The sequence below is a fragment of the Gossypium hirsutum genome, chromosome A11 (genome assembly GCF_007990345.1).
Source record: "Gossypium hirsutum isolate 1008001.06 chromosome A11, Gossypium_hirsutum_v2.1, whole genome shotgun sequence".
Taxonomy (NCBI): domain Eukaryota; kingdom Viridiplantae; phylum Streptophyta; class Magnoliopsida; order Malvales; family Malvaceae; genus Gossypium; species Gossypium hirsutum.
In genome coordinates, this window is record NC_053434.1 from 61564637 (window position 1) to 61636725 (window position 72089).

At 33.1% G+C, this 72089-nt stretch overlaps 3 protein-coding genes and 1 non-coding gene across 4 annotated transcripts; all 4 read left to right on the forward strand.

The window, feature by feature from the left end:
- The first annotated feature begins 4575 nt into the window (after positions 1-4575).
- LOC107905121 (uncharacterized) lies at positions 4576-5620 on the forward strand. Its single transcript, XM_041081828.1, has one exon. It carries the CDS (start codon positions 4965-4967, stop codon positions 5415-5417), a length of 453 nt encoding a protein of 150 aa, XP_040937762.1. The 5' UTR covers positions 4576-4964; the 3' UTR covers positions 5418-5620.
- Positions 5621-47987: 42367 nt separating this feature from the next.
- Positions 47988-49494, forward strand: LOC107957876 (uncharacterized). Its single transcript, XM_016893490.2, has 4 exons — positions 47988-48339; positions 48406-48669; positions 48752-48847; positions 49129-49494. Exons 1-4 carry the CDS (start codon positions 48201-48203, stop codon positions 49194-49196), a joined length of 567 nt encoding a protein of 188 aa, XP_016748979.2. The 5' UTR covers positions 47988-48200; the 3' UTR covers positions 49197-49494.
- On the forward strand, positions 49460-51935 carry LOC107893145 (ruvB-like 2). The gene is made up of 2 exons (XM_041081829.1): positions 49460-50283; positions 51076-51935. Exons 1-2 carry the CDS (start codon positions 49535-49537, stop codon positions 51722-51724), a joined length of 1398 nt encoding a protein of 465 aa, XP_040937763.1. The 5' UTR covers positions 49460-49534; the 3' UTR covers positions 51725-51935.
- Positions 51936-59594: 7659 nt separating this feature from the next.
- On the forward strand, positions 59595-59699 carry LOC121210223 (small nucleolar RNA R71). The gene has a single exon (XR_005905346.1). It is a non-coding gene; the product is annotated as a small nucleolar RNA R71 (small nucleolar RNA).
- Positions 59700-72089: the final 12390 nt, after the last annotated feature.

The window sequence follows — 72089 nt, forward strand, 5'->3', positions numbered from 1 at the left end:
ACTAGATGATATAGAGAATATAAGGAAACGAGCATGCTAGTATGAATGATAAATTGTTGAATTTGTGGTTGTTTGGTTGATTAGAGTTGTAAATATTAAGATACCTAAGGATGACCTAAGGCATTATTTGGAATACACCCAAAGCCAAAAAGCTAACCTGTTATCTATCTTTAGTACCTATTTCTGAGCCAAAAAACACTTCTTGAAAAAACTTTATACAAAATCTTAGCCAAAATATAAATTTGTACTTATCCTTTTTCCGTTTGTCTTAAACTGCACAACTATAAACATTTGGCCATACGAATTAAGGGTTAAGTAGATACATTATGGAGGATTTTGTAAAAATAGAGTGAAACAGGAGGGATCAGTGTGATATTGTAATTATAAGTTAGCCAATATATACAATAAAATAAAATTTCAAGAAGAGAATCAAAACGAGTAGAAAAGGTACTTGAAAAGTAAGAGCATTTGTAAGTAAGATGTATTGAAAAAGAAAAAAAATGGGACAAATTCACAAAAGTAGAAAAGCTCATTCATTAGTGCACAAAAACTTGTAAGCTAACCATGATTGTTATATTATGTTGTGACTTCCTATAAGGAAAAATAAGGAAGGAGAGAGAAGTAGACATAAGGTGGTAAGCAGGAAAGGGTTACTAAGGGGGAGAATAGGGGACAATATGATGTGCCAAACTATTTTTGTGCTTGAAACTATTTGATGCTTACTATTATTAAAATCCATACATGTTCTAAGCCTCAGAATGTTACAAGCCGAAAATTCCTATGATCTAGGTAGATTTATTCACAATTCAAAATTATACTGAATAATTGCATTTATGATTGTTTGCATTCAACTAAGGTAATCAAATTACTTGTATATTTTATTGATAGATTCCTACATTTAAGACCCTTAATACTTTTATGTTTTGTAATATACCGAACTTAGGAGTCTAATATCAAAAGTGGTAAGTCAGTTATATCTCATGCCAAGATTATATGTGAATATGAATTGCCTAGTCATGTGCTCCAAAGCTAACATTTGTATCATAATTGCTCAAGGGTCATCTTTTCATTTGTTTTTTTTTTTGTTTGTATTGCTCAAGGACAAGCAATAACTTAAGTGTGAAGGAGTTTGATCTGTCGTAATTAGGTGTAGTAGATTAAACTAGTTTTCACACTTTAGAAGCTTGAACATGAGCATTTTAGTTAAGTTTTAATTACATTTCTGCAAGTATTAGTTAATTCAATAAATTGTGTTATTCAAGTCTTTTATTGGCCTTAGGGGCCAAATGAGGCCTAAGGGTGTGCTAATATATTTTGTAAGTGTGTAGGAGACCATTAAAAAGTGTATTAACTCAAAATTGGTTGCTAAGTTGCAACACGGAGCATTAGATGTCACAATATAAGGAGAAGAACTGAAAAAGCCCAAGACTACCTTCAATGTTGCCATACAGCCTGAGGATGTCGCGACATACCCCTAAAGACACATTGAAGCTGAACATACTACCCTTGATGTCGCAACATAGGACCTAGTGTGTTGCGACATCGTCTCTGTAAAGGAAACTAATACGAGCCAGGGGCGTTTTGGTCTGCACAATCAACTTTAAGCTTAGGAATATTAGTTGACCTAAGGTTAAGGACAACAACCACTCTAAATTTATAAATAGGCCTAGTTAACACATGTTATGGACATCTCTTTCTATTGCATAATTTTTTTCTCTTTAGTTTTAATTTTTTCCTTTCTATTAAGTTTTAGACTTTATTTCCATTTTTTTATTTACTTTCAGGAAGAAACCAGATTTTGAAATTGTTTTCAAACTCTGTGAGGATTCTGTGTTTAAAATCAATACAATCAGGCTTCTTCTAAACTCTATTCTTGAAATTGTTTTTTATGTTTATTCTTTTTTTTCAAGTTTACACGGTTTACTAGATCCATGAGGAATGGGGGATTAGTTAGTGGAGGTATGAACAATTAACTATTTTTTAGGGATTTCTTAACGAATCAATTGTTTAGAATAGGAAGTTTAGAATAGGAAGAATCTAAACCCTAGGCCTGACAACCTTAAGAAGTCATCAAGCTGAGAATTAACCCAAAATTGGTATGGCCTATCTGTGAACACCTCAACCTTGAATCGATCTAAACTATGAGATCAGAAGATAAGTAGTCCTTGTCGACTCAGTATTTCAGTGGGCGTATCAGAAGATCCTACTGGGATATTAACTAGTTGATTGAACAAGAAAGCTCGAGACAATAGTTAATTAGAATTACCAAAGCGAACAAATCACCTATGTACGGATTTGATACATATTTCTCTATTTGATTTTTGCTTTTCATTTATTTAATTTTCTTGTTCTTTATTATTATTAGTATAGTTTATCAAAAACTTTTGTTTTGATTCTTCGTACTATAAACTGATTAAAGTATTGATTAGTTCTATTTATGTTCGAGTTAGAATTAATTTAGTGCTCGCCTCCCTTGGGTACGATCCTTGGTGTGCTCACCTACTCCATTGTAACTATATTACAACTTGACCCGTATACTTGTGGATACCATTTTTCCATATCTTTTGTGCAAGATTTTCTACTCTGGACGTTGGTATGTCTAGACACAGTCAAAAAACTACACAAGTCATTAATTCTTCCAAACTGCAGTGGATAAAGTCTTAAGCCTATTATGAAGCCATTACCAAGTTGGTCACTAAAAGAAAAAAAATAATTTAAAAATAGAAGCCATATACATTTGAAGGTGCAGTAAGCATAACAAAATAAATAAGATAGCAGAATTGACACCCTAATTATTAGAGTGGTTCTTTTGTTGGTGTACTTGGATCACGTGGATATTTTCTTGGTGTGGGGTGATTCGTTAAGAAAATGATAGCAGTTTTTCGTCAATGTCGGCTGTGTGATTCCACTACATGAAATTGGCAAAAAAAAAACATAGAAAATGTTAATATCACTTCATAAAGAAATGTTATAAATGCAAGGTTTGTTTTGAAAGTTGAAGTAAATAATTAAATGAATGAAAAGAGCAAATGATTATAAAGTTAAAATAGATATTGTTATCTAAACAAAAATTAAAGATCTTATTAAAAGGACATCCAAAATGAGAAATGTCATTTTGGCAACCAGACATTTCTTACAAAGTCAAAATCCCTTCACTCTTCCATCACATTAATATTATCATTTTCATTTTAACATAAATAACCATCGTTGTAGGTCCCTCAGATCCAACCTATGACAAACTGAATGAGAAAATTTTGTTTTTCTAATGCATGAATCTCTTCTGCCATTTTTTGTCTTTCTTTATATCTAAAAAGGACTTTACCCTCTTTTATCTTCCTCTTTAAAAAAAAACTGAAATAATATTATGCTAAATAATATAAAATTAGCTTAAAATTTAGGTTTCATTGAAATCAAGAAACCAATCAAAACTATAAACCACCGTCAAGAAGGAAAATTTGGATAGCCTTAATCTATTCTCCATCAAAATAGAAAAAGATAATTAACCACTTGAAATGAAACCTAACAAATCATCCCCACACTTGAAGAACCAAAAAAAAAAGGAAAAAAAACCAAAAAATAGTAAAAGAAAATTAAATTTTCAATTGAGAAAGACAATTTAGAAATTCATATCAAACCCAAGAATCAAATACTGATATTTTTCAATTTTCAAGTTCTTGAACAGTTTAAGAAAAAAACGAATCAAAAACTCAAATTAAACTCAAAGTATCAAATACCCATATTGTTCAATTTTCAAGAAGCTTGAATCTTACCCATGAAAATTGATGCTTACCTGGAGACAAATTCTACGTTCTGAGCTTTCCTTTCCCTCAATTTGATAGAAAGATGAAAAGTGAAAGTTTGGAAAAAAATGGTGAAAGAGTAACGTCCCAGGTTTTTACCAAATATAAGCTTGTAAAATTGTGATTTTTTGACGGGTACATTGGGAAGGAAAATTTTTTTTGAGTTATTCCTTGTATTTGCTGAATAACCATTACATGGGCTAAGTGTTGAATAACCATTCAACGTTTTTAACAAATGAAGCGGGAATGAAGATTACGTAATTTGTAGGATGATTTGAACCAAACAATTGAATGGTGGTCACCTCAGAATTTGAACGTAATTGCATAGTAATTCTATTGAAGCAAACATGATTTAAGATCAGAGATAATTAACTGAAAAGTTATATAGAGGATTGACTACAGTATTAAAAAAAATTAAAATTTAAGAGTGAATTCGAGATATTCCATTATTTAGCTTATAGAAAATTTATTTATTGTTACATATTTAATAAAAATGAAATTAATTAAAAATTAATATAAACCTAAATACCAATTAGAAATGTTTATGCATCAAATTATTAAATCAAAGTTTCTAGTAATATTTAAAGTTTATCCAGCTAAGATAGTTAAATTAATGCTTGCTTGACAACTAATTAAGCAGCCTGCGTAGTACCAAAGATTTAATTTTATATTAATACTATTACTTTATTTCTCACATGTTAGCCTGTGTTAGTATTCAATATCATCTGAAAACTCACTAGATCTAATTTATAATGGACAAAATTTGAGTATGAGGAGAGATAAATGGTTCAACATTGCAATGAAATTGTTGACTTGAATCCTTGAAGCTTTTGAGACATAGAGTTCCAGGTTGGAGTTTCTCTTTTGTCTTGTTATACCTTGATTGGATTCTGAAAACAGACCTTCCGCTTTACCTTGACAAATTCCATGAACTCCTTATAATATTTCATATTCGTTGGAAACTGCAAAATAGATTTCATGCAATTTCAAAGATTGGCCCCTGCCCTGTAATTATAGTGCTCCATCTTTTCCTTTATAATCCTTCTACACCAACCCTCTTTTCTCTTCATATGTAATGTATAGCTTTCAATAGATCTGACAGTTTAAATCCATTGTTTGTTAGTCTTTTTCTCTCTTTTTGTTCTTTTTTTTTTTAACAGCAAAATGAGCAAGAAGGGAAGCAAAGAAAGCAAACTAAGCAGGTATCTAAAGGCACCCATTAGGTTTCTGATCAAGGCCGGGGAATTCTATGTAAAAAGCTTGACGCAATACTCGGAACGGGTAGGCTATGGAACCGTCATGGGGTGCTCGACTGGCCAGCTTAATACTTTTCCAAGGAGCTACAGTGTCAGTTCAACGAGATCGGGCAATGGCAATGATGACTTGAGGGAACTTATCAGGGCCGCTTCCACGAGGAGTTTAGACAATAACAACAGGGTTCAGTTGGACCTTGTTCGACGACAAAAGGCCAGGCAGTCTCTGAAGATGCCTAGAAGTCATAGTGTTGGCATTGGGAGGATTGATGAAGACAGGCCTTGTGACTTTGATGAAGATATCAAGGTCAACATCGATTACGTGCCGAGGAAGAGCCATGCTGTGGTAGTTTTTTCTAAGTGAAATGGGGGGTGATTTATTTAATTTTGTCAATCTTTAATAGTACCATCTGGTTTCGGCTTGTTGAATGAGGTTTGCAGTGAAAAATATCGCAGTGCCCAGGGGAGAAATCCAATGTGTCTCTTAACATAATTTTAATGAATTGTATATGTTTCAAACCTTGTTATGTTCTCTTTTAAGGTAAATCAGAAGATTGAAATTCTAAATTGTACTTTTGTAAAATGGAATTAAAGCTTCTGCCTGCAATTAATTTGGAGTCTTGGAGAAGGTGTTAAACACAAGCCTATAAACTGTATAAATTACACAAATGTTCGTAGTTTGACTTTATTGTAGACCGTAGAAGAGAGAGGATGGTATTTTCAAGGAAGGATTCTGAATATGATAGGACAGAATCAACCTATTAGTGTCAGAATCCTAACCTTTGGGGGTTTTATTTAGATAAATAACCCAAAAAAAATTTAAAAAAATTATGAAAATAATCTCATTATTAAATTATTTAGAAAAATGATTTAGTTTCTATAGTAATAATAGGTGCCTTCACCTCCCACGGCCCCTTCATTCCAAAATATAGTTGAATCATTATTTCATTATTACAAAAATATAGGATGAAAAAAATATATATCTTTTTGGTGCCGTCATTTTTTAAAGCTGCACTCATATAAATTTTTATATTTTTACGTGTATTTTCATATTTAAACAAAAAAATAAAATATATTTTTTATATTTTTGGTGCCGTCTTTTTTAATGGAAGTATTAATATCAGTAAAAAAAATTATCCCTAATAAATACATGAGATGTGGTGGCATTAGTATTATTTTTAGAATTTTTTTGTGCCGCCACTTCACATGTTTCCAAAATAGCTTAAAAAAATTTTCCTCTGATTCTTACCATAAATATAGCAGCACCACCAACTATATATACCCCTAGCACACAAATAAAGGTCTTAATAAATTTTTTATGTTGAAAGAAAAAAAAAATGTTATGTTAAAGGAAGGAGAGAAATTATTATTATGGTGTTCTTTAACAAAAAAAATTGTTTCCTCGTGACCATTATATATAAATGACACATAAAATATGTCATTTTTAGGGTAGTAGTTACGCGGTTAAAAGTTTTTGTTGGTAGTGGTTACGTGGTTAATAGTCCATCCCCTATCGAAATACCCCATTTAACACAAAGGGAGATGAGCTTTTAGTTGGTAGTGGTTACGCGATCAAGAGTTCATGTTAGCAGTGGTTACGCGGTCATGACCGCAAATTGATTATGCTGTCAAGGTAGAAGCGTCTATGTGAGAAGTGCTCTCAGTTGGGAGAAATGCCGGCAGAATGTTGTACCCTAAGAGCAACCAAAGACGAATATCGTAAGGTTCCTGATTGACCTGATTCAAGTAGAAGTTGATGGAATCGGGCAAAATATTGATTTTACTAGATTATCAACTCTATAATTTACTAGATTATTAACTCTATAATGTGATGATTTCAATTGAAATTTTATTATTATTGTAATATTTGAAATGTTATTGTGTTAAACAATATTTAATCCGTTAATTATGTATATAAAATACGATTAGTGGAAGGAAAATTTGTTTAGATGATGAGAAAAATAAATTTATTATTCCATATAATCTGATACATAAATAAAAATATGTTTGCTTTTACAATTATTTTTTTGCTTTAAAAATTTTAAGATTTCATTTAATTCAATGAAAAATAGTAAATAAAAGGAAAAAAAAGTATACAAAATATATTATTGGGGTTTAATAAAATAAATCCGAATTAAATAAAGAAATTTGAAAACAATAAAAAAAATGAGGAAAAGAATAATATTTGAAAATAGAAAAAAATGAAAATTTAATTGAAAATTTTGATGTATTAATAAAAGATGAATTAATAAGAAAATGTTAGTGATTATATAATGAAAAATGAAGAATAAATAAATAAATAAAGATTGATGGGCTTATGACGGACGGACGGGTCACATCAGTGCAGCTTGTTAGCTGACAACTCTATTTAAATGGAAATCTTTCCCCAATATAGCTGTTAATTGAAAAAAGAAAGAAATTGTCCCCATAACTCCACATCCTTACTCATCTAATAAAAAATTTAATATTTACAAAAATGATTTTGATTCAAAAACATTCATTCAAATTATTTGAAATGAACAGTAGAATTAGATTATAGAAAATTGATGGCTGGCAGCACTTTTTTTTTCAATTAAAAGAATAATTTTTGGGGTTGTGGACACTAAATGGCCAATATCTCTATATTTTTTAAAAAAAAATTAGGGGTGCTAGCACACTGATGGCTGACACCGCTTTATCTGATTAAAAAAATCATTGTTAAAGGGGTGTGGTGCCGGCCAACAAATGGCCACAATCACCCAACAAAAAAATTTGGGAATATTGTAACATAACCCCTCCTTGTTTTTTTTCCATCTTTTTTATTTCCCAAGTTTAATTACATATTTTATATTTTAAAACAATATTGAACTACTTGTTTTAAAACAATAATAATTAAAAAATATTTTATAAAATATATAGTTTAATATATCTTAAAATTAATTTTCAAATTTAATAATAATGTGAGTGATGAAATAATAATTAAAAAACATGATAAGTAGTTCAAATAAGGAGGGGTTATGTTGCAATATTCTCAATCTTTTTTGTTGGGTGATTTTGGCCATTTGTTGGCTAGCACTACATATAACACCCCAAACCCGGCCTAGATATTATGACCGAATCTGGTGATGTCATAAGAAATGGGTTTTGGAAACCGTGTTGACTTGGTAAAATATCAATCTTTGAAATACACTAAAAATTACAAATTAGCCAGTTTCTTTACCAAAACTTATTACAGCGAAAGCTTTAATCATTATAGTTTGAAAACGCAGTCGTGTTTTTAGAAAAATCGTTGTTTGCATAAAAACCATCGTTTTAATAAAACAATTATACCAAAGCAATCAAATTGACAAATAATCCAAAAAAACAGTTAAAAACCAAACAGTTCAGAGAGTCCACAAAAAAATTACAACTCTCAAATAACTCCAAAATTTAAAATAAATGAAAAGAACTAAGTTTAACTGTTTTATGTTATAGTGGTCACCGCTGTGTCTCCGCCGCACTGATCCGCGTAAGTCTGTGGATTACCAAACGGAACAGACAAACAATGTGAGTTTACGTAAACTCAGTGTGTAACCCAGCAGAATTAAACAAGCAAACATACAGAAACATTTCAGACAATCAAATATAGAATCGAGCTTATGCCCATCCCAGATACAGTTACAAAAACAGATGTACAGATCATATAGTAGATTCAGATATGCAAAGTCCTACCTTCATCCTCTACACACCAACTTCGACTATCCCATCATACCATGTGGAGTTAAAAACACCTACCCATCCCTACACACCACATTGTGTTGTTAAAACACGTATTAGATATATTGCAACCAAGCTGTCAGAATATACACGATGATCGCCATACAGAACACTTCCTCTACATATATATAAAACCCACCCCAAAATAGATGCAGATATCATATACAAATTTATCAGACTAAACATGCTCAACATGTTTTATACAAATAATAGATACACATATATCAGTATAATCAAGCATACATTAGTATCTTAATCAGATCAGTCTAACAAAATTTCATAGCATACAGATAGAGGTTTAATTAGCCCTTATTGACCCTACAATAAGTCCACAGTCGAACGCACGACCCTGGGGAATATTTCAGAATTATAGGCCCACATACCCATGTGGCTTGCCCGTGTAGGCCCACACGCCCAGATTGGTCTTGCCCATGTGGCCCATACGACTTGACCCAAGAATCCACACGCTTGTGTTTCATGCCTGTGTAGGCCCACACGCCCGTATGGCCTACACACCTAACTCGGCCTTGCCCGAGTGGCCCATATGACCACACTCGAGCCACCATACGACTGTGTCTTATGAACGGCCACTCCAACGTCAATGTAGCATCGGCAGTATGGTTTTTTAGCTTTTATCGACATTCATTTTTTTACGTTTCGGGTACACACCTATTACGATTTCATTGCGAAAACACTCTCGAGCCATCCAGCACCTAAAAATTGACCAAAAAAACCACCGAATTAGTCGTTTAAATCAAAACTAAAACTAAAAACAAGTCTCCCCTCAATCCAATAAACAACCGAATTCCTTACTATAAAACAAATACGGTGATTTCGCTAACTACAGTACCGATGAGAAGCCCCTAGCCCTTTGATCTACTTCTAAGCAATAAGATACACATCATTAACATAACTGAAACATCCAATAATTGCACAAAGCTTCCGAAGCACTTACCAAACACCACGCGAGCGAAAGACACATGACCCAATGCAGAGAACGACATTAGTTTGAACAGAAAAGAAAGGTAGCAATAAGAGAAAGTACAATTGCCGACAAAATTTCTTTGAGAGGGAGAATAAACCAAAAATTCCAAAAAAAAAATAATATCTGATAACAACAATATATCAATCCCACAGTAACATCTCAAACTCAACTTCCTCAGAATTCAGATTCCACTGAAACTCTTTCAGATAACCAAGCAAAAAGAAAATAACTCTTACCCTTGTGCGAGGATTCAAACACAAGATCTCCAACACACCAAATCCCTTACCACTTGAACCAGTAGTCTCATTCTGATATAAATTTACAGAAAATTAAAAAAAACCACTGAACAGGGATAAGACTTGGATTTAAAAAAAAATCAAAATTTGCCAAAGGCAAAGCTTAAACTTGGAACCTCACACACACACCTAGAACACTTAACCACTGAAGCAGATACTCATTTGTGTCAAAACAATACAAAATTAGACATAAAAAGATTAGGGCATTACAACTCTACCCCCTAAAAGAAATTTCGACCTCGAAATTTACCTGATCAGAACAGGTGAGGATACTGCTGATGTATCGAATCCTCAGGTTCCCACGTGGCCTCCTCAGTACCATGATTCCACCACAAAACCTTCACTAACGGAATGGGCTTCCTCCTCAGAATCTTAACATTGCGATCCAGAATTTGAACCGACTCGTCCTTGAAAGTCAAGTCTGGTCTAACATCGATCTCCTCAATAGAGACTACGTGAGATGGATCTGACCGGTATCACCTCAATATCGAGACGTAAAACACATTTTGGATACAATCTAACTCTGGAGGTAGCTCCAACTGATAAGCAACTGATCCTACACACTTTAGAATCCAATACGACCCAATGAACCTAAGGCTCAACTTGCACTTACGGCCAAATCTCAGAACTTTCTTCCACGGTGAAACCTTAAGAAAGAAAAAGTCTCCCACAGAGTACTCAATATCACGCCTCTTCAGATCCACATAAGACTTCTGCCTATCAGAAACAGTTTTCAGTCGATCCTGAATTAGCCTAACCTTGTCTTCGGTCTCAAAAACCAATTCAGGACCCAAAGTTCACCCAACTCAGTGTAATACAGCGAAGTACGACATTTACAACCATATAATGCCTCGTAAGATGCCATCTAAATATTAGACTGGAAGTTGTTATTGTAGGCAAACTCTGCTAACTGCAGATAATCCTTCTAACTACCTCGAAAATCAATCACGCAACTCCGAAGCATGTCTTTCAGTATCTGAATCACCCTTTCCGATTGACCATCTGTCTGAGGGTGGAACATAGTAATGAAGTCCAACCTTGAACCCAAAGCCTCATGCAACTTTTTCCAAAATCGATATGTGAAGCGAGGATCTCTATCAGAAATGATCGAAACAGGTACCCCATACAGTTTCATAATCTCTGAAATGTAGAGCTTCGCTAGCTTTTGTAGAGAATAGTCCGTCTGAACCGGAATGAAGTGAGCAGACTTGGTCAATCAATCCACGATGACCCAAACAGAGTCCTTCTTAGTGGGTGTCAAAGGTAACTTATTAATGAAGCCTATCGTCACACGTTCATATTTCCATAAGGGAATCTTAACTGGCTGCAACAAACCCGAAGGCAACTGATGCTTAGTCTTAACTTGCTGACACGTCAGACATTGAGCAACAAAATCAGTACCACCGGGATGCATAACATAAGGGCTACTATGCACCTCCCTCAGAATCGACTGTCTCAAATCAGAATCATTTGGCACATAGATCCGTCCTCGAAAACATAGCACACCATTATTATTTAACCCAAAATCAAAAGTAGTACCACTCTCACCCTGATGGAATCGCACACTCAAAGTCTCATCCACTAAATGTTTATCTCGAATCTGATCAATCTAAGTTGGCTTAACCTGCAACTCAGCCAACAAACTCCCATTGTTAAACAAACTAAGACGAGCAAAAATCGCCCTCAAATCAGACATCGCTCTACAACTTAGAGCATCGACCACCACATTGGCCTTACCAAGATGATACTTTATCCTGCAGTCATTATCTTTAAGTAGTTCAATCTATCGCCGTTGCCTGAGGTTCATCTCCTTCTGAGTAAGGAGATACTTGAGGCTCTTGTGATTGGTATAGGTAATACACCCCTTACTATACAGGTAATGCCTCCAGATTTTCAATGCAAAAACTACCGAAACCAACTCTAAATCATGCCTCGAATAATTTCCCTCATGTGTCTTAAGCTATCAAGACCCATAAGCCATCACCTTACCTTCTTGCATCAGCACACATCTTAAACCAACGTGCGATGTATCACTGTAGACTACAAACTCTTTACCTGATTCAGACTGTATCAGAATAGGAGCCTGAGTCAAAATAGACTTGAGCTTCTCAAAGCTCAATTGTTGCGTATCAATCCCGACAAATGGAACACCCTTATGCAGAAGCTTAGTCAATGGAGCTACAATCAAATAGAACCCCTCAACAAACCACCGGTAATATCCCGCTAAATCGAGAAAGCTATAGATTTCAGATACATTTTTAGGCTATTTTTAACCAAGCACAGCCTCAATCTTTCGAGGGTCAACTTGAATCCCCTTAGCAGAAAACCACGTACCCCAGAAAAGTTACCTTTCACAACCAAAATTCGCATTTACTCAACTTGGCATAGAGTTGTTTCTTACGGAGGATTTGAAACACTACTCTAAGATACTTATCATGCTCATCCTCAATCTTAGAGTAAACCAGAATGTCGTTGATGAAGACTACGATAAACTGATCCAAACAAGGTTGAATAACTAGGTTCATTAGATCCATAAATGCGGCCGAACCTTTTATCAGACCAAAAGGTATAACTAGGAACTCATAATATCCATAACAAGTCCTAAATGCAGTCTTATGAATATCAGCACCCTTAACCCTCAACTGATGATACCCTAATCGAAGATCAATCTTAAAAAAAAACTGAAGCCCCTCGAAACTGATCAAACAGGTCGTCGATCCTCAGAAGCGGATACTTATTCTTCATGGTCAACTTATTTAGTTGCCGATAATCGATGCACATCTTCATGGTCCCATATTTCTTTTTAACAAATAGAACTGGTGCTCCCCACGGAGACACACTAAGACGGATGAAATCATGGTCCAAAAGCTCTTGTAGTTAAGCCTTAATATCAATAAGCTCTTTCGGTACCATATGATAGGGAACGATGGACACCGGAGCTATACCCAGAAAAAGCTCAATCCCAAACTCAACCACTCGATTCAGAGGTAAACCAAGTAACGCCTCAAGAAGAACATTTGGAAAATCCCTTACAGTTCTGATTTCCCAATAGAAGAGTCCCCAGAACCAAAAACACTGGCGTAAGCCAAGTATGCCTCACACCCTTTCCGAACCAGTTTCTCAGCCACAAGAGCGAAGATCATATTGGATAGATAGTCTCAATGCTCGCTAATTACAACCACTTCCCTATCATCCTCAGTCCTCAGAACGACCCTTTTAATCATAAAGTCTAAACTAACTCAGTGTTTAACCAACCAATCCATTCCCAAAATTAAGTCGAACTCCCCAAACGGAAGCTCCATCAGATTCGCCAGAAAACTAATACCTTGTACCTCTAACAGAAACTCCGTATAGAGTTTACTAACCTGAATAGACTGCCCCAATGGACTCAATACATTAACCTTACTAGATGTGCTCTCCGTAGAAACCACTAAGTTTTCAGTTACAGTGCTAGCTACGTAGGAGTGTGTGAATCCTATGTCTACTAGAGTAGTATAAGGTACATCAAAAATTAAGAACGTACTAGTGATAACGTCCGGACCATCCCTGTCCTCTCGACTTGAGCAGCATAAGTGCAAGCTGCCTCACCTCTGTCTAGTTAGCACCTCTGCCCGGTATTCTCTGTCCACGGCTCGAACCATTACCACCCCTAACTACTCTGCGGCCTCTAGGTGGCTGCTGAACTGCCCTCTGAGGCTGCACAGAACCCGGAGCATGCATCTGATCTACCCGCTATGGACAGTCTCTAATAATATGCTCTAAAGATCTACACCTCAAATAGGCTTCAATCCTTCTCCAACACTCGCTCGGATGGAGCCTACCACAATCACCATATGGCTACAACCCAGTTGGAGCAACAGGAGCCCCCAATCTATCTAACCATCAGATCTGGCATTTTTCTTATGCTTTGGAACAGAACTAGAGGGCTCTAAATCCCTCTTGTTCTTACCCCTCTCTCGATCCTTGTTCTAGCGCTCTACGCGCTTAACATCCTCGAAACAGAACCGTAAACTCTTTTTCCCTCTGTGGAGCTATCAGTACCCTCAAATTATCCCTTAAGCCATCCTCAAAATAGACGCACCTTTCATACTCAGTCGCTACTATGCCTCGAGCATAGTGGCTCAGCCTCAAAAACTCGGCCTTATACTCGGCCACAGATCTATCGCCTTACGTCAAGTTCATGAACTCATGCCTCTGACCATTTACATAACTAGCTCCCACATACTTGCTGTAGAAGGTAGTCTTAAAGAAATCCCAACTCAGACGATCAGGCTAGGTACCCTCCTCAACTATCAACCACCACTGATATGCCTTATCGTGAAGCAAAGAGACTATACCTTTCAGTTTCTGCTGAGGAATGCAGTCCAGATCATTCATGATCCTCTTGGTGGCCTTCAACCAATACTCAGCCACATTAGAGGCGACTCCAGTGACGCCCCTAAACAACTCAGCACCGTTAGACCAGGGTTGTTCAGTTACCAACCCCCAGCTCCAGAATGAGGTCCAGCGACCCTCTCCAAGATCTTCAGTATGGTTTGGGACAATGTGTCATCCTCAGCCGAGCGGTTCTGAGACCCAGTCTCAATAGCAGGCGAAATTCGTGTCTCACTCGTATCTAGATTTGGGATACTGCCTAGAGAGGAAGATTCAGCTTGAGCCCTCTGCGGCCTCTTCCATGTCCACAAGTACCACGTCCGTGAGTTCTACGAGCGCTTATTATGTAATTTGAGTTTTATCTACATTAAAAGTTTTATGCATCAGTTTCATGCATTAGTTTCATATTTATTAACAGGTATTTCATGCACAATTTATCAAAAGTTCAAAAGTGTATTCAGAGGTTTTAGTCTCTAACTATTTCAGTACAGTATCAGAAAGTACTAACTACAGTGTTTCAGAACTGTTCTAACTAAGTTTCAGAAGTACTTACAGGATTGGTGCTGGAGACTTGATGTACCACATACTTTCTCAATTATTCAAATCATTTTAAATCCCATACTTTTTAAAAAAATTGGAACCTAAAATTCATAGCCAAGTTTTATAACTTGGCTCTGATACCACTAAATGTAACACTCCAAACTCGGCCTAGACATTATGGCCGAATTCGGTGATGTCATAAGAAATGGGTTTTGTAAATCGTCTTGACTTGGTAAAACATCAATATTTGAAATACACTAAAAACCAAAAATTAACCAATTTCTTTACCAAAACTTATTACAGAGGAAGCCTTAATCGTTATAGTTTGAAAATGCAGTCGTGTTTTTAGAAAAATCGTTGTTTGCATAAAAATCGTCATTTTAATAAAACACTTTTACCAAAGCAATCAAATTGACAAACAATCCAAACATAAACACTTAAAAACCAAACAGTCCAGAGAGTCTACAAAAAAATTACAACTCTTAAATAAGTCCAAATTTTAAAATAAACCAAAAGAACTAAGTTTAACTGTTTTACGATATAGTGGTCAGTGCTGTGTCTCCGCCGCACTAATCCGCCTAAGTCTGTAGATTACCTGACAGAACAGAAAAACAGATTTAAGTTTACGTAAACTCAGTGTGTAACCCAACAGAATTATACAAGCAAACATACAGAAATATTTTAGACAATCAGATACAGAATCAGGCTTATGCCCATCCCAGATACAGTTACAGAAACAGATGTACAGATAATATAGTAGATTCAGATATGCAAAGTCCTACCCCCATCCTCTACACACCAACTCCGACCATCCCATCACACCATGTAGGGTTAAAAACACCCACCCATCCCTACACACCATATTGTGTCATTACGACACATATCAGATATAGTGCAGCCAAGCTGCTAGAATATAGACGATGATCGTCATACAAAACACTTTCTCCACATATATATATAAATCCCACCCCAAAATAGATGCAGATATCAGATATAAATTTATCAGACTGAACATGCTCAACATGCTTTATACAAATAACAGATACACATATATCAGTATAATCAGACATACATTAGTATCCTAATCAGATCAATTTAACAGAATTTCATAGCATACAGATAGGGGTTTAATTAGCCCTTACCGACCCTACGGTAGGTCCACAGTTGAACGGAATGACCTACATAACCCAGGGAATATTTTAGAATCATAGACCCACATGCCCGTGTGGCTTGTCCGTGTGGGCTCGCACGCCCGTGTAACCCACACGCCCAGATTGGCCTTGCTCGTGTGGCCCACACAGCCTGGCCCAAGAATCCACATACCCTTGTGTCATGCCCGTGTGGGCCCATATACCCGTATGACCCACACGCCCAACTCAGCCTAGCCTGTGTGGCTTACACGGCCATACTCAAGCTACCATTCGGCTGTGTCTTGCACACAGCCACGCTTACATTGATCACATGGCCATGTTCTCACGCATGGCCTACTACACGGGTGACCACATGCCCATGTGGAGTCGACATTATGGTTTTTTGGCTTTTGCTAACGTTCGTTTTTTTGCGTTTTAGGTACACACCTATTATGATTTTGGTGCAAAAACACTCCCGAGCCGCCCAGCGCCTAATATTGACCAAAAAACCACCAGATTAGTCGCTTAAATCCAAACTAAAACCAAAACCAAGCCTCCCCTTAATCTAATAAACAACCGAATCCCTTACCTTAAAATGAACATGGTGATTTTGCGTAACTACAGTATCGATGAGAAGTCCACAGCCCTTTGATCTACTCCTAAGCAACAAGATACACATCATTAACATAACCAAAAAATCCAACAATTGCACAATGCTTCCGAAGCACTTACCAAACGCCACGCGAGCGAAAGACACATGACTCAATGCGGAGAATGACAATAGTTTGAACGGAAAAGAAAGGTAACAAGAAGAGAAAAAACAATTTCCGACAGAATTTCTTTGAGAATGAGAGAAAACTGAAAATTCTAAAAAAACAAAAATAATAACTGATAACAACAATATCTCAACCCCCCACTAACATCTCAAACTCAACTTCCTCAGAATTCAGATTCCATTGAAACTCTTCCAGATAACCAAGCAAAAAGAAAATAACTCCTATGCTTGTGCGGGGATTCCAACATAAGATCCCCAACACACGAAATCCTTTACCACTCAAACTAGTAGGTTCATTCTGATACAAATTTACAAGAAATTTAAAAAAAAAACCACTGAACAGGAATAATGCTTGGATTTAAAAACAATCAAAATTTGCCAAAGGTAGGGCTTGAACTTAAAACCTCTCACAGACACTTAGAACACTTAACCACTGAAGCAAATACTCATTTGTGTCAAAATTATACAAAACCAGACACAAGAAAATTAGGGCGTTACACCACACCCCCAAAAAAATTATTTTTTAATCAAATAAAGGGGTGTCGGCCATACTGTGCCAGCACTCCCCCAATTTTTTTTTTGAAAAAGAATACATGGGTGCCGGCCATCTAGTGTCCAAAATCCTAAAATTTATTTTTTAATACAAAAAAATAGTGGTGACAGCCATCTATTTACTATAACCTAATTTTACTATTTATTTCAGGTCATTTGGGTGAATATTTTTGAACTAGGGTCATTTTTTAAAATATTATTTTTTTAGGTCAAATGGGTAAAATAGCCACAACTACCACATATATTTGGGAGTTAAAAAAAATTTGAAAGGTAATTTTTTTATGTATTTTATTAAGTGTAAATTTATGTTAAAAGTATGATTTGTGTGTTTATTATTGTTTGTATGATATTTTATAATAGTTTTTTATATTTAAAAAAATGATTTTTTATATATTTTATTAGATTTAAATTTTAATTAAATTAGTTTGTTTTATTAATGTTATATCAATTTTTTTCGTATTTAAGGGGAAGGATATTTTTTTGTTGTGTTTTTTTAGTTTTAGGTTTGTATTGAAAGTATAATTAATTTGTTTTATTAATGTTTTTGTGGTATCTTATATTAGTTTTTCGTATTTACTTGAAATGTTATTTTTTATTGTTGTGTTTTATTAGCTTTAAGTTAGTATTTAGGTTTAATTAATTTTTTTATTAATGTTTTTGAAGAATGTTATATTCCACAATATTTTTTGTATTTAAGGTATGAACATATTTTTTTATAATTGGTTATTTGAGTTTATTTAATATTTGGGAAACTTTGTTTATTAATATAATTGATATGTTCTATTAATTTATTTATTATTTCGTATTCAAGTTATATTGATTTTTCTTATTTAAGATATGAGCGTATTTTTTATAATTGGTTATTTGAGTTTATTTAATGTTTGAGGAATTGTATTTATTAATATAATTGATATGTTATACTAATTTATTTATTATTTCGTATTTAAGTTATATCGATTTTTTGTATTTAAGGTATGAACATATATTTTATAATTGGTTATTTGAGTTTTTTTAATGTTTAGGGAATTGTGTTTATTAATATAATTGATATGTTATATTAATTTATTAATTTATTATTTCGTATTTAAGTTATATTAGTTTTTTTGTATTTAAGGTATGAGTACACTTATCAGATCAAACGATCACACATGAAAGATCAATGAGAAGGTAAAAAAATTTAATTTTGTCCTACCGAAAAGTTGAAATCCTAAATTTGCGGAATTATTTTTTAGTTGATTAATTTTTTTTTAAATTGACAGCATGAGTATCGCATTTTGAGGGCCCGTAACCATGGCCGGGCTATCATCCAAACGATTGTATAATGCCATACTCAGAAATGGCTGGATTTAGATCAGCTGGTTTAGTCGAGATTTTGAGTTGCGGCTAGACTTAATATCTGCATTGGCTGAGAGGTGGCGACCAAAGACCCACACATTCCATTTACCGTGTGAGGAGTGCACCATCATGCTCGAGGATGTCGCACTACAACTTGAGTTACCAGTGGATGGTTATGTGGTCACCGGTTTCAGTAAGATGGTCGAAATTACGGTTTTGTGTGACCGTTTGTTTGGTTGTTGGTTAGGTTGTGGGGAGAATAAATTTACCAGTTTGAAATTTTGCTCGTTAAAACAGAATTTCAAAAATGTATCAAGTATTGCCCTAGAGTTAGAGCTTATATGTGCTGCTCGAGCATTTATTATGCAGCTAATAGGGGGCATTGATGCCAAACGCGAACAATAGTAGAGTCCACATTATGTACTTGCCCCTATTTTCAGATTTACGAACTGTCGAAGAGTATAACTGAGGGTTAATAGTATTGGAAACATTGCATCGTGAGCTATGCCAGGCTATAAAGCACGATACGCAAGAAATAAGTGATTGTCTAATACTGTTGCAATCATGGGCGTTGTATAGGATGCGTTTTTGGCATTAGTGAGCCATCAACCACCAGTGTGGCTGATTGTAAATAGGTAAGTAAATATCAAGAGTAACCCAATCAAAAGTTCAATTTTTTTCATTAATTTATTTGTTAACAATTTTCATTTGTTGGCAGATGGTCTATGTGCCTCGCTATAGGGAGGTCTACACAGCTTGAGGTATATTGTCAAATGATCGAGGCTTATTTTGAGAAGGAGGTGAATTTTTTTATAAAAAAATGTCAATAAAAACTGCATCATGATTTTTAGTTGATTACATCATTTCTTTAAGTTTTTATAACTATGTTAAATATTTACAGTTTGTGTGGATGTCGTATTTCGCACCAGACGTTGTCGTTGTTATTCTGCAGTAGGCTCATGCACGCTCAACCGTGTGGTGTATCAACACTCTGGTGTTGAATTTCTCGACCATTGAGTGATATAAAGATGATAGAGTTCTTTGGCAATTCAAATGCAAGCAACATGTTGAACAACCCCGTCATCTTCGACATTGTCCATGGTATCAATAAAAGGGGGAAGGAGTCAAAGAATTGGACAGTTGAGCATCAACAATTTATCGTATTGTGGAATGCCCAGTTGCAGCATAGGCCTCAATTGGAAACGTGTTTGTTTGACTTCAGCCTCTTTATTTAGTACCAGCAATGGTACTTAGAAAACAGGGTGCCATATCTACTTGGAGAATGTGTTTGTTTTTTTTATCATGCATATCAGCCTCAAGCCTCGCCATCATTTCCTTAAAATGGTGTCGTTCTAGCTCGTACCCTGCATATGTATTAAGATATAACATGTTACGTTTTCATTATATAGCTCAAACGTATTCAAGATATTTAAATAATATTGTGATTCAAAAATTTACCTATTTTCACCAATCTTTCCGTCAACCCGCATTTTTGAACTTTTAGTGGAAATTAACCACGATGTGGCGGATGCAGCAAACGAATCTCCACAGAACCTCAGATCTTTAAATTACAGCAATCAACCCATTCGATCTGTCAGAAATAATACAAATGTTGTCTTCTCTAACAAAATGACTCCGCAAGTTTATTAAGAAAAATTCCCATGATTCCATGTCCTTATTTTCCACGACTGCAAACGTAATTGGTAAGACGTTCTGATTCCCGTATTGTACAACCGTAATAAAGAGTATCTAGGTATATTTCCTATATAACCAGGTACCGTCATCTTGCACAAGTAGCTTGTAGTGTGTGAAGGCCCGAACGCATGGATCGAATGTCCAAAACATTCAGGGGAAAACTCTTCTCCCAGGTTGATGTTGGTTGTCAAGGTTATAATACCTAGTGCGTACTGCTGTATCGTGACTATCCATCCTTGAAGTTCGTTTTCCGACGCATCTCAATCATCGCACGACTGCTCCATTACAATTTATTTTGTCCACCATGCTTTGTTGTACAACATCTAGTACTGGAACCGGGCTTGCATTTCAGCAATGATGATCGATACTTGTATAGTGGGCATGCCTTTCACCATCGGCATTGTAACACCCCCTACCCGTATTCCGAGCCTAGAATAGGGTACGAGGCATTACTAAACTTAATATGATCAATCATGTAAAAAAATCAGCCATAAAATTTTTTTCTAAATTAAAAACTTTCATACATATGTTTAACATCCCTTATATGGGCCTATGGGGCCCAAAACATACATTCAGTGTGGTTCGGGACCAAACCGTAAACATATGAAACTTTTGCAACACTTAGAAAATTTTCACACTTTGGAGAGTCACACGCTCGTGTTTTCAACTCGTGTAACTCTCTGTTTATAACTTCATCACCCTTGTCAGTCGTACACTTTATATAAATAACAAGAAACGTGTATGGGCTTAATTCTCATTCAATTTCTCATATATATACACAATTTCACGTTATGTAATCATACAACATATATCAGCCATATCTCTGTAATCTAAATATATTTTCATAACAACTTATCTTGATTTTAGACTATTTCATATTTAAGCTTAAATAACCAAAGTATTTGAAATATCATCTTTATGCAAATAGTACACATGAGGTATATAATTCTATAATTATGAATAAACACATTTATCAAACATTTTCCATATTCATATATCAATGTCTCATGTCTCCATATATCAATAACCGTCATTTTCATGAATTCCGAGTTCAATTTCATAATTATTTGTCTCGTGTTCAATTTATTCCGTATCGGAATTTTATTCATTAAAACATTTGAATTATCAATACATATGGATAGTACATTCAAGATGAACAATTATATAATCACAAATGAATTCATTTATCAACCAAGTTCTATACTCGTATCTTATCAACTCGTACTTCCTTGTATCACATAATTCCATGTAACACTTACCAAATTTTGTCAAATTAGTGAATGTCTTGCAGAATTGAGTACTTCGTTTTCTCGATGCCATAGTTCAACTATGGTCTTACATATCTTCACATAATGATGCCATAGCCCAGCTATGGTCATACACATATTCATATATCGATACCATAGCCTAGCTATGGTCTTACACGAATCACATATCTCACGATGCCATATCCCAGATATGGTCTTATATAGTAGCATATATCACACCGATGCCATATCCCAGATATGGTCTTATACGGAAATCACTTGTCATCACTTGTAGCCGAAGCTACCACTATTCACTGATCAGGTAGCCGGAGCTACCATTTTTCACTGATCAGGTAGCCGGAGCTACCACTTTTCACTGATCAGGTAGTCGGAACTACCACTTTTCACTGATCAGGTAGCAGAAGCTACCACTTTTCACTGATCAGGTAGCTAAAGCTACCACTTTTCACTTGTCATTTGTCATTGATCAGATAAGTGTAGCCGAAGCTACCACTTTTCACTTGTCATTTGTCATTGATCAGATAAGTGTAGCCGAAGCTATCACTTATCACTTTCACTTTTCCTTGATCAGATAAGTGTAGCCGAAGCTATCACTTATCACTTTCACTTTTCCTTGATCAGATAAGTGTAGCCGAAGCTATCACTTATCACTTGTTACCATGGTCCAACCATGGTCTTTTCCTTCAACTCATCTTTTCACTGAACTGAAATGCTCAATTTGATCATTTATTCAATTTTCATGCTTTTACATTATTCACGATTTTATCATCAATACATATGAAATAACACATCATGAAATTCATAAAATTAATAAATAATCACTAAAATTTAGCCATATAAACTCACAAGTTCAATTTTTGTATTATAACGATAATTATAATTTCATAATAAATATACCAAATAAAACATTATATCATTTCTAATCCAACACTTATCAATTATAATCGGGCATGTGATCAATTTATACACGAGTCATTCATATATTTTTATATATTTTCCTCCTCCTCCTCTCCATCCACATCCTTAGTATAAACAACACACTTGTAGGTAACATTATCCATAATTTTCACTATCTACTTATGTGAATATTCAAGCTGTCCATCTTTGTTATAGTCACTAAATTATTTTTATCTTAAGCTATAGAACTCAAAATTAAGATCCATAAAATTTCCCAGAAGCTAGACTCATATGTCTTCTTACCATAAAAATTTCATAAATTTTGGTTGGGCCAATTAATACAGTTTATTCATTGAATTCTCCCCTGTTCATCTTCTAGTACAAGATTCGAATGATGTCCTCATTTGTTTCTCTTGAAAATAGACTCGTTCAGGATTCTAAACATATAAATTTAAGCCTCTAATTATTTTTATCCAAGTTTTGATGATTTTCCAAATTCAGAACAGGGGAACCCGAAATCATTCTGACATTGTCTCACAAAAGTTATTGTATCTCATGATTTAGAATTTCATTGCTTACATAATTTATTTTATAAGAAACTAGACTCAATCAGCTATAATTTCATATTTATTCATCCTCTAATTCGATTTCTAATTTTTTTGGTGATTTTTCAAAGTTAAACTACTGCTGCTGCCCAAAACAGTTTTAGTGCAAAATGTTGATTTCCATTTTACCCCAAATTTCACAATTCATACAATTCAGTCCTTGCTCAATTAACCCCTAAATTAAGATAATTTTCTCAATTAATAATTTTTCTAGACATTATAAGTTATTTCATAACTATTGAAATTCAAAATTTCCACATAAAACTCTAACTTCAAACTCTTTTATAATTAGGTCCCAAACATTCACTTTCTATTCAATTCTTTCAAAAAAATCAGAATATAAACAATTTAAAGCTCTAATTCCATGAAAAATCATCATATACTTCCAGAAACCATCCATAACAACTTCACAAATTAGACATGGAATAAAAAACTAATGAAATAGTAAGTTGGACCCAATTGTAAAAGTCCAAAAACATAAAAATTTCAAGGAAAAAGCAAGAATTAAACTTACATGAAGCTAGAGTATGAAAACCAGCTTGAACCCTCCTCTATGGCTATTTTTCAGCTGATGAATATGAAGAGAAATGAAGAGAATTCTAGATATTCCAATTTAGTCCCATTTTTATTTAGCCAATTTTGTCAATTTCCAATTTTGCTCTTATTTCACCCATTTCCTGATTTTTCTCAGCTATTACTGCCCAAAATATCTCCTTTGAGCTTATTTTCACTTTATGTCCTTCCTAATTTGACAATTGATCTATTTAATCCTTTTAGCAACTTTTACACCCTTTTCAATTTAGTCCTTTTTATTTAATTAACCACCCAAACGTCAAAATTTTCTGACTAAATTTTATTACTACCTCGCCAAAACTCCATAAATATTTCTAAAAATATTTATGGCTCGATTTATGAAGTCGAGGTCTCGATAGCTCATTCTTGACCCAATTTACCTAATTAATTCTTTTAAATCACCAAATTCACTAATTCAAAAATGCTTTTATATTCACATTTGACTCATAGGTATTAATTTATTAAATTTTCAACTCACCCGTTGAATTTAGTGATCCCAAATCTCTATTCCCGATACCACTGAAAATTAGGCTGTTACAGGCATAATGCAGTTGCAGATTATTTTCGCATCTAGTTTGTAATGGTCTTCGTCATATGTGTGAATGTGCATGTATGAAGCTCTTCAAGTTTTTGAATGCACCATTATTGAGTCCTTTACCCCAGTGCAGCTCGAATCCACCATTGGCAACCTTCCTCAAACTTCCAACATTGTCCAACTATAATGTCCGTGTAAACTTGATGACTTTGTAATCTATTGACACCTTCATGTTGCACCTCTTGATGCATGTAAGCAATCTTGCTTATTTGGGAATTGCTGCCCTATAAACAAATCTTTTGTTGCTGAAGATGCCATCAACCGGTGAATAGGTAGTATATCTTCATACTCAGGGAACTCAAGTCTATGATATGATTTCATGATTGTGTGAAAAATTCATGAAGAAATTCTATGCATAAAGTGCTTAATTTGAAATTAGGGACTAAATTGAATAAATTGCAAAACTTGTGTTATAGAAGCATTTTGCATAAAATTGAATTAGATTATTAATTAGAGGTCCTTAAACAGTAATTTGACCAATTTCTAAAAAAAATTTGGACAAAAATGGGCTTGGAAGGGTAAAAATTTAAAGAATAGTAAAAAGGGCATTTTGGTCATTTAGGGGTAAAATGAATTAAAAGACAAATTTTAAAACCCAAATGTGTCCATCTTCAACCCCATGGCCGAATATAGCAAGGAGAAACCATGGATAGGGTTTTTCAAGCTTCCAAGCTCGATTGTAAGTCCGTTCTAGCCTCGTTTTTAATATTTTTTTACGTTTTTTGAGTCCTGATAACTTGATTTAGCTTATGCTACCAATAATTTAACCTAGGGTTTATATTTGGAAAAATACCCATAGGTGAAATTTGTGTATTTTGGTGTTTTATGATAGAATATGAGGTTTTAAATTATGTTAGACAACTTGTGCTACTCGGTTTTAAGTGAAAACGAGCAAAAGGGCTTAATCGGTAAAAATACCTAATAGTCATAAGTACATGTTAGAGTGAGAATTTGATGTTGCCATAGAAGGGAAAAATGATCAGCATGTCATGAAACATAATAAAATAGGCTGAAGTTTAATTTATGAGCTTTGGGGCAAAAGTGTAAATATGCAAAAGTTTAGGGGCAAAACTGTAATTTTTCCAAAATATGATTTTGGGTCAATTTGAATAATGTGAGTCCTAATTAGACTATATTTTAAATAATAGAGCAAGGAAAACTGAAATTTGGGCTAAAATGGGAAAAATACCAAGTTGTGGACGAAATGGTAAAAGTAGCCATTTTCGCATACTAGGTAAGTTCATATGTAAATGTTGGTAACATAGTTATTATTTTAAATTTTTTAATGTTATTTAAATGATATGATAATTATTATGAAATATTATACTTGTGATAATTGTTTGATAATATGTCAAATTATGTGATATACTTGGAAAATGTGAAATACTACCGAGTATCGGTATCGATATTCCGTAGAAGATGGTTGAGACACATGATTGGGAAAAAGGTCCCGTTGAACCTTAGGAATGGATTAGGAAACAAGTGACATGTCACTAGGATATTTGGGCATCCGAACTCATTGAGTTGAGTCCGAGTTCGAGAGATGTAACTAGGCATCCGAGCTCGTTGAGTTGAGTCCGAGTTCACTTATGGATGCGAACGCCCGAGCTCGTTGAGTTGAGTCCGAGTTCACTTATGGGCGGGTTACATGGTAGCTTGGCTACATATATGGCACTTATGTGCAAACTTTCCATGTACCCAAATTATATTCCGATGTGTTCAACGGGTAAAATTCTACTCAAATGGAGGAATACTCAAGATGAAAGGGACGTATTGGTAAGTGTTCTGAAATGGATACTTTGAACAGGTATGTACTTAACCCTCGGGTTGAAAACTCGATATAACAACAATATGGTAAGATGATAAATGAAAATGTGATATGAATATCTCGGTGATGATTATGCAAACGATGTTTTATGTTTGCTTACATAGTTATGTTACTTGCTATATGCATGTGAACTTACTAAGCATTTATGCTTACTCCCTCCTTTTCATTCCTTGTAGTTTTGACAAGACAGTTCGAAAATCGAAAACGCTCGGAGGCTCGCTCACACTATCCGTGTATCATCTTGGCATAATGGCTTGTATATTTTGAGCATGGCATGTATAGCATTATAATCATTTTGTGTATATGGTCTTATGATATGGTTATTGAGTGGTATGGAAATGCTTGGTAATGATTAGCCATTGGAATGGCTAATCATGATCATATTTGGTGTTATGTATGCTAAATTGCTAGCTAATCCATGGAAACCATGAAATAGGTAAAATTTACCATAAAATAGATTCAGACAGCAGCAGTGATGTGAGTTTGAAAAATCATTAAAAATAGTAGAGATATAATTAGATGATGAATAAAATATGGAATTTAAGAATTATGAGTCTATTTTCATATGGATGGAACAAAATAGGCATATGGGTTATATTTTATGAGATGTTTAAATTTTTGTGAAACAGGGCCAGAGCAATTTCTGGATCCCCTGTTCTGACTTTAAAAATTCATTATAAATTTTAAAAAAATAATTAGAAGTCATGATTTATATGTAAAGATTTATTATTGAGTCTACTTTTATTAGAAACAAACATTATAGTTATTAAAACTCTGTGCAGGGAGATATCTGATTCGTAATACACAGAGGTCAGAGCAGTCAAACCCTGAAATAGGGGAGACTTTAACTAATAAAATGTACTAATTGGCTTGACCAAAAATTCTAGAAAAAAATTATCATATAGATATATGAGTCTAGTTTCAGAAAAATTTACAGAATTGGATTTCGAGTTTCGAAACTCGAGATATGAATTTTTAAGTGACTGTGACACAGATTGCTAGCTTGACTGGAAATTTTAAAAATAAATTGTTTGAGCTGTTTAAGTAATGAATTAAGTCTGTTAACACCTCGTTTTCGACTCCAGCGACGGTCTTGGGTACGGGGCATTACATATGTGCCGCATCGAAGTCAACACTCGACATGTCTGCCCCAAGGTGATTTCCTAAAATAATCCTACAAATCAAGTGCCCCACCGAAAGGGGTTGTAGATTTTCATCGTCCTCTACGCCTTCATCGTTGATATTATTCGAGACTTCTTCTCGATCGGAGTCACTATATTCTTCACTATCATGGTGAGAATGAACATTATTATTGGATCCTTCTTTACTGTTTGCATGGTGCCCCTCACCTCTGGATGTACCTTTAAACGACCGGTCGAAATTGAGTTATTATATGTTGTCAACCCATACTGTGTATTTTCAACTCCTGTTGTTGGCCCTCTATAACACGTTTGCTTTGTCCATCTAACATTGAGATCAAAGTCAAACCCGTGTTGTTGACTTAATGCAATGACATTTTCAATGGGCTCGAGGTCGACTAACTCGACAAAAAATGGAATTGGTTCAGTGTTATTGTCCCCATTTTAGCAATAAATTCCCACCATTGTACCCAAGTCTTCTTCATCTACAATTTCCATTTGTTGAAATTTCAACGGATTGAAGGAAATTGGAAATCTATAGAATAGTCTGGACATTTTCCTCCCATAATGTCGAGCTATTGTGGTATTAATCCTTTATTTCATTTCTTGTACCCTTACATTTTTATCGAACCTCATTCCAACCTACTAACAAGATTTAAATACACAACCAACCACTCTTTCTAAAATGACTCTATCAAAATGAACATAAAAGATAATCTGGTTATTCATTTTTCATACAATTTTTATGCTACACACTCCAACTAAAAAAAATACTGCCTTTTTTTTCTTCTCTCTTTAACAATTAGCAATAAACACATATAATGAACGGTGCCCAGAATGAGTGCTTATAAAACATACTGATTTTGGTGCTGCCACATTTACAAGCGGCACTTAAACATTAAAAAAATTTACCTGGTGCAGCCACATCTGGTGTAGGGACCAGGAAAATAATTTTTTTATTCGTTTTGGTGACTTTATATAATAAAGTGGTAGGAAAAAAATAAAAAAAATATTGGTGCCGCCACATCTTTAGTAGGGACTAGGAGAAAATTTTTTTTATTATTATTTTTGGTGACACTACATGAAGTGGCTGGACCAAAAAAATTCAAATTTTGGACACATCATGTGAAGTGGCAACACCAAAAAATTCCAAAAATAATACTAATGCCGCCACATCTCATGTAGTCATCAGGGAGAAATTTTTTTTTCAGATATTCGTCACTTTATGGAAGAAGGCGACACTAGAAAATAATTTTTTAATCCAATTTGGTGCCTCCATTAAAGGAGGCAGCACCAAAAATAATAATTTTTTTTCATTTAATTGTGGAAATACGCGTGAAAATATAAAAATTTATATGAGTGCAGTCTTGGGAAGTGGCGACACCAAAAAAAATAAAATTTTTTCATCCTATCATTTTTGTAATCAAGAAACAATGATTGAGCTTCTTTTTGGGGTGGTGCTGCCGTGGGAAGTGGAGGCACCCATTATTACTGTAGAAACTAGATCATTTTTCTAAATAATCTAGTACTAGGGTCATTTTTATAATTTTTCTAAATTTTTTTAGATTATTTATCTAAAAAACCCTTTTTGTATGCAAACATCTAGATTAAAGTGTGAAAATGTTGGATTCTAGAAAAGGAAAAAGAAAAGTATGTTGTCTGATATGCACAAATACTTTTTCTTACAAGTTTATATATAAGGAAAATGAAAAGTATGTTGTCTGATATGCACAAATACTTTTTCTTACAAGTCTATATATAATTATATCTATAAATCTATAAAAATATGTGCTTTTTATTAATTGTTTAGGATTTAGGGTTTTTGAAAACGTAAAAAGTGGAGTGAAAATGTTTTTAGAAATTTTAATTTAAGATTTTAGTTTTAGTATTATTGTAAAAACATGTTTTTAAAGCAATAAAATATACATTTTATATATTATATTATAAAGTAAATAATATGTATTTAAATGATATTAGAATTTGTCAATATTATGACATGAAATATATCAATTTAAATTATAATAAAATATAAATATAATTTATTATAACTCATTATTAATATTTTTATATATAAAATACAAAGTTGAAATATTTTTAAATAATAGTATGAATTGTTTGTAAAATATAATTTGAATATATAAACCATATTAACTATTAAAATCACACACAAAAACATTACAATTTCAAGTATCCTATATATTTGAATTAAATTTCAGAAGGGGATGTAACACCCCTAACCCATATCCGTCGCCGGATTAGGATCACGAAGCATTATCGAACAAAAACACATTTTCGAACAACCACACATTTATACAAGTCATATTCATATATATATATATAAAGCATAAGTTCAATTAAAATAATAAGCATGATTTTATTAATTATAATGTACAAATTATATTAAAAACATTTCAATAATATCTGAATACCTAGTAGAAATCAAACAATTTATATCTTATTTTCTTATAAGCACATTTTAAAACAATTTAAACAATTCGCAAGGTACTTTATCTGTTAGCATATAATATACATATAATATTATCAACTTTACCGAATGGTCATATATATATATGTCATATATTAAAATATAAGTCAATAATAAACCTCAACCAAAACACATCGAACAACCATGTTTATTCACTTAAACCAAATTCATATATTCAACATCATATTTATATACTTACATATATCAAACCAATACATCATATACTTAGATACATCAGTGCAAAAGCCAAATCATCAATCAACATTTTCATTACCTAAATTCACATGTCACCGAATATACTTGTCAACCAAATTAAACTATTACTATTTTTACAAGTCATAACCGAATCATTTTAACCAAGGGTAACATAACAAACTTAATTTATACCTATATGTATACCATGGCCGAATCACTCAAATCACATCCAAATCACCAATCAACTTCAATGCACAAAACTCATATCACATATACTATTCATCCATAGCACATAATATTATAATAAAAAATGAAGTTAAACCATAACCCAAAAAAAAAACTAAACTCAACATAGAAAATTTAGCCATTTTCGCATGGCTTAAATTATACATAAACCAAAATGCAACATTCCAAAGGTATAATCCAGCCTATACATGCCATAGATTCAAAAATTCACTTATAAAGATACCGAAGACAGTTGATAGTGTGATAGACTTTGTTGACAATCCTCGAGCTCGTAACTTGACTCCAAAATCTATAAAACAGAGGCAAACACAAACACATACAATAAGCTAACATAGCTTAGTAAGTCATAAGCAAATAAACAACCCAATGGTATAATCAACTCAATTAAACTAAACCAAATTATATTATCATTAGCACAATTAGTCTCAAACTTACAAATTTCATAAATAATACTTTTTCATACACAAATGCTACCTTGGCCGAATTCTCATATAATTAAAATAACAAATTATCATTCAACTTTCAAAACCAAAATGTCATTATATAACCAAATATACATACACCCATATGCACAAGCTCAATAATCATAATATAACATCATATACATATACTACTTATGTGGTGGCCGAATATACATGGTCATATATACACATATTCAAGAATCAATTCCATAATTTTCATATCATTTATTCGTAAAGCCGAATGCACTTACCATGTTCACATACATTCTTCCTTTACTTCATACAAGACTTACAACAAATATCAAGTAACTTATTTACCTTATTTCAAGTAGGAAATAAACTAATTCATACCTGATCATTTTAGCTCAATTTACACATTCGATCACACTGATTGTTGCTCGATGAGCCATTCGGAATTGGATAGGGCACTCGGATAAGCACACATATCATACAATGCCAACGTCCCAGACATGGTTTTACATGTAATCACAAATCGATGCCACTGTCCCAAACAGGGTCTTACTCGCACACATATATCGAAATCACATATCGATGCCAATGTATTAAACGTGGTCTTACTCGCACACATATATCGATGCCATGGTCTTACTCGCACATCAAATATCGAAATCCTATGTCATGACATATGTATCCTAGCTATTCCTAAGGCTCATACGGGGCTTTCGGACGTCGTAACTCAGTCGAAACGAATTCATAAACATAACTGCCAAGCTTGTACACATTCGGCTAATACATATGTTTATTCACATATTCATTTTAGCATATATAGTTCACATTTAATTAAAATTAACAACGTCTATTTGCTTATAAACTTACCTCAGACGATGAAAAACCGAAACGGGACGACTAGCTGACAACTTTAGTTTTTCCCCGATCCAAATCCAGTTTTCTCTTTTCTTGATTTAAATTAATATAAATTAAACTTATTTAATCAAATAATCAATCAAATTCATCCAAAAACACATATATAGGGAAATTACCATTTTAGCCCTTATATTTTACACTTTTTACAAATTAGTCCAAATTGCACAAAACACAAAATATTCAAAGTTTGAATATACTAATGCTAGGCCAAATTATACCCATATTCATACAAGTCCATATATTTCATTTATTTCACATTTTAGTCCCTCAAATTATTATTTTTGCAATTTAGTTCTAATTACTCAAAATCATCAAAAATTCCAATACAAAACATGTTAACCCAAAACATATCTTTCATATTTCATCATCAAACAAAAAAATCAGAAGCTTTCAACAATGGCATAACTCAAAATATTCACCAAAATCAAAAATTCAATCATGGGTCTTGTAGATAACTTAGCAACGATCTCAAAAACATAAAAATTATCAAAAACCGAGCTAGAACTCACCTTGAATCAAGCCTCAATAAGGCTGAACCCTAGATTTCTTTTTTCTTTTTTTTTATTATTTATGTTTTGGCAAGAACAAGCATTATGAAAGCTTGTTTTAATTTTTTTTATGTTTTATCATTTCAAAAATATAACACATTTTATAATTATAACCTTAATAAAATTATTCATATTTCACTAACTAATGGCCGAATGTGTCCATACAATATTTCAAGGGTATAATTACATTATAAATACCCCACATTAAAAGAACAAAGCAATTAAAAACTTCAACAATTAGCATACAAATTTTGCATTTTACACGATTAAGTCCTTTTATTTAATCGGACACCTAAATGACAAAATTAAATCACGAAAATTTCACACACAAATTCACACATAATAAACACAGAAAATAATTTCAAAATATTTTTCTGACTCAGATTCGTGGTCCCGAAACCATCGTTCTGACTAGGGTCTAAATCGGGCTGTTACAACTCACCCCCTTAGGGATTTTCATCCTCGAAAATCTTATCAGTGAATAGATTCAGATAACGCTCTTTCATTGCATCTTCTGGCTCTCACGTTGCTTCCTCAATTCCGTGTTTATGCCACAGTACCTTAACTAGTAGAATTTTCTTATTTCGCAACTCTTTAACCTCGTGAGCCAGAATATGAATTGGTTCTTCCTCATATGTCATCGGGTTTAATCTCAACCTTTGACGGACTAATCACATGTGAAGGATCAGATCGATATCTATGAAGCATCGAAACATGGAATACATTATGGATCTTTTCTAATTCAGGTGGCAACAGCAGTCTATAAGCAACCGGCCGGACACGCTCTATAATCTCATACGACCCAATAAATCTCGGACTCAATTTACCTTTACGACTGAATCTGAGTATTTTCTTCTAAGGTGAGACTTTCAAAAATACTTTGACTCTAATCTGAAACTCTATATCTTTTTGTTTCAAGTCTGCATACGATTTTTGACGATCTTACGCTGTTTTCAGACTTTCACGGATCACTTTAACTTTCTATTCAGTCTCTCTGATCAAATCGACCCCGTGTATCTTGTTTTCACTGAGCTTGGTCCAATACAATGGTGTACGACATTTACAACCATACAAAGCCTCGTAAGGTGCCATTTTGATACTCGATTGAAATCTATTATTGTACGCAAATTCAATCAGAGGTAAGTATCGTTTCCACGTACCTTCGAACTTGAGAATGTAACATCTCAACATATCCTCAAGTATCTGAATGATTCACTCAGACTGACTATCTATTTGCGGATGGAAAGCAGTGCTAAAATGTAATTTAGTACCTAGTGCATCTTGCAGTTTCTTCCAAAACCACTATGTAAACCTCGGATAAACCCGGATTCCCGATGCTGATACAACATGGCCTAGAAAACTGACTTCACGTAACCAAAACTCACATTTACTGAACTTTTCATACAACTGTTTATCTCGCAAAGTCTATAACACAAGTCTCAGATGTTCGGCATGCTCAGTTTCATCACGGGAGTAGATCAAAATGTCATCTATGAATACAACCACAAACTGATCCAAATACTGTCTAAAGATCCGATTCATCAAATCCATGAAAACAACAGGTGCATTAGTAAGTCCGAAAGGCATAACCAAAAACTCATAATGTCCGTACCTCGTTCAGAAAGCAGTCTTTGGCACATTGGAGTCTTTAACTCGCAACTGATAGTAGCCTGATCTCAAATCTATCTTCGAAAATATTGTAGCCCCTTTTAGTTGATCAAACAGATCGTCAATCCGTGGCAACGGATACTTATTCTTTATAGTCACCTTGTTGAGCTATCTATAATCGATACACATTCTCATAGTTCCGTCTTTCTTTTTCACAAATAAAACTGTGCACCACAGGGAGAGAAACTCGGTCGCGCGAAACCTCTATCTGTCAACTCTTGCAACTGAGATTTCAATTTTTTGAATTCAGTAGGTGCCATTCTATACGAAGCTATCGGTATCAGAGTCGTCCCCGATGCTAACTCAATACCAAACTCTACCTCTCAAATAGGTGGCAAACCCGATAATTCTTCAAGAAACACATCCGGATACTCGCACACAACAGGTACTGATTCAATCTTTCTTTTGGTTACTTTACTGTCAAGCACATATGCAAAGTAAGCTTCGTAACCTTTTCTTACATATTTTCGAGCTAACATTGAGGAAATCACTGCCGGAAAACCGATCAGACCATTAGATTCAACTCGAATAATCTCATCATTTTGGCACCTTAAATCAATAATCTTTCTTTTGCAGTTTACGACAGCATCATGCAAAGTCAACCAGTTCATACCCAGAATTATGTCGAACTCATCAAATGGTAACAACATCAAATTAGCTGGAAAACACGAATCTCGAATCATCAAGAGACAATTCTTACACACTTTATCAACCATAACATACCGGCCTAAGGGGTTTAACACTCTAATCACAAACTCAGTAGACTCAATAGGCAGAGTCTTACTGAATACTAAAGTCTCACACACATAAGAATGAGTCGAACCAGGATCAATCAATGCAATTACACTAGTATTATAGAAAGTGAATGTACCAGTAATAACATCTGGAGATGAGGCCTCCTCGCTTGCGCGAATAGCATAGGCTCTAGCAGGTGCATGAGCCTCGGATCTAACTGCTGTATCTTTAGTCCCTCTCTGACTGCTACTCACATTACCCATATTTCTGGGTAGTCTACCCCGAGCTACAATGTTATCCGATCTCGTATTCTGTACTGGATTTTCTTTAGCTAACTTTGGGCATTCACGAATATAATGATCCATCGATCCACATTTAAAATAGGCCCGATCATGCAATTTGCAATTGCCGGGATGTCATTTACCGCAATGTTTGCACTCGGGTTTATCCGATCTGACATTACCCATACTAGCTACTGAAGTAGCTCTCGAGCTCACAGTGTAACACCCCTAACCCACATCCATCACTGGAACAGGGTTACAAGATGTTAACGAAGTTTACGGAATAATTACACAAAAATTCCATTATTTACTTATATTCACATCAAAGTTGTCCACTCGAGTCATAGTCACTAAATTATTTATATCTGGAGCTACGAAACTCCAAATTAAGATTTGTAAAAATAATTTGAAACTAGACTCATATATCTTTTTACCATATAATTTTCAGAATTTATGTATTAGCAAAAAATTACAGTTTATTCTTCAAAGTTACCCCTGTTATGCTATTTGACAATTTTGACATTTCTTTACTAAAAATTAATTATCTCATAGTACAGAATTCGAGTGATGTTCCCGTTTGTTTCTTTTGAATTAAGCATATAAATTATAACCCATAATTATTTTTTTTTACAATTTTTAATGATTTTCCAAATTCAGAATAGGGGAGCTCAAAATCACTCTAACCTTGTCTCATAAAAATTCAAATATCTCCTAATATGAAAGTCTTTTGCTTACACCATTTCTTCTATGTGAAACTAGATCCAATATTATTTAATTTCATATCTTATTCAACTTCTAATTTGATTTCCATAATTTATGGTGAATTACAAAATTGAACTACTGCTACTAACTAAAAACTATTTTAGTACAAAATATTGTTAACTAGTTTATAACATTTTACTTCATTTCATTTAAACTCTATACTTGCCATATAAATATTTAAACATAAAACAAAAACTACCTGGATTGATCTGGATAGTGAGCTTTGTTGTTATGATCCGATCTACCAACTTCCCTTTAATTCAATCTACATAAAAATATCAAACACACACAAGTAAGCTTATTGAAGCTTAGTAAGTTCATAGGTTTAAAAGTAATGCTTACCAATCATAATATTTCCAAACAATAACAAAACATTTACTATAGTTCCCTGCCATCCACAACCATTGTTATAATACTTCACATAGTTAAGTTCAATATTAGCAACTACACGGTCCCTTTTCATTTTAGTTCACACCTCACATATTACTTATTATCAAATTAGGAAACGTCTTACGAAATTGAGTACGTCGTTGCTCAATGCCACGACTCACAACTCAGTATGGTTTTCCTCATTGAAATACCATACCTAAATTTTACAACTCAGTATGGGAAATGCTATTCCTACGTTTCTTAACTCAGTATGATAATACCATACCTACGTTTCACAACTCAGTATGGTTAATACCATACCTACGTTTCACAACTCAGTATGGATGATACCATACCTACGTTTCACAACTTTGCAATGGATCAACCATGGTCTTATCTGTCAATTCATCACATGTCACGATACAAATGTACTCAATCCTGCTTTTTTCCTAATTTGAATTTTCACCTTTATTCTTTCATTTTAACATAGTTTTCACAATCCCACAACAAATTCATATATAACAACACATTATATCATTCAATCATTCGCAAATAAACATGTAAATTTAACCATATGAACTTACCCGACTGATTTGTAGAAGATTTTGTAATCTAAGAACTATTTCATAACTTTTTCTTTTCCTCGTTCGTCTTTGGATTCTTGATCTATAATATAAAATATTTCTACTCATTAGCATTTATCTCATTTCTATTTCACTTCACAATTTATGCTCTTCAACTTTTGAAATTACACTTTTACCCCAAATTTTATAGTTTTTACAATTTAGTCCTTGCTCAATTCACCCATCAATTGAACTAATTTTTCTCAATTAACACTTTATTTTATCATTATAAACTATTTCACAAGCTTTTATATTTTGAATTTCAACACCAACCTCTAATTCACAACTTTTTCACAATTAGGTCCTAAATACCATTTTCTATCAAAATTACTTAATAAAACCACATTAATATGAAATTAGAACTTCAATTTCATAATAATTCATCATAAAATTCCCTTACTTAGATAGGGTAACTTCCAATTTCACCCACCAAATATAAAACTAATGAATTCTATAAGTGGACCTAATTGTAAAAGTCATAAAAACATAAAAATTATCAAGAAAAAGCAAGAATTAAACTCATATGATGTAAAAATATGAAAAACCAGCTTTCTCCAGACCTCTTATGGCGTTTTGGTTGAGAAAATATGAAGAGATCTCTAGATTTTTCAATTTTGTCCTTATTTTATATGTTAAAATTGTAAAATTTCCAATTTTACCCTTATTTTCCTTTTTTTTTCTGCTGATTTTCTTGCCATTGCCGTCCAGCCTATTCACTTTTAGGCTTAATTTCCCTGTAAATCCTCTTTCTTTTAACACTTGAGCTATTTAATCCTTTTAGCAAATTTTGCTTTTGTTACAATTTAGTCTTTTTTATTTAATTGACTAACCAAACGTTAAAATTTCTCAACCAAACTTTAATACTAACTTAATGATACGCTATAAGTATTTATAAAAATATTTATGGCTCATTTTTCAAATTCGAGGTCTCGATACCTCGTTTTTGATCTGTTTGACCTAATAAATTCTTTTAATTCACCAAATTCACCAATTCACCAATTCTTTTAAATTCTTACCTGACTCATAAATATTAAATTACTATCTTGTTTAATCTTACTTGTCAATTTAGTGATCTCAAATCACCATTTCCGACACCACTGAAAATTAGGCCGTTACACACAGGTGGTCTATTCTGATCTCGTCTAGAATAACCTGAAGTAGCTTTAGAACAGATAAAATCATCTCATAACTTCTTTTGTGCCGACTAAAATGACTTACTAGATGATCTCTTAAGTGAATCTTTTGCTTCAAAGTCAACTTTTCTTTTCTCTTTCCCAAGCTCTTCAGCTTTGCAGGCTCGCTCAACCAGTACTACGAACTTTTTTATCTCAAGTATGACAACAAGCAGTTTAATGTCTTCGTTCAAACCATCTTCGAATCTTTTACTCATAATAGCTTTGGTCGAAACACACTCGCAGGCATATCGACTGAGTCTCACAAATTTTCGCTCATATTTTGTCACGGTCATCCGACCCTGTTTCAACTCCAGAAATTCTTTGAGTTTCTGGTTGATAAATCACTGGCTGATGTATTTCTTATAGAACTCACTCTGAAAGAAGTCCCAGGTCACCTGCTCTTTTGGAACCACCAATACTAGTATATTCCACCAGTGATATGCGGTGTCTCGAAGCAAGGGTATAGCACATTTCAAACATTCATCCGGGGTACAAGATAGCTCATCAAACACACGAATAGTATTATCAAGCTAGAATTCAGCTCGCACAGCATCATCATCATTAGTGGCTTTGAACTCTTCAGCCTCGTGTTTTCTGATTTTATCAATAGGAGGCTTAAGTAATCTCAACGGATCACTCACTTGAGGTATAGCAGGTATCAAAGATGGATTAGTCGGGGGTGGAGGTCTTTGTGCAGCCGGATTAGTCCGGATATATTGAGTAAACTAGTCGTTCGTCATTTCGTAAAAAGCTTGTTTAGCCTCTCCTTCTTGGTTACTCGAAGTCGGTTGAGAATCAACCGGCGCTGTCCCTTGCGCTGGATCAGGAGCTATACTCTTGACATCATCAACTACAGCTCTGTCGGGATCCATTTACTATACGAAAATACATTTTCAAATGTCAGAAGTCATCACACTATCGTAGTATATAATAAGGCATGTATAGCTAGACTCACACGCGCTACGTTAGTTCTAGAGTAGACTAAACCGTAGCTCTGATACCAATAAAATGTAACACCTCTAACCCGTATCGTCGCTGGATTAAGGTCACGAGGCATTAACGAACAAAAACACATTTCCAAACAACTCTACATTTATACAAGTCATATTCATATATATAAAGCATAAGTTCAATTAAAATAATAAGCAAGATTTTATTAATCATAATATAATGTACAAATTATATTAAAAACATTTCAATAATATCCGAATACCTAGTAGAAATCAAACAATTTATATCTTATAAGCACATTTTAAAACAATTTAACAATTCGCATGGTACTTTATCTGTTAGCATATAATATACATATAATATTATCAACTTTACCAAATGGTCATATATATATGTCATATATTAAAATATAAGTCAATAATAAACCTCAACCAAAACACATTGAACGACCGTGTTTATTCACTTAAACCAAATTCATATATTCAACATGATATTTATATACTTACATATATCAAATCGATACATCATATACTTAGATATATAAGTGCAAAAGCCAAATAATCAATCAACATTTTCATTACCTAAATCCACATCTCATCGAATATACTTGTCAACCAAATTAAACTATTACTATTTTTACAAGTCATAACTGAATCATTTTAACCAAGGGTAACATAACAAACTTAATTTATACCTATATGTATACCATGGCCGAATCACTCAAATCACATCCAAATCACCAATCAACTTCAATACACAAAAATCATATCACATATACTATTCATCCATAGCACATAATATTATAATAAAAAATGAAGTTAAACCATAACCAAAAAAAAAAAACTAAACTCAACATAGAAAATTTAGCCATTTTCACATGGCTTAAATTATACATAAACCAAAATGCAACATTCCAAAGGTATAATCCAGCCTATACATGCCATAGATTCAAAAATTTACTTATAAAGATACCGAAGACAGTTGATAGTGTGATAGACTTTGCTGACGATCCCCAAGCTCGTAACTTGACTTCAAAATCTATAAAACAGAGGCAAACACAAACACATACAATAAGCTAACATAGCTTAGTAAGTCATAAGCAAATAAACAACCTAATGATATAATCAACTCAATTAAACTAAACCAAATTATATTATCATTACCACAATTAGTCTCAAACTTACAAATTTCATAAATAATACATTTTCATACGCAAATGCTACCTTGGCCGAATGCTCATATAATTAAAATAACAAATTATTATTCAACTTTCAAAACCAAAATGCCATTATATAACCAAATATACATTACACCCATATGCACAAGCTCAATAATCATAATATAACATCATGTACATATACTACTTATGTGACCGAATATACATGGTCATATATACACATATTCAAGAATCAATTCCATAATTTTCATATCATTTATTCACCAAGCCGAATACAATTACCATGTTCACATACATTCTTCCTTTACTTCATACAAGACTTACAACAAATATCAAGTAACTTACTTACCTTATTTCAAGTAGGAAATAAATTAATTCATACCTGTTCATTTTAGCTCAATTTACACATTCGATCACACTTATTGTTGCCCGATGAACCATTCAGAATTGGATAGGGCACTCGGATAATCACACATATCATACAATGCCAATGTCCTAGACATGGTCTTACATGTAATCATAAATTGATGCCACTGTCCCAGACAAGGTCTTACTCGCACACATATATTGGAATCACATATCAATGCCAACATATTAAACGTGGTCTTACTCGCACACATATATATATGCCATGGTCTTACTTGCACATCACATATCGGAATCTTATGTCATGACATATCTATCCTAGCTATTCCTAAGGCTCATACGAGGCTTTCGGACGTCGTAACTCAGTCAAAACGAATTCATAAACATAGCTTTCAAGCTTGTACACATTCAGATAATACATATCTTTATTCACATATTCATTTCAACATATATAGTTCACATTTAATTAAAATTAACAACGTCTATTTGCTTATAAACTTACCTCAGACGATGAAAAACCAGACAGCTAGTCGACAACTTTAGTTTTTCTCTGATCCAAATTTGATTTTCTCTTTTGTTAATCTAAATTAATATAAATTAAAATTATTTAATCAAATATTCAATCAAATTCATCCAAAAACACATAAATAAGTAAATTACAATTTTACCCCTTACATTTTACACCTTTTACAATTTAGTCCAAATTGCACAAAACACAAAATATTCAAAATTTGAATATACTCATGTTAGGCCAAATTATACCCATATTCATACAAGTCCATATATTTCATTTATTTCACATTTTAGTCCCTCAAATTATTATTTTTGTAATTTAGTCCTAATTACTCAAAATCATCAAAAATTCCAATATAAAACATGTTAACCCAAAACATATCTTTCATATTTCATCATCAAACAAAAAAAAATCAGAAACTTTCAACAATGGCATAACTTAAAATATTCACCAAAATCAAAAATTCAAGTATGGGTCTTGTAGATAATTAGCAACGATCTCAAAAACGTAAAAATTATAAAAAACTGAGCTAGAACTCACCTTGAATCAAGGTTCAATAAGGTCGAACCCTAGCTTTCTTTTTCCTTTTCTTTCTTATTTATGTTTCGGCAAGAACAAGCTTTATGAAAGCTTGTTTTAATTTTTTTATGTTTTAATATAACACATTTTACTATTATAACCTTAATAAAATTATTCATATTTCACTAACTAATGGTCGAATGTGTCCATACAATATATCAAAGGTATAACTAGATTATAAATACCCCATATTAAAAGAAAAAAGTAATTAAACACTTCAACAATTAGCATACAAATTTTACATTTTATGCAATTAAGTCCTTTTTCACGAAAATTTCACACACATAATAAACACAGAAAATAATTTCAAAATATTTTTCTGACTCAGATTCGTGGTCCCGAAACCACCGTTCCTACTAGGGTTTAAATCAGGCTGTTATAAGGGAAATAATTGTTTACCCAATACAAATATTACAAAAAAAGTATTAGTGCTTAAAGTGAATTCATTAATTACAAGTTAGGGTATCCCTCATTAATCTTTTTTCATAACTAGCTAAATTGTTTGATTCAGTATCATCATCACTTTTTTCATCATGCACACCTTCTAAGTTAGTAATATTCGAATATGCCTTGTCATTATTTTCATATTCCATAAGATCTACATATTTAGACTTGTGTGTTTTTAAATAAAATTGTGTATTGTCATTTGACAGAGGTAAATTAATGAAATATGTTGTTTTTTTTGAATAATATATATTGAAAAGTAAAACTTCCATTAAAACCATCAATGAGTCATAGATACACCAAAGTCAAAACAGGGTGGAAGTGACAAACAATGGACTCATCCCACCTCGAACCAATCGACTAATTAGAAAAAAATCCTAGATAAAAAATCCAAACCGAGAACTCACAAGCAAGACAACATAGCACAACTTAAAACTAAAGCAAATAAACAAAGATGAAATCAAAATATTCAAACTATAATAAACATTAGACAATCACAACATCATTATATAACAAATAATAAACTGTGGATAGATAATATATACATTATACTAACTTGAAATTCTTAAAATACCCAAAAAGAAATTATAAATGTTTTAACTAAGGAAGAAAAATATGGACAGTAAAGTATGAAGAAGAAGAAGAAGAAGAAGAAGGTGGAGACCAAACATCAACCTTTTTTCACCCTTTAAATGTAAAAACAAAAACAAAAAAAGAGAGAAAAACATACTTCAAAGGAACAAACACAAAATATGTATCTTTGAAGAAGGAAAATTCTTCTTCCAATACTACTTCATAAATATAGAGCTAAATCTATTCAAAGAAAATGAAAATGCAAAAGTCCTCCTCCACTACTACTTTATTTTTGGCTTTAGAATTATAAGATCCCTATACTTGTGAAGGAAGAAGGAAATTTAATTGTAGGCTAGTGATGGGAATTTAAAGTTACCATTGGTTGTGTTAAATGAGGGTAAAAGAATAAATTTGGCCAAAAGGCATTTTACCAAAAGCCAAAAGCTCAAATAAAATGCTTTTCTGTTTGGCTTAGAAAGTGTGTTTCGAAAGCATTTTGACCCTAAAAGTTATTTATTTAGTGTTACTTATGACTCCAAAACTATTTTTCATAAGCAATGGAAAACAAAAGCATGAGAGGAATTGGGGAGAACGGGGAGATGGGAAAGGAGAAAAAGAATAGAAGAGGAAATAAATGAATGGTGTGGGAAAGAAATGAAAAAAAGGAAAGAGATTCATTTTTATGTTTTTTTACTACCTAATCATTCAATGTGCTTTCTAATATGGGTACAACAATAGCTACAACTTTATATGCAACTAATGATAGTAATGATGATTCTTTTAATTTGTATGAGACATAAGGTTATGCTAGAGAAATGGAATATCATTAGTGTTGTAAACAAATCCTTACATGAGTAGATAATAATAGAAGAGAGATCAATCTAAAGTTCATTGAGGCTATCAAAGAAAAAGATGCTATAATTGTTGGTCTTTAGAAGACTAATATGAAGCTACATGAGGCTTTCAAAGAGAAGGTTGTCATTATTATCGTCATGAAGGAAAATTGAAAAATGCAAAGTTAAAATTAAATGTTGTTCAAAATAAGTTCATAGAAGCTCAAGTCATCTTGAAGAATTCTAGAAGTGAGAAATTGGTGAGATCTCAACTATTGTAAGAACAACAATTGGACATAAAGGCGTAGGTTATATTAATAATGGTGAAAAATATCTTCCCCCACTATTTTTGTTAAAGATAAAAAATTGTTGTTGGTTCTTACAAGACAACTAAAATTTAAAAGTTTACTTGTTACTATTGTGGAAAGGTTGAGCATATTATGCCTCGTTACTACAAAATTATTAAGGATAAAAGATGGAGAAATACAAGGAATCTTCTATCACGTTACATTTCAAATAATAATATCTCAGTAGCAACAAGTATGACACAAAAAGAAAGGCAAACTTGTATGCCATTATTATGGTGTTGTATGTCACATTAACCCTCTATGTTATAAGCTACTCAATGATTTAAGTTAGGAGTAGTATTCAAATGTTGGATGAGTTGTTTCAACAAAATAAAGCACAATTTGAAAAACTCACGAAAAAGAGTGGGTGAGAAAAGATCAATCACATATCACTCTTGAAGATTAAAAAAAAGCTTGATGCTTGATTAAGCATGAGGTTGTAACACATATTGATCAAATTGAAGATATTTCATCCATCTTAAATACTCCATCGAGGTTTCATGGAAAATATCTTTTTTGTTCTACATGTCACAACTCTTGTTTGCAAGGTTGTTGATCATGTAGCACCCCGCCTTATCTCTTTTAACGAATTTGATGCATAATGATAAGGGGAGAAGGGAGAAAAAGGGAGTACTAATATAGTTCTTCATGACTTGTTGCAAATTGTGTTGGAATGGTTGGCTTAACAACTTGTGTAGCAAGTTTTACAAGAAACTTTCATTAAGTAAAGGGAGAACATTTTGTTTTATTTTATGGCTTTTGTGTGGGTTATATAATTACATATTGAGTCCTAGATATGATATTATTGGCACCTAACTTGATAATGGTTAAAACACTATATGATGCTATTGTTTATTACTCTATTTGATGGATTGATTTAATGATTGCTATTTTAATTGAAGCAAAGTGATAAAATGGGTAGTTTTATTTGTTCATTCATTATAGGCTGAAGAAACTATGGAATCTTAAGATCAATTGGCACTTGATGCTGGCACACTTACTACCACAATTACTTTGAATTTTTTCCAAAAAAAAAAAGGGTGATGAAGGAAATTGTTATTCAGAGGGAGACTTTCTTCTTTTCTTTATGGTTTGAATGTCATATATGCTCTAAAGTTTGAAGTTCTTTTAATATGTGATTTATGTTTCATTTCATTTTATTTTATTTAAATGTATGGAGAGTGATTGTTTTTGTTGCAGGGGTTTTGTTAAAAATTCCAGAATGGGATATTGTTAGTACACAATAACTTGTGGTACAAGTTGTTTCCCATGACAAACCACAACTCATTTATGAATTAGTTTTATTTAACATTATCTTTATATTTAGATTATAAGAAACAAAAACGTGGGATATACATTGGATATCTATCGACTTAACAAAATACACTTAGAAGACTCCAAGATATAAGAGTTTTACTTCAAGTATTATTCTTGAAGAGTTCTTATCCTTACCTTGACAACAAGCTTTCAAAGAATCCTTGTCCAATCATGAGTCTTGCAATTGAAGATAGACCTTAAAGATAATAAAAAGACTTAAAAGTAATGCATTTGAAAAGCCTTGGAGTTAAATATCAAGATAATGCTTTTGAAATTAAATGAATTTTATTCTAGGTTATAAGATTAAAGTAGCCTACTTCAAAGCCTATTTAAAGAGACCTTTTTAAAAAAAAGGAGAATATACTTAGAGAGAGCTTACATGTTCATAATAAGAAATTTTAGTGTTTATTGTTTATTCATCTCTAAGTGATTACTTAATAGTCTTTAGTAGGAGAGGTTGTTTAGAGAAAGTTTATACTAAATTTACTAAAGTGATGCCGTAATGGTTCGAGGGTTTAGGTAAATTAGGTTTAAATTATTATTTGTACTATAAGTTTAGTAATGGATTTCTTCTGTAGGCAAGACCCTATAGAGGTGATAAGTACTTGGTGTGCCAAACTGCATTACTAATTTACTTGTGTTCTTTCTAGTTTTACTCCTTTGTTGTATTATTGTAAGAGTACTTATAACAAGCTTGAGGTCTTATCTTATATCACAATAAATTATCACAACTGACAACCAAACATACTTTCAAAATTCATCCCCTCGAAAACAAAATATTCTTGTCCAAAGTTATCAAAGCAAGTATCATTTTTATTTCTGGTATTGGTACATCTAGTATGTGATGGTGTGTGCTTTTTTATTTATCAGTTTTAAAATATTGTTTTATACGAATGTGTGTATTTATAGTCTAATTTTTTATTTTTAAATAAATTATATATCAATTTACCTACAAATATCCGTCAGCTACATATTTTAAAATGATTAATTAAGTTAAATAATTTAATTTAATAAATATTTTTATTTTTTAATATAATTATAATATATATAGTTAAGACAAAAAATATTTAAAATAAAAAAATCTTATACCAACATATACACCTACAAACAATTCAATATTAACTGATGAAAACATAACAAAATTTTGATTAAAAAAAATTATTATGTATATTCGGGATGGTACCGACCACAATAGTTTTATCACAACTCCAATGTCGATTTCACCAATTTAATCCCTTCATTTCTTTTTCTTCTTATGAGAAAAAAAGAGATCTAACCATTGTAGTGGTTCTGTAATGGTTACGACTATTTTATTCACTGTATATAGTTCGAGTAATAATTTTTTTTCGTACCAATTAAAATTTTAGTAAGTATCGGTCACATTGGTTTGAAATATTATGCATCAGCTACTGTATCGATGTTAGACTTGTCTCTCAATTCGTGTAGTCTTAGGCGATTCCTTCGCTTCAAATACGTCTAAATCAGCCTAACTCTCGCAAAAGTGAAAATTCTCACAGAATTTCTCTAAGGCACCGAAGTATAATGAAAGCAACTCGAACAGAAAGAGCAATAAATAACAGAAAATTCAAAGGAAACTATTGCTCACCAAATGTTTGGGTAAATGCTTTCAGACATATTCAGCTATGAAAAGTGATTACAAAAAAAGATGAGGCATCTATTTATAGTTGAGCTCCCACAGAATCAACGGTATAAATCGATTTACATCAGCTGCTAAGATTAGTTCTCATCTACAATAAGAGAGTCCTAAGATACTTAAATTCTATACGTGTTTATCCTTTAGGATTTTACAATAATTATCTTAGTAAAATACAATTTACTGAAGCGTTTCAATTCAACCAGGATTTAAATAGATGGACTACTGTTTCCATTCCACCAATTCGGCTAGTTTCAATGGGTCGAATGAACCCCATTTCATCTGTTAACTTACATGGGACGTTCCGTGCGCATTGGTCACGAACATTGATCTATGGCCCTTAACACTAATGCATGAATGATATTAAAAAATACATATATTTTATATTTGTAATTTATACATCAATTGTGCATTAATATTTTATACTTGTAATTTATTTAATATAATTTGTTAGATATTTATAAATATTTTTATATACATATATTAAATATTTTTCAAAAATATTAATAAATTTGAAAATAGTACACTGAAATAGATTATAAATACACACAAATTTTAGTTAAAAAAATCATACACCAGTCAATATGATACTAACTCCCGTTGTAAGTCTAAATTATTTTTTATATTCTTGATAAAATATCATAATATTAACTAATTTGAACATAATAATAAAAGTGCTTTTGAGAAATAAAATATTCATTTTAGATATAGTATTATAAAGTAACAAATATACATTTAAATAATGTTCAAATTAGTTAATATTATTATCTTTTAGTAAGAATATAAAAAAATAATTTATTATAACTTGTTAATATTTTAATATATAAAATATAAATTTTAAATATTTTAAGTAATTAATATTAATTATTTATAAAATTTAATTAGAATATAAAAACAATGTTTTAAATATTTGTAATTAAATATTAACACATTTTTGTTATTGTAAGAAATGTTTTTTTAGTTAATGATATTATTTTAAAATGTAATTTAAAATATAACCCATATTGGATATTAACATAACATAGAAAATATAAACCTAATAAATTAAAATATTATATGTATTTAGATTAAAGTTTAAAAAAGAGGTAATATTTATATACTAAATATAAATATTAAAAATTTTATATTAACATTTGTAATTTAAAGTGAATGAAAAGTGGTTGAAAGAAAATAGAGGGAAAAAAATAATAATGCTTTCAGAGGTGATTTTGATTAAAAAAAGCTAAAAATTTTAGATTTAGAGTAAAAGTAATTTTGAAAAACTACTTATTTCAATTAAAAGTTACTTCTTTCGCATAACTTTTCTTTCGAAAATATTTTTTAAGTATAACTAAATACAACCTAAAATAGTTTAAAACACATATTTAATATTCGTTTGATATAAATTCAAGTCGTATTACTCGTTCTAACTGAAAAGAAAAAAAATTATGTATTAATTATTTATTATCAAATGGTATGCACTCCCTGACTCCATAATCTCCTCGATTGAAATTTGTTAATTAATCCTGCTACGAAAATATTTCTAAAATAATCCCACAATACTGCAAAAGTAGTGGTCTTCAACGAGACTTGAAGAGAATATTCACCAATTGTCCAAGTTTTAACACACACCGGATACTGCGAACGAGTGGTCTTTAATGAGACGTGAAGAGAAACGAAAAAGATTCCATGAGGCTGTTCTTAGAACACTCTATCCACCGCCATCTCCACCGGAATCTGAGGAGGAAGAGGAAAAGAAACAGCTGATCACATCACAGAGGGCTGTCGACTTCCCAGGTGATTAAAAAATTATTTAACATCAAATAATTTAGATTAGAAAATGTAATCAAATTTGGGTGGCAGATGATTCTGAGGAGGACAAGTGTAGTTCCCCAAAGACTGCCGACGAAGATGACGGAAGTCAATCTGAGACTCAGAAGCTGAGTAGAGCTCAAAGGAAAAGACTTCGAAAGAAAAAGCTCAAAGAAGATGCTTTTTGTCGTGGGAAGATAATTGGGCCTTTGTTACCGTCATCTAAAAAAGATGGAGTGGGTTCATTGCAATGTGAGCCTGAAGGTGTTCGAGAAAATGCTCGACAGGAACAAGTTGCTTCAAGTGACAAACCTGGTAAGTTTTTAACTTGGTCTTTCTTCTTCTTTAACCAGATGGGAGACTAAAATAAATTCATTGATTTGGGGTGTTTGTTTAGGCGATCAGCAGGAAGGTGATTGTAGTACCAAGAAGAAGCTGAAACAGAGGATGATAGCTAAAAGGTTGGCTAAGGAGGGGCTGAAATCCACTGAAGGTGAGCATTCTGGTCAAGACAAAGAGCACCAAGTAATCTAGTCAAAGAGAATTGCCATCAAGCTTAATAATTTAAGTCCTTTAACATGGGTTCTTGTTGTGAAGACTCGGGTAGTTCCACCAGTTAGAACTCCGATGTAGTTGAAGAATAATAGATTCATGAACTTGAAAATACCAATGAAATATAGATTCATTGGTCAAGAATCTAGAAAACAACCATGCCTGCAAATGCAATAGATTCATTTTGGAGCCTAATGTATTATCTTTGCTTTGCTTTATTAGTAAAATGGGGAAAAGAGCTGATAGAAACAAGACTCCTCGACCAAAATGCTCTAGCAGATCATTACTAAGCAATGTCATGGGGACTGAACTGTTCACGATTTGCATAGCTAATGTTGGGCTCAAGGAGCAAATGGAGCCGAAGGCCCAAACTCTAAAAAATCCAAAAATTAGAACTTTACCCTAGACCCAAAACTGAAAACAAGCCTTCAGAACACAAGTTTTATTAATAGCTTTCTTCATCACTCTCTAAAAAAATTCAAAAATTAGAACTTTACCCTAGACCCAAAACTGAAAACAAGCGTTCAGAACACAGGCATTATCAATAGCTTACATCATCATTCTCTTCCATTTCAATTCAGTTTCTCACAAAACCCAAAACCTTGCCTTTCCCTCCCTCAATCATCCAATGGCGGAGCTGAAACTCTCCGAGAGCCGAGACCTGACCCGAATCGAACGCATTGGGGCTCATTCCCACATACGGGGCCTAGGCCTCGACTCCTCTCTGGAGCCCCGTGACGTCTCGGAAGGGATGGTGGGCCAAGCACAAGCTCGTAAAGCTGCCGGTGTCATCCTCCAAATGATCAAAGACGGTAAAATTGCTGGCCGTGCTATCTTATTAGCGGGCCAACCTGGAACCGGCAAAACCGCCATCGCCATGGGCATGGCGAAATCCCTTGGCCTTGAAACCCCTTTCTCTATGCTCTCTGGCAGCGAAATCTTCTCCCTTGAGATGTCGAAAACCGAAGCTTTAATGCAAGCGTTTCGAAAGTCCATCGGAGTAAGAATCAAGGAAGAAACTGAAATAATCGAAGGCGAAGTCGTTGAAATCCAGATTGACCGGCCGGCAGTTTCTGGGGCGGCTTCAAAAACTGGAAAATTAACGCTTAAAACGACGGACATGGAGACCGTTTACGATTTAGGGGCGAAGATGATCGAGGCATTAGGGAAAGAGAAAGTGCAGAGTGGAGATGTGATAGCTATTGATAAAGCTTCAGGGAAAATAACGAAGCTTGGAAGGTCATTTTCAAGGTCGAGGGATTACGATGCTATGGGCCCGCAAACAAAGTTCGTGCAATGTCCAGACGGAGAGCTGCAGAAAAGAAAAGAAGTCGTCCATTGTGTTACGCTTCATGAGATTGATGTCATTAACAGCAGGTAAATTCGAGCTTATCTTTGGCAAAAAATGTACCCTTTTCCAGATTTGCAGCTTTGTTGCCGTGTTTAATATGATTTCTCGAGTCTTTTTAACTTTTTCTGTAACTAGAATGCAAAGTGGTTCTTCCATTGTTTATCTGTTATTGTTCTGAAATTAGCGTAGAGCTGTTATCAGCTGTTTTGCTTCTGAAGTAAAACATAAATAGATTAACAAAAACTATGCCTGGGTGGAGAAACCTGTAACATTTTGGAAGAATTAACCAATTAGGTGAATTTGATTTACATGTTTCAAGCTATCTAGTGATGATTCTATTCAGAATTTGGATGCTGCATGTTAAGAGCTCTGAGTAGGGATGAAGAAGGTTAAACTCAATTAGCTTATAAGTAGATCATTCTTTGCTATGGTTGCGGGTAGCTTCTTCCAACGTGTATGTCTTAGGGATCAACATGTGTAGCGTTCCTTTATACCATCTCTACATATCTTTTGTCATGTTGTTCAATCAAATGTGATGATACCATTGGTTTGTGATTATTAGGGAAGAATTTGTGCATGGTATATGGCTGGTATGAACATCATAACTTGTTGAAATTTATCTCTCTAGCATAAAATTTATCCCTAGAAAACATTACTGTGAGTTCAATGTATGCATATCCGGTGCAACTTTTCTATAGGCAGTATCTTTGCTAGTCTGCCTTATAGGATAATAGACTTAGAGAAGTTTTACGTTGTTTCACAGTAGAAAATAATCTATTTTTAGTCATCATCTCATGTTTCATTATGTTTGAGCTCAGAACACAGGGATTTCTTGCTCTTTTCACTGGGGATACTGGTGAAATCCGTGCTGAGGTGAGAGAACAAATTGACACGAAGGTGGCAGAGTGGAGGGAGGAAGGGAAGGCTGAAATCGTGCCTGGTGTTCTCTTTATCGATGAGGTGCACATGCTTGACATCGAGTGCTTTTCTTTCCTGAACCGTGCTCTTGAGAATGAGATGGCCCCTATATTAGTAGTTGCTACAAACAGAGGCATAACTTCAATCCGTGGCACAAATTACAAATCCCCTCATGGAATTCCAATTGATCTTCTTGATAGACTACTAATCATCACTACTCAACCTTATTCCGAGGATGAAATTCGTAAGATTCTAGACATCAGGTGCCAAGAGGAAGATGTAGAGATGTCTGAAGATGCAAAACAACTGTTGACCAAAATTGGGCATGAGACCTCCTTGAGATATGCTATCCATCTGATCACAGCTTCTGCACTGAATTGCCAGAAGCGGAAGGGGATGGTTGTGGAAGTGCAGGACATCACTCGTGTTTACAGTCTATTTCTGGATGTAAGGAGATCAACGCAGTACTTGATGGAGTACCAAAAAGAATACATGTTCAATGAAGCATCAATCCTTGATGGTGGGGATGCCGATGCCATGCACGATTGATAGCTCCTTCCGGTCTGGTTGGAGACTTTTCGTTATCCCATGGCGTTACTGCAACTATTATTTGGCAAATTCACTGTGTAACAGTGAATTCGTTTTGTGATTTGTATGCGATACTGAGTCTTAATCCCGTGGATTTACGTGCCAAAACAAACTTGAAATTGAAGTACTGATGAATTTTAGAATGATGACAAAGCTGAAGTTCTGTTTTCAACAGATCATCCATTGGTCCTTCAAAGATTAATATCATTGCCTGTGGTAGAGAAAGCTTGCCGGATATTTATCATCTAATCCACGTGCTTGAAAAGCATGTCAAGTTATGGGTTTTCTTGCACGTCTCAAATACTTGTATTCATGGCAGACACAAGTCCTAAATGAATTGTATACAAGCATAATAAAAGAAAACATATGAGCAAAACAAGCCAGAAAAAGAAAAAATCTGAGTAGCAGTCAGCTTGGCAAACAAATGTTTCACTGTAGGGATCAATTGAATATGATCTAAAACTCTAGCCATTCATATCGTTTTCGTGACAGTTACAAGGACATCGTTGGTCGAGATAGCCAATGATGTATCCTTGCACATAAAAATGGTCTATTTTGTAATCAAAATAACATTAAGCTGATGTAACAAAATTTGTTAGTGATATGAAGTATTATTTATTTAGCTACTCGTTAAAACAAAACAATTATAAGTATAATATATATATAAGCACGAGTTTAAAAAGTTTTTAAACTGATTAATATAATATTTATTTTTCATTATACTATTGTATTTATTATTTTAAATACTTTTTTTATTCTTTATGAGATTTATTGTATTTATAAATAAAAATTTTAATTTTATTAAAAAAATATATATTTTTTGAAATAAATACTCACTGGTTATATTGAACAAAAGCTAATACATCCAAAAAAACAAAACAGAACAAGACCAAACAACCAAAAAAACCACTCATACCAAAATCAGGAAAAGCCCAAGAGACTCCAAACCTAGCTCAACACCAAGCAAAAACATGATAACAAAATAAGAAAGAAAAACCCACGGAAGAACAAAGTAGCAGGTCTAAAAATAAAAGAAAAATTAGCCCAAAACATATAACCAGTAAAATCGACAAAAGGGAAGCTCTAGTGCCTTCTATTCCAGCTGGAAACCAACCAAAAGAAACCCCTCTTGAAAAACATCAAAACGCGTGAGAAGCAGGGTCAGAAATTAAATGCCAACAATTAATTACCCACTGACCGTTTCAAAAACCAACAACTTCAATGATTACACCCTCCTTCCTGAAAGATCTTCCACAGATAGATTCAAACAAACATTTTTTTCTTCATCTCCTACCCTCCGACTCCTCAGTTCTCTCATGCTCTCTGTCTTCCGTTGATCCTCAGCCACCATCTCTGCCGTGACAGAAAATACCTGATTTACCAGATAAGTTGACTCTCTCATTCTTATTCCTTCTGATGCAATGAGATGCGCAACTTTGTTAACATCCCTGTTTGTAAAAAGGAAAACACAAGTCTGGAAACCCAAGCTTAATTTTTTAGAGTCGTTTATAAACACAGCAATCTCTGATCTATCCTCATACTCCACTTGTAGCTTACGTATAACCGTCCGGGAGTCACCCTCGATCTCCACTTTCCTCAAGCCAAGATATAAACCAAGTTGCAGCGCCTGAAGACACGCCACGGCTTCAGCAGCAAAGGCTGATGGTATGTTCGAGTTCATAACTATTTTAGAAACAATAATCTGCGCTTTATTATTCCGGATAACTAAACCAGAGCACGATTCCTTCTTATGTTTGTTGAAAGCAGCGTCAAAATTAATTTTCAGCCTCATTCCGATCGGAGCAACCCAACCACCCACACAGAGATGTTCAACAGGTACTGACGATTTCAGCCCATCCAATTCCAGCATAAAATTTTTAACAAAGTCAGCAATTTGTGAACCCGTTTTAACTTCACCTTCGTGGATAAATTTATTTCTGGATGTCCAAATCGCCCATAGAGTACATACTATAACTCTGCAAAAAGCTGTAGACCTTGATTGGAAAATAAGCTGTAACCAGTCCCTAAAATCATTATTTTCTTCTAGAATAGGCCAATTGATACCCAAATTCTCCCATGTTTCCTTTGCTGTAGGACATTCATGGAATAAATGTTCCCTCGACTCCACACCATTTTGGCACCTACTACAAGAAGCAGATCCCCTCAGTCGCCGATATTGTAGGTTACTGAAAGTAGGAAGAAAATTGCGTGAAACACGCCAAGCTGTAATCTTTATTTTAGAGGGTAGATCTAAGTTCCATAGCTTTTTGTAAAATTGTTTGTAATTTGTCTTTAAGTCATTTTGATCATTGTGTAAGAGAAGTTTATGGTCACTCCGCACCGAATATTCCCCAGTCGGCTTACCCCGTCAGATAATAAGGTCATCATTCTCGTACAACGACAGAGGAATGCATAGAATCCGCTCCGCTTCCTGCTCTGAAAAGGTATTACAAATCAGCTCAGATTTCCACTTTCTATCATTTGCCTCAATTAAATCAGCAACTTTTAATAAGCTCATATTAACAGATGTATGCTGAACTCGGAAATCCTCATTCCCAAGGATCCATGCGTCTTCCCAAATGGAGACATGTTTTCCATTTCCAATCTTCCAGCCCAACCTCTTCAGAAGTAGGCCCTTGGCCGTCCAAATACTCTGCCAGGTAAAGGAAGGTAACTTTCACAACCTTGAGTTTAAAAAATCAGACTCCTTAAAATATTTGGCTTTCAAAGTACGTGCTAGTAAAGAATTAGGATTACGTAATAAACGCCAACCCTGTTTGGCCAATAAAGTAATATTAAAATGATTTAAATTACGAAAACCCATACCTCCGTCTTCCTTTAACGCGCACAAAGACTTCCAATCGCACCAATGCATGCCTCGTTTTCCTTGATTTTTCCTCCACCAAAATGCCCCCATGATATATTCCAATTCCATGCACAGATTTTGGCAATAGGAAGCAAGCCATTGTGTAAGTAGGAATAGCTTGTAAAACAACCTTCATAAAAACCTCTCGGCCTCCCTGTGAAATATGTCTTAAGCTCCAACTATTAATCCTTTGCTTTAAATGATCTTTTAGATTTTGGAAAGCCAACTTTTTTTTTCGCCCCACCATAATCGGAAGACCAAGGTATCTCTTAGGATTCATCGAGCATCGCACGTTAAGAATTTGAAAAACCAAATTCTTATCTTGGTCATTAACATTTGAATTGAAAAACACAGTTGACTTTTCAAAGTTTACGCACTGACTTGAACAATCCTCATATTGCTCAAGAATATCTTTTAGCACACAAATCCCCCTTCTTGAAGTTTCTCCAAATAGAATATAGTCATCGGCGAACATGAGATGGGTGATAGGTGGAGTTGATAGATTGACCTTAGCACCAAAAATTTTTCCTTCTTGTCTTGCAAGTCTCATTAATGCTGAAAGCCCTTCTCGTCAAAAAAGAAATAAATAGGGACTCAACGGATCCCCTTGGCGCAAACCCTTAGAAGCCTTGAAATTGGACCCTTCCTCCCCATTAATTAAAATTGAGCACTGGACAGAATTGACGCAATGGAGGGTAAGACTAATGAACCTGTCTTCAAAACCCATCTTAGCCATCATTTCTTTAATAAAAGGTCACTCCACTCTGTCATATGCTTTATTCATGTCCAACTTTAAAGCCATGAAACCTTTTTTACCCGACCTTCTATTCTTAAAAGAATGAACTTCATAAGCAAGTAAAACGTTGTCTGAGATAAGACGACCAGGAACATACGCGCTTTGGGCATCATCTATACACCCATCCAATACCTTTTGGAGTCGATTAGCTACTGTCTTGGCAATAATCTTGTAAATAACATTAAATAAGCTGATAGGGCGATGGTTTTTCAAATTGGTAGGATTAGCAATCTTTGGAATCAACACCAGAAGCGTCTTATTGATATCTTCCAAAGAACTACCATTATTCAGAATATCTAAATAGAAATCACAATTATACTTACCAACTATATGCTAGTACTTCTGGTAGAAAATTGTTGGAAAACCGTCAGCACCCGAAGCTTTTGTAGGACCCATCCCTTTAAGCGCCTCAAGAATTTCTCCCTCAACATAGGTAGCCAACAAAAGGTGATTCATACTCTTCGAAATACATGATTGAACCCTAGATAATATGTACTCCATATTTTAGACCCTAGAAGACGTAAAAAGCTCTGAAAAATACTTGCTAGCAATAGATTCCACCTCTTTACTTTCCATAGTTAGAGAGCCATCGTTTCGTTGAAGACCTCGAATTTGATTAATACGCCTTCTCTGGGATGCATGTTTATGGAAGAAAGCAGTATTCTTATCTCCCATTTTCAACCAATTAGCCCGGGCTCGTTGCACCCAATATTTTTCCTCCTTATCCAGCTCCATATTCAGATGAAGTTTGACCTTGGCAATCTTTTCTAAAATCTCCTGTGATCGCTTTTTGCAATTTAGTTCATCTAGCCTCCTATTAAGATGCTTCACATCCCATCCTCGGTTATGCCTAAACTTGTTCGCCCAAACTTTCAAACCATTAGCTAGATTATCTATGCGATTTAAGTATGAGCCAGAACTCCTCCCGTAGCTTTTAAATCTCCTCCTCACAGGAATCCTCTAGAGTCCATCAAGATTCAAAACAAAATCAAGCCAATTTTTTTCCCCAAAATAGCATTCTCCGTCTCAATTAACAGCGGGCAATGATCGAAAAAAGAGTGTGGCAAATGTTGCAAAGAGTATGATGGAAACATTTGTATCCACTCGTTTGTAGCCACTCCTCGATTGATTCGTTCTCGAATGTTATATTCCATTACTCATCCCCTCTCCCAAGTGAACCACGCTCCCGAAAAACCAATATCCTCCAAGCAACATTCTTCCAACGTTCTACGAAAACTCTTCATCCGAGCCTCTTCTCTTAGCAACCCCTCTATTTTTCATGGGCAAAAAGAATATCATTGAAGTCGCCACTGACTAACCAAGGGAGTGAATTATCTCTTCCCAACCTTCGAAGTAAATTCCAAGTTTCTTGTTTATTTCTGACCTCCAGAGCCCCATAGTACCCAGTAAATCTCCAACGGGGAGCATCTTCATCATCTTGAATTTCGACGTCTATATGATTTCTTGAATAACTCTTTAAAGTAACAAAATTTCTCCCATTCCATCTAAGACTTAGACCACCTCGGGAACCGTCAGATAGAATATCGATACCATTGAAAAAACCACAACGCCTTCTAACAACATCCATTCTTGACTTAATTTAGTTTATAAAGAAGACTACTTGGGGATGGTATAACTTCAGCATATACTGAAGTCTTCTAACTGCTCACAGACTCCCCAATCCGCGAACATTCTAGCCAAGATTTTCATTGTTGTCGGTTGGTTTGCCCACTGGCAGCTGTCGATATCTAATTGGAATGAACTGAAGGCCTATCCACAGCCTCTAATGAATCTTGACTCGTAGAAACATTAGAGCCCGGTATATTAACTTGCTATCTTTTTTTTTCGTCGTCATCGGAGAAAGGTTCCTCTTCCAATTCACAGTCCATATATGCCACCCCCAATCTAGGCAAACGGTCCAGCCCATTAGAAGTTTTTGTAACAACACCTTTCATTGAAACTCCCAGCAATTGATTTTTTCCACCCGTCAAATCTTCTCCACCATTACCACTCAAATTCTTTCCTTTCTGGGACTCATTTAAAGTAGCTAAAAAATTTGAACCTTCTAGATTAATTCCCAAAACAGAATTAAAATTACCCCCATAATTTCTTCCATAATTAGAGCTTGAGTGTTGGCGCCCAAATTTTAACTTTCCAAATTACTATTATCTCCACTCCCTCGCAACCAGACACTGTTTGCAATGGAAGCTTTCTTCCCCTGCGCCCTTAATGACAAATCCCAACCCAATTCCACTTCCTGCAATCCATATTGAAGCCGTTTCGGACAAAAACTATCTCCATGCCCAAGACATCCACATAAGAAATAGAATAATGCTAATTTTTCATACTTGAATTTAACATAAGTGGATTTACGAGATCATAATTTTTTTTCGTCTTATTAGGGGCACTCGAACATCAAGTTGAACACGTATGCGCATGTAATTCATATTACCAATTGCCAATTGCTTCGTATCATACTCCAGAAACCTTCCAATAAAGTTGCCAAATTGCACTGCCATGGAATCCCTATAGAAGTCTAGGGGTAAATCATGAATCTGAATCCACCAATTAGAGAACACCAAAGGAACAAACATTGGATCTTCATTTTCCCCAATCCTATGTAAAATCAAGAGATGATTATTAAAGGTCCAAGGAGCACCAGTAACAACCCTTGAAATATCAACCTCATTAAAAAATCTAAAGAGAATGTTTCTCTCCCAGATTTGTGATTTGCACGCCTTCCAAAGGATGCCAAATATTTGCCATTGTATTACTCATTGCTGGAAAGTGAACCACATTGGCAGTAAGAAAACAACCCACTAAACAAAAACTATAAACATCAACTTTTTCCTCAGCATCCTCCGGTATAGAAAATGCCTCCTCCTCTCCATCATCCAAACTCAACTCTGCCATATCCCTCTCCATCGATAAGTCAAAACCGTAAGCAATTTAATAACCTCAGTGACTAGAGCAGTAGCAAACACAAGTCGACAAAGGACAGAGACAAAAGAAAGAAACAGTAACACAACTAAAGGTGAAAAAAGAAACAAGAAAAGAGCGTGTAATGAACGACAGACAAAAACGTGCCAAAGCGGCAGACTACTAACATTATTTTTATTAAAATATTTGATTTAATAAATTTTATAATAAAAATTATCACACTTGTAAATAAGAACTCTTATTCCACTAATGTATTTTTAGTAAATGATTTTATATAACAATAAATAAAAAATAAGTTTTATATTAAATTAATTTTTATTTTTTAGATAAAAAATTACTTCATATTTAAACTATTATGTTTCCATCAAGCAATAAAGTAGAAAGAAAAAATATATATTAGTTTTTGTTTTAGATAGTAAATTTAATTATTTATATAATAACTTTATGTTTATATATAAAATTTAATAGATAATACATTTATATAATCTAATATATTATATTTATATTAATTATATTAACTATTATGGTTAATTTATTAATTATTAAGAAAAGAAAAAGGTGAATGATATATCAATTGCTATAGTTTGTACAAATGATTTAATAACAAATAGGAATATTTTATTAGCAATAGTTTTGTCGATTAGTGCATTTAGACTGCACTTGCTTCACATCTATCCTTAATGACTGCATTTCCCCCTCTATTCGATCGAAGAGTTAACCACATACAGTATGATCATTTGGGTTGATCATTTCCTGAGGTTTTTGCAAATAAGAAGGTTGATAATTAGCATTTTTAACTTGATTTTAAGTATTAACTCTTTGATTTTTGCCACATTTTAAATTTGGCTGGTCTTTCCATCTGGGGTTATAAGTATTTGAATAAGGGTTTCTACCCATATTCTCTATGTAATTCACGTCCTCAGTTGGATTGTTGATATAATGGAAGAGTGGTTTGTCCTCTCCATATATAGATGGTGCATTATTCATGGACTCTATGCGATTTATTCTGTCCACTAACTGCTGATATTTATCATCCTTCTGGACAACCTTCACCGTAGAGGGTCTTTAGCCATATGTACATCATTCAGTTGGCCACTAGTAGGAGTTTATCGCCATATTTTTTTATTAATTTGTATGCAACCTCGTAAGTTTAGTTCATTAAGGCTCCTCATGCGGGTCCTTCTAATCCCGGCCTTGCGTATAACATTTGTAGTCGTAACCACTCGGGCAGGCCGTGATGTGGACATTTCTGAATTAGCGTCTTAAAACACTCCCAAGCTTTTTGAAAACTCTCCCTCTAACTGTTTGAACATGAAAATCTCTCTTCTTAGCTGGACCATCTTGCTAATAGGGGAGAACTTTTGTAGGAATTTTCCTATAAGTTCGTCCTATGTCGTGATGGACCTTGGTGCCTGTGAACCTAACTAAGAAAAAACATTATCTATTAATGAAAAGGGGAAACAATGAAGACAAATAGCATCATTGGTAACACTGAAGACAAAGCTGAAGGAACTGCTTTAAATGTTGACTCGGGTCTTCCTCATTGTTCCTCAAAATCGCAAATTGTTTTGGCTCATCTGGATCATAGCGGGCTTGATTTCAAAGTTACTAGTTATGATGGCTGGCCTCATTATACTCCCTTGAACCATATCTAGATTCGGTAGCACATACTTCCTCAGAGTTCTTTCGTTACGTGCCATAGGATTGTTTGCGAGTAGTTGCGGTGGTGGTGGTGGTAGATCTTCTAAGTTATTATTTTAAACCTCTTCAAACAGTGGATTCTCATAAGGTAAGTTGCCTACAGCCGATGGTGGGTTCTGTTTTTACAGCTACTGTTGTTGTTGCTGTTGTTGTTGACGATTTCTAAGAATTATTTTTTTAGATCTGTGACTGGCTTTATAGGTGTGCCCCTATTACGAGTCATACAGTAAACCCAAAGATAATAAAGTTAGTAAAAATATAAAAAATAAAATTGTAGCTATAATCTAAAAATTTCCTAATTATTCTATTAAAATGACAATTATAATTAAATTAGTGATGTCTCCCTGAAAACGGCGCCAACAACTTGATCACCTCCGGACGTACCACGTCCAGAGTAAGAATCCTCCACAAAATATATCAATTAAGCGGTATTCACAAGTATACGGGTCAGGTTGTAATATAGTTACAACGAAGTAATGAGTATTCCGAGGATCGTACCTAAGGGAGACGAGCATTAAGTTAACTTTAACCTAAGCACAAATAGATCTAATTAATACTTTAGATAGATTATATTACGATAAAATATAAATGAAGATAGAAATGAAGATTTTTGAGATTTTTAATAATAATAGTGAAAAGAATAGAAATAAATAAATAATGATAAACCAAATAGCAGAATTTATCAAATTTGAGCATATGTGATTATCTTGCTTCGATAATCATAACCAACTATCGCTTCAGGCTTCTTGTTCAATCAACTAGTTGATACCCTTGCAGGATCTTCTGATCATCCACTAGAATAACGAGTCAACAAAAACTACTTATCTCTCTACCTCATAGTCCAAACTAGTTCGGGGTTAAGGTGTTCACGAATAGGTCATACCAATTTTGGGTTAATTTCTACCTTAATGACTTCCTAAGGTCACTAAGCCTAGGGTTTGAGTTCTTTCTTTCCTGAACAGCTAATCTTTTACAAGAACCCTACAAAACAGTTAATTAATCATATCTCCACTCGCTAATCCCCCATAGGAGGATTAGTTCCTTATGGATCTCATAAACAATATAGACTTGATATATAGAATAGACATGGATAATAATTCAAGAATATAAATTTTGGAAGAAACCTTATTTATATTGAATAGAATGCCAAATCCTTACAAAATTCAACCAAGTTCACAAATATAATTTCTTCCACAATAGCAAAGAATTAACTGAGTATGACCTAAAAGCCTAAGAAAAAGAAAAACTAACTACAAAAACTATGAAGGAAATTATACAATATCAAAAGTTGTTCATAACATGTGTTAAATGAGCCTATTTATAGAATTAGAGTGGCCGTTGTCCTTAACCTTAAGTTAGCTATCGTTCTCGTGTTTAATGTTTGATTGTACAGACAAAAATGCCCTTAGCTCGTAATTATTCCCTGTACAGAGGCAATGTCGTTGTGACATCGAAGACTATATGCTCATTTTCAGGATATTTTCAGGGGTGTGTTGCGACATCTTCAGGCTATGTTGTGACACCGAAGGCAGTCTTAAAAATTTTCCATTTTGCTCCCTATGGTGCGACATCCAACTCTCCGTGTTGTAACACAGCGACCAGTATTGAGTTAGCGCACACCTTCTAATGGTCTCCTACACACTCACAAATCATATTAGCTCACCATTAGGCCTCAGTCAACCTCTAAGGTCAATAAAAAACTCAAATTATACATTTTATTGAATGTAAATAGAATTACGAAAACTTAAATAAAACTTAACCAAAGTGCTTGTATTCAAGCTCCTAAAATGCGAAAACTAGTTTAATCTGCTACACCGAATTACAACAGATCAATATGATGTTGGATATCAATAGGATGATATAAATGAAGAATCTATTCAACTATTAAAAAAGATAGCTGAAATGGAGATTAATGATTTTCCTTCTAATATAATTGAAGACATCAAAAATACATGAGAAAGTTGGAACTCACCAAGATTGTCAATGGATTCATTAAATTTAGATGAAATAGAAGAAATAAATTTGGACAAAATCCAAGAAAGATAGCATAAAAGACAAAGAAAGTTACGTGGAAAAAACCAACCAATAAAAAAGACAAAAAGGAAATAACCACAACTGAATTTAGACAAAAAAAAAACAATGTAGAAGCAATCACAACTAAATCTAGACAAAAAAGAGTGAAAGCAACCACAACTGGACAAAGATGTCATCAATCAAAGATGAGACATCATCCGTATAAAAAAACTGTGTAGGATTCAATTTCAATTAAATAGAGTTTTGAATTTCTCTTATAAAAGGAGGTTCTCCTTCAAGTTACTTCTCAAAATTCTAAGTCTTTTCTTTTTTTTTTGTAAATATTTCCTTTACTACTAGTTTCCTAATAAGGATGATGTCTCATATTTGATTGATGGCATCTTTATCAGTAGTGGTTACTTTCATGTTGCTTCCTTTTTTTGTTTAGATTCAGTTGTGGTTGCTTCTACGTTACGTCCTTTTTTTATCTTTTTCTTGGTTGGTTCTTTTTCACGTAACTTCTTTTGTCTTTTATGCTATCCTTCTTGCATATTGTCCAGATTCATTTATTCAATTTCATTTAAATTTAATGAATCTATTGACAATCTTGGTGAGTTCCAACTTTCCCATGTATTTTTGATGTCAGTTATATGGAAAGGAAAATAATCTTCATTTCAGCTATCTTTTTATTAATTGAACGAATTCTTCATTTATATCATCTTGGTGATATCTAGCATAATATATTAAATCTATGTTATTATGAATGGTATATGAAGGTGATTTCTTTTACTATTTTCATCTTGAAAGTAGTAGCCTTATTAGTGCAACTGAAAGAGAAAATTTTTATTAACCATATCAAATTCGGATTATCTAATAAATGCTCGAAGGAAGAAATCTATCTGTGGCTATAGAAGAGAAAGAACACTTCACAAAATATGTTGACAAGTGTTATAATAATCATAGTTATTATCAAATCCAAGCAGAAATAGATCTAATTGCCAAACCTCAAAATCTACTCCAATAAAAAACTTATAGCTTTTGGATTGATGGCCAAAGAATACTATCATATGATGTTGGATATCACCAGGATGATATAAATAAAGAATCTGTTCAACTATTAAAAATGATAACTAAAATGAAGATTGATGATTTTCCTTCTTATATAACTGAAGACACAAAAAATATACGGGAAAGTTGGCACTCACCAAGATTGTCAATGGATTCATTAAATTTAGATGAAATTGAAGAAAGATAATATCTAAGAAGGATATCATAAAAGACAGAGGAAGCTACATGGAAAAAACCAACCAACCAAAAGACAAAAAAGAAGCAATGTGGAAGCAACCACAACTGGACAAAGAAGTCATCAATCAAATAATATGAGATATCATCCTTATAAAAAAAATCGGCGGGATCCAAATTCAGTTAAACAAAGTTCTGAATTTCTCTTATAAAAGGAGGCGGAAGAAGCCTGAATGAGGCATTGAAGTTGGATTCATGTTTTCCTTCAAGTTATTTCTCAAAATTTTAAGTCATTTCTCTCTTTTGTAAATCTTTTCTTTACTACTTGTTTCGTACTAAGGATGATGTCTCATCTTTGATTGATGACATCTTTGTCTAGTTGTGGTTGTTTCCATCTTGCTTCCTTTTTTTGTCTAGATTCAGTTGTGGTTGTTTCCACGTTGCTTCTTTTTTGTCTTTTTCTTGGTTTTTTCCACGAAACTTCCTCCATCTTTTATGTTATCCTTATTGGATATTATCCAAATTCATTTCTTCAATTTCATCTAAATTTAATGAATCCATTGCCAATCTTGGTGAGTTCCAAGTTTCATATGTATTTTTGATGTCTTCAATTATATGGAAGGAAAGTCATCAAGCTCCATTTCAACTATCTTTTTTAATAGTTGAACAGATTCTTCATTTATATCATCCTGCTGATATCCAACATCATTTATTAAATCTATGTTATTACGAATGGTATATGAAGATGAATTGTTTTACTATGTTCATCTTGAAATTAGTATCCTTATTGGTATAGCTGAGAGAGAATTTTTATCAACCAGATCAAATTGGGACTATCTAAAAAATGCTTGAAAGAAGAAACCTATCTACAGCTACAAAAGAGAAAAAACACTTGACAAAATATGTTGACAAGTGTTATAATATTATTGGTTATTATTAAATCCAAGCAGGAATAGATCTAATCGTCAAAGCCCAAAATCTACTCAAACAAAAAACTTATAGCTTTTGGACTGATGGTCGAAGAATACTAGCATATGATGTTGGATACCACCAAGATGATATAAATGAATAATTCATTCAACTATTAAAAAAGATAGTTGAAATGGAGAGTGATGGTTTTTCTCCTTATATAATTGAAGACATAAAAAATACATGGGAAAGTTGGAACTCACCAAGATTGTTGATGGACTCATTAAATATAGATGAAATTGAAGAAATAAATCTGGACCATAATCAAGAAGGATAGTATAAAAGACAGAGGAAGCTACATGGAAAATACCAATGAGAAAAAACAAAAAAAGGAAGTAATGTGGAAGCAACCGCAACTAGACAATGATGTCATCAATTAAATATGAGACATCATCCTTATCAGGAAACTATACGGGATTCAAATTTAATTAAACAGAGTTCAAAATTTCTCCTATAAAAGGAGGTGGAAGAAGCTTAAACGAGGCATTAAGATTGGATTCAAGTTCTCATTCAAGTTACTTCTCAAAATTTTAACTCTTTATCTCTTTTGTAAATCTTTCCTTTACTACTAGTTTCTTAATAAGGATGATGTCTCATCTTTGATTGATGACATCTTTGTCCAGTTGTGGTTGCTTCATGTTGCTTTCTTTTTTTGTCTAGATTCAGTTGTGGTTGCTTCCACGTTGCTTCATTTTTTGTTTTTTTCTTGGTTGGTTTTTTCCACGTAACTTTTTCTTTTATGTTATCCTTGATGGATTTTGTCCAAATTTATTTCTTTAATTTCATCTAAATTTAATGATTCCATTGACAATCTTTGTGATTTCTAGCTTTCCAATGTATTTTTGATGTCTTCAATTATATGGGAAGGAAAATCATCAATCTCTATTTCAGTTATCTTTTTTAACAGTTGAACAGATTCTTCATTTATATCATCCTGGTGATATCCAACATCATTTATTAAATTTATGTTATTACGGATGGTATATGAAGATGATTTCTTTTACTATTTTCATCTTGAAATCAGTAACCTTATTGGTATAGTTGAAAGAGAAAATTTTTATCAACCATATCAAATTTGGATTATCTCAAGAATGCTGGGAGGAAGAAACCTATCTACAATTATAAAAGAGAAAGAACACTTGACAAAATATGTTTACAAGTGTTATAATAATCTTTGTTATTATCAAATCCAAGTAGGAATAAATCTAATTGCCAAAGCCCAAAATCTACTCCAACAAAAAACTTATAGCTTTTGGATTGATGGTCAAAGAATACTAGCATATGATGTTGGATATCACAGGATGATATAAATGAAGAATCTGTTCAACTATTAAAAAAGATAGTTGAAATGGAGATTGATGATTTTCCTTCTCATATAATTGAAGACATCAAAAATACATGGAAAATTTAGAACTCACCAAGATTGTCAATGGATTCATTAAATTTAGATGAAATTGAAGAAAAAAATCTAGACAAAATCTAAGAAGGATAGCATTAACGACAGAGGAAGCTACATGGAAAAAACCAACCAAGAAAAAGACAAAAAAGAAGCAATGTGGAAGCAACCACAACTGGACAAAGATGTCATCAATCAAAGATGAGATATCATCCTTATTAGGAAATTGTGCAGGATTCAATTTCAATTAAATAGAGTTATGGATTTCTCGTATAAAAAGAGGTGGAAGAAGCCTAAATGAGGCATTGAAGTTGGATTCAAGTTCTTCATCAAGTTACTTTCAAAATTTTAAGTCTTTTCTCTATTTTGTATTTTACTACTAGTTTCTTTTTGTAACCTTAACCCTCATTTGTCCTTTCTGTAAATGAAAATTTGAGAAATCCATATTTGAGTAAAGAAAGATAAACAAATGCTCATAGTAAAATGAAAATGAATCTTTTTACAAATCAAAGGTTGAATAACCTAAAAAAATCTATTATGTATGCTTGAAATTCAAGGCTATAATCCAAGTAAATGAGATAAGAAAATCTAAAAATTTCTTGCCAATTCTTATAATTCTTTCTCTACAATAAAATTAATATAGAAGAAATTTAAATACATACAATGAACTACGCAACTCAAAAAAAAAAAAAATCATAGAAAATATTCATAAAAAAGGAAACAATAATTGATGCTTCAAATTCAAACGTTTTTATCCATTCTCCCCTACAATAAAATCTATACAAAAGCAAACAAAAGCACATGTAATGAATTCTAGAACTCTATTATTTTACAAAATCAAAAGATATTAAAAGTAAAATACTATTAGATTTTTTTTAAATATTGTTATTTTTATTTTGCATGTAGTTTTTTTTCCTCAAAAATAATGTGCAGATTTTATATTCTTTTAGAAATAGTGTGTAAATATTAATATTTACAAGACTATTATAGAAAAATATTAAATTTTGGTCTAGTAATTTTGCTGAATTGATAGTTAATTAAGGTATAAGGACTACATTGTAAAAATTTAATCGCTATAGATTTTTAATTAGCTAAATGATCAAAATGGTAATTAGACCATTTTAAGTTCATCAAACGGAGATGGGTGACTTTAAAAGCCACTAACTTTGGTTAAATTGTATTTATGCCTTAATTAATTAAAGTTAGGGGTGAGCATTCAATCAGATTGAGTGAAAAATTTTTGAGTTAATTGAGTTGACGAGTCTTGTTTTATCATCCTAACTTAATTTAAATTTTTTTCGAATTGAATCAAATGAAATGAAATTCAAGTCAAATCGAATCGAGTGAAATCGTTCGAGTTAATTAAAAAAATTAAACATGTCAAATTAAAATCTTATTATAGTATAACTAATTCCATGTTAGAGCACCTAAATTTGAAATCATATATATTTGAAAATTTTTTCAAAGCAAAAAAAAAAGTATGATAAACTTAAATCACTAACTTATTTAGGTCCCAAAATTATTATTTTAAAAATTTTTAAAACTTTAACTTTCTTTATATATTCTTTAGATTTAAATATATATATATATTTTAAAATATAAATTTTAGAATTTTTATAAATATTTAGATTTTTAAAAAAATTATTTTGAATTTTTTTTATAATTTTTGTTGAGAGAGAGACCAATTTGCTCATTTTCAAAATTTACAGAGACTAAAAGGGTATTTACACCAATCTATTATTTGAGTTATTTGAATTGTAAAATTCAACTTGACTCAAAATCGAAACTCGAATTATTTATTCGAGTTGACTCGAACAACTAGATTCGATTAACTCAAAATTAAAAAAAAATGAATAAAATTTGATTCATTAAGTTAACTTAAGTATAAATAAAAATTAAAGTTGTCATCTTTATTTTCTTTCTTTTTTCTCCACCGAAACCACCAAAGAAAATCTAGGAAGCCATTTTCAAAGCTTCAACATATTCGACCCTTGAATTGGTAAGTTCAGTCTAGTCCATTTTTGTAATTTTTATGTTTTTGAAGTCATGGGAGCTTGATTTAGCTAGCCCATGTACCAATTTGTAAAATTATTAAAGTTTTAGAAAGTTGTCATTGTTGATTTCTTGAAGTTTTAGGTGTTAAATTGATAGATTTTAAGCTTAGATGTGAAAAGGACTAAATCATAAAGCTTAAATGATAGTTTAGTACATTAGGGACTAAACTAAAGAAAATTTAAAATTAATTGTAGAAATAAGAAAGAGGATGTCGCTAATAGAAAATAGTGAAATCAAATTCCAATTTGGATCTTTAAATTGAGAGTTATGTTAGTCCTGGTTTTAGGGACTAAATTGAATAAATTGTAAACCTTGTATAATTTGATAATTAATTGGGAATTGATTGATTATTGATAGTATTATATGTTTTACATTAATCCGTAGCTAACGTCAACTCAGATTCGTCGAGAGGGAAAGAAAAATCCAAAGTCATCAACGAGTAGTTTGAAATTCTAATTTGTATTTCTATGATTTGAGACTCATTTAATTACTGTATACTCATGTTAGCATTATATATTGTCAAGGTGAGTCGTTATTGAATTATTGAATCGAATTGTTATGGTTTAGATTGAATATTGAGACATGGACTCAATTGAATAGAATAGAAAATGATATGAGAGGGTGAAACTACATGAGGCCTTGGGTACTCGATTAAACTTCAATACTGCATTCCATCCATAGATTGATGAGCAATCTGTGTGACAGCCCTATTTTGACCCTAGTCGGGAAGTGGTTTCGGGACCACAAAACCGAGTCGAAAAAAAAATCTAAATGCTCATTTCTATGTCTATTATATGTGTTTAAATCATGTGTGAAATTTTTTGATGTTTTGATATAGTCATTTGATGTGAATTTTCAAAATAGGACTTGAGTGTGAAACATGAGAAGTATAATGGGTAAATTTATGGTGACCAATAAATGCATGCAAATAAAAAAAAATGTGGACTTGCATATCAATTTACCCAAAATACTTTGAGTGGCCAGCCATGACAAGATCATTTCCACTAAGTTATGTTTTCTTGCAATATTAAATTGATAATGAATTAAATGAATTAAAGATGAATAAAAGAATAAGGGAAATGGGAGGAGAAACCAAAGTTGGTTCATCCTTGTTCCTCCATTGCCGTAGGTAGAAAAGAGAAAGAAGAAAAATTTTTGTTAAAATTTTTGGCTAAGGAAATTGCTAGAATAAGGTATGTGTAATGCTACTCTTGGAAATTCATGCATAATTTGAATGGTTAGTTTGAATTCTACCTATTTCATGGTTCGAATTTTTGTTATTTTGGAAGATTGATATTCGGCCATGGAGGTTGAAATTCTTGGTAGATGTTTTGATGTCATTGGTATGGAGATTTATGTTGGATGTGTTGAGTTTGCTAGTTGTTTTGGCTTGAAAGTTAAGGCTTTAGTATTTGATTATGTGATTGCCGAATTTAAATTTAGGGAGACAAAAAAAAATTAAGCATTCGGTTATGTTATAGATTTATGATGAAAAATGTTTAATGCTTTATATGTTATATATATGTGCTTGTATGTGAATTTGAGATTTGTTAAATTGTTGAAGCGAGGTGTCGAATGTGGTTTTTGAAAGTGTCTTAAGGAATAATATTATTGTGACTTGAGTTTAATGACATTCGGCCAAAGGCCCTATGTGTTAGCAAATTCGGATATAAATGTTTAGGTGTTATTCATATTGTATTTGATGTTTTGAAGAATAAGTAGTGGTTAATTGAAGTGAAGAAGGTTAAATTTTGAGTTTTTAGTTAAGTTTGTGCATTCGGCATATTGCCATAAATTGAAATGGTGTAATATGAAAGTTTTTAATTAGTTCATAATTATGTGGTGATAGAAACATGAATGAAATTTTGTTAAAAGAGCTATGAACATGTTAAAGTTTGATCGATTGGATTTTAAATTCATTTTATATCTGGTCAAGAAAAATTTATATGAAGCTTGAGTAAGGTTAAATTGTAAATGCCGAATGAGCTATAGGAAGTGTGGATAACTTTTATGCATGTGAGTATGTGTATGCCATTTAATTGGTGACATTCGGCATTTCTTAATTAACATTAGAGATGAGTGCATGAAATCGGCATGTGTACTTGTGAAAATGCTGAATTTGAACTTGAATAATGATTTGAGCACGATGTGTTGTATTGGGATTATGCTTAAGTGAAATTATAGATATATGTGATGAAATTGATTGGTGACATACATGTTTAAATAATATGAATGCAAAGAGTTGTGAAAGAGTAAATTGTAGTAAATCTGCTTGGGATAGTACCTGTAATGTGAATTTGGAAAAATCACCATAAATTATGGGAGTGGAGTTAGAAGCTGAATAAATTATGTAATTAAATCTTAATGAGTCTAGTTTCAAATGAAATCAGCGAGATCATATTTTGACTTCTGTACAGTTAGAAATTTGATTCGTAGTAAAGGGTGGTTAGATTAGTCAAACAGTGAAACAGGGGAAAACTTTAAGAAAAATCTGGTATTGTTTGGCCAAACTAAAAATTCTGAAAATTTTATGGATAAAAGATATATGAGTCTATTTTCATGGAAATTTTACGGCAATTGATTTGGAGTTTCGTAGCTCCAATTATAAATAATTTAGTGACTGTTGCTCAGGAAGACAGCTTATTGTGAATTTGTGATTATGTGGTAAACATTGATAAAAATTTGTTAATGAGTTGCTTAATGTTTTCTTATAAACTTACTATGATCTATATGTGTGAAAGTCGAATATATATATTATATTTTTGAAGTAATGCTTGAATAGTCGAATAATGACTAGTTTAAAATTGTTGAATTTAAGCTCAACAGCAAAGAGGGTCGAAGTTGGATAGGGGAAAGGAGAAAGTAATTGAGTAGTCTTTCCACAACCGTTCAAGTATATCCGAGGTAAGTTTTGAATAGTCACATTTAGTACGTAATTGATAATGTCTTGATATGTGTATGATAATTGTACTGCAGTCTATTGATTCTATTTGAATATATTTGAGTGACAAATAATTTATGTTTAAGGCTTAAAGCCAAATAGACATTAGAAGTTAAGCTTGGAAAGTAAAATGGACATATATTTTTATGTATGTTATTAAGCCAAAAGTTATATGAATGGTGCCCTTGTTATGTTATTATTCGTATGAAATAAATGAACTATGATTGTGAGATGCTATGTGGATTGAATTTTCTTGCGAATAAGTATGCATGACGTTCAGTGATGTATATCCGGACTTAAGGTCCGCAGGCTATGTGCTGGAATTATATCCGGACCTAAGGTCCACAGGCTATGTGCTAGAATTATAACCGGACTTAAGGTCTGTAGGCTACGTGCTGGAAATATGTCTGGGATAAAGTCCTACAGGCTTCGAGCTGGTATTATACCGTGTTTAAATTCCTGTAGGCTTGTGCTGGTAATTGGTTTCAAGTTCTAAGACCTGACAGGCTTAATTCTAGTAAATTAAGTAAGATTACGATATTGAATGTTCGCAGTAAACCATCATTGAGTAAGTACTATACATTTAAGATGTTCAGGTACGTATTACTTACACATCGGTGATTTGATTTCGAAGTGAATCATTAGCATCAAAGATGAATATATATATAAATGTGATTGATGGTTATATTTGCGAATATGAGAATGATTTAATCGGTCATGGTATATTTGTATATGAATTATATGTTAAAATTACTTTATGTACTCATTTACATTCAGTCAATGATTTTGTGAATTATTAGTATTAAAGAATGATACTTAAGTGTGAATGATTGTTATATCTACGAGTAAAACAATGACCTATTCGGTCAAATGTTGTTAATAGATGAGATTATTTGATTTAAATGCATCGTATGAACTTTAAGTAAAAGAAAAATATGTGCTGAGAATCTATGTTTATGTTTATGTGTATTCGGCAATGAAGCAATTTGAATTGAGAATAAGTCTGTTTAAATGAATGTTTCAATTTTCGATAAGTCTTAATTGTTTGTGATAAATGAATGTTTCAATTTTCGATAAGTCTTAATTGTTTGTGATGCTTAAAACTTACTAAGCTTTGAAAGCTTACTCTGTTCTTTATTTCTCTGTTTTATAGATTGTTGATTTTGGCCATCGACTCGGGGATCGTCAGTAGTTCATCACACTATCGATCTTTTTGGGTACAGTATTATTTTGGACTCGATATGGCATGTATAGGTTAGGCTGATGATAACGATCTTTTGAAATTGTAAATATTTTGGCCATACGAAAATGGCGTATAACTTAAATATCAGTATGTATTTCAGCTCGATCTCTGTTTATGTGTATTGACAATGTGAATGAGATAATTAAATTTTTAGTTCGGTAATA

Bases quoted from the DNA above. Each gene is read 5' to 3' on its own strand.
- LOC107905121 (XM_041081828.1), top strand. From the start codon at position 4,965: ATGAGCAAGAAGGGAAGCAAAGAAAGCAAACTAAGCAGGTATCTAAAG.
- LOC107957876 (XM_016893490.2), top strand. From the start codon at position 48,201: ATGAGACGTGAAGAGAAACGAAAAAGATTCCATGAGGCTGTTCTTAGA. The intron at 48,670-48,751 runs GTAAGTTTTTAA...GTGTTTGTTTAG, and splicing joins TGCTTCAAGTGACAAACCTG to GCGATCAGCAGGAAGGTGAT. The intron at 48,848-49,128 runs GTGAGCATTCTG...TTGCTTTATTAG, and splicing joins GGGGCTGAAATCCACTGAAG to TAAAATGGGGAAAAGAGCTG.
- LOC107893145 (XM_041081829.1), top strand. From the start codon at position 49,535: ATGGCGGAGCTGAAACTCTCCGAGAGCCGAGACCTGACCCGAATCGAA. The intron at 50,284-51,075 runs GTAAATTCGAGC...GTTTGAGCTCAG, and splicing joins ATTGATGTCATTAACAGCAG to AACACAGGGATTTCTTGCTC.